Source organism: Camarhynchus parvulus, chromosome 5, assembly GCF_901933205.1.
Source record: "Camarhynchus parvulus chromosome 5, STF_HiC, whole genome shotgun sequence".
NCBI classification, from domain to species: domain Eukaryota; kingdom Metazoa; phylum Chordata; class Aves; order Passeriformes; family Thraupidae; genus Camarhynchus; species Camarhynchus parvulus.
This window is the reverse complement of record NC_044575.1, coordinates 41,598,809-41,652,109: the sequence shown is the minus strand read 5'-3', so window position 1 is coordinate 41,652,109 and position 53,301 is coordinate 41,598,809. Positions and strand designations below refer to the sequence as shown.

The 53,301-nt window shown below is 38.1% G+C and overlaps 1 protein-coding gene across 3 annotated transcripts; it reads right to left on the bottom strand.

Moving 5' to 3' along the window:
- Window positions 1–7,859: 7,859 nt before the first annotated feature.
- On the bottom strand, window positions 7,860–53,035 carry TSHR (thyroid stimulating hormone receptor). 3 transcript variants are annotated; one of them, XM_030950248.1, is made up of 10 exons: window positions 52,832–53,035; window positions 42,222–42,293; window positions 39,610–39,684; window positions 30,365–30,439; window positions 29,248–29,322; window positions 26,451–26,528; window positions 25,438–25,506; window positions 18,745–18,822; window positions 10,066–10,254; window positions 7,860–9,264 (listed from the first exon to the last, which is right to left on the bottom strand). In XM_030950248.1, exons 1-10 carry the CDS (start codon window positions 53,005–53,007, stop codon window positions 7,860–7,862), a joined length of 2,292 nt encoding a protein of 763 aa, XP_030806108.1. In that variant the 5' UTR covers window positions 53,008–53,035. The 3 variants fall into 3 exon arrangements, with proteins under 3 accessions (XP_030806108.1, XP_030806109.1, XP_030806110.1); XM_030950249.1 differs by lacking the exon at window positions 39,610–39,684; XM_030950250.1 differs by lacking the exons at window positions 39,610–39,684; window positions 42,222–42,293.
- Between the last annotated feature and the right edge of the window lie 266 nt (window positions 53,036–53,301).

Sequence of the window (53,301 nt, the reverse complement as noted above, 5' to 3'; positions counted from 1 at the left end):
CTGACAAAAGATGTCACAAAGCAGAATGCTGACAAATTAGTAGCAAAGTTAAGTTAAAACACACCAAAAAAAAGCTAGATTTCATTCCTTTGAGAAAATATGAGTGTTACAATTGAATGTTAATTGTACTCTCCCCGCTGTGGCTGAGCAAAGTATTTAAAAAATTTCTTTTTTTGCAAAATCAACTATATTTTAAAATGCATTATTTTCTTATCTGATTTTTAAATGGCTTAATTATTGTCATTGCAGAAGTATGAGAGGATAAGAATCTTGGGATATTAGCATAGCTTTCAGTAAATCCCCATTTATTTTCAACTATACATTATTCCTTACAACTTGTCTTAAACTGCATCAGCTTTTGAGCGTGTGTTGTTTTTTCTAATGCGGACTCCTGTTTGTAAAATACTCTCTTAAAGACTTGCCCCTTGTTTTCAGAGCAGATTTCAGCACTGTACCACTAATGGGATTATGCCAAAATCTAATCCTTTCAGAGGTAAGGACATCTGTAGTACACTCAGATGAACTGCAGTTGAACCACGTTTGACCTTCAGTGTGGATATATAACATTTAGGAAATTTGGTTTAGGACAGTTTTTTTCTTTAGAGTGAAGACTTTCCCTTTTTTTTTTTTGTGCAAAGTGCCTATGTAATTGCACTTTTTTACATAGTATAAATGTGTATGCTCTTGTGTGACCTGAAAGAGGGTTATCTGAAAGAGATAATATGGAGAGAGAATAAATGCAAATAGTGCTTTATGTTATAAATGATTCTCAATTGCCCATTCACTTCCATAGGTCAAAAACTGCTCTCTGAAGATGGAAATTCATGAACTTCTATTTTAATATGCTTTTTAATGATAGCTGTTTAAAAAATACATGCAGTTTTTGTTTTCCTTTTTAGTTCAGTTTGGTGAATAAAAATTTACTGAAATTGAAAGCCTGGTGTTTAATTTGGATAACTATTTCAGTAGCAAATCCAAAACAAGGACTATCATCATATTGTAAAAATAATAATCTCGTAACAGCAAAAAATGTTATGTATGGATGTGATTCTGTCAAGGTAGAAATGTTTTTCCTTTGCTAGAGGAACCAAATGAAGGAGGACAGTGTTGTGGAAAAATCCCTCTAAATGTCTGGAACATAAGACAGTTGGAATCCCAAGAGAGTCTGGATGCTGCTTTACGAGTGCTAGAGCTGCTGGATTTTATGTCAAGGTAAAGAACAGCCTTCCTTGCTTGTGATGGGGAAAACCATTTTGACCAGCAAAATAAGGAAGGCCATCCTCTCTGCTAAGGCTGTTAGCTGCCTGATTTTTCCATTTCTCCTAGGAATCCTGCTGTGAGCCCCCTGCAGATAGAACTCCTCATGTGTCCTCCTGTACCAGCATCTGAGTATTTCATACAGACCTTTCCCCTTGGAGGAACAACTGGCTGACTCTAGGTGGGCTCTCTGGTTCCACCAGGTAATGTATTCTGGGAAACAAAGTATTGTGGGAAGTACAGCATTTCTAAAACGGATTTATTGAAGAATTCACTTGCTGGGAATACTGCTTGTAGGTTTGTTTTGGCACAGATTGCCTTTTGTTTCAGAAAATTCAAATTGTTGTAGGATGGAAGCCCTTTCCTCCTGAGCTCACCTTGTTCATGGTTTTAATGAAGAAAAAGCCTTAGTGCTGGGAATAATATTTCTGATGTCCTAGTATTTGTGGGCTGAATTTGTCTAATTTTAATAAGCAGTTTCAGTCTTAAACCATTAAATCAGCATCTAGTGAAATTCCCTGTACGTTTAAAGAGTTGAGAAAGGGCTTGGTAAGTGTGATGATGATACTGGTGTTAAAAACCAGGTAGCTAAAGGTGAAGTATATTCATATCACAGACCTTTTTGCGTGTATCATTCAAGTTGGTTTTGGGAGGGGGCAAGGAGAAAATAGAGCAGTTCTTAAATTTACCAGATCAAATTACTGTTAATCTTTGTTCAGAGTATCTTTTAGCTTTCATTTTCTGTCCTAAATTATTTTCTTGTCCTTAAATTACTTTGTTATTTCTCTCAGAGGTTCTTGTGTTGCCAGGTAGCCTAAATCACTTCAGATAGTAGGTGGGAAACATAAAGTAATTCTTAAAATTGAGTGTGGGGTTTTGCAATAGCAGAGGAAAGAGATGTAAAGGGAAACTGGAGCGAGGAAACAGTACAGAGGAAAAGATAAAATAATGCAGCCAGCCCTTAAAAAAATCAAAAATCAAGGAGAGACTGCAAGCTTACTTTCATGTCAAAGGAGAAGCATATGTATGAATTGAAAAAACTCTTTTTTTTCCCTTCTGGACTTTTTATGGGGAAAGTGCATGTGCCAGTGTGTCAGACACTCTCCTAACTGCTTCTTAATGAAAATACTGTTCTTGCTGCTTTATACTGACTGTTGCAGGGTTTAGTCACAAATCTGTAGTTGGCTAAAAAAGAATTAATTTGTTGTTTCCGCAGCTCCCTCTAGGCAGCAGCAGTAATCCACCTATAACTTAGGGAATTCTTACTACAGTCAGACTGAAACCAGCACAAATACAGCTTTAGTGCTGCTTGGTATTTCAGTGCTATCCTGCATGTGTCAGCAGCAGGCAGTGGGGCAGACAGACATTCAGGTAGCACCTCAGAGCCTGCAGTGAGAAGGTTTTTGTTAAAACTCATGTTACTGCTCCAGTTCGATTTGTTGCAGCTTTGCCTTCATAAAATATATGAGTACTGCAGTTTTTCTTCACTTTTCAAAGAAAAGCCACTGTCATTTCAGCTGAAGCTGTAAGACAACCAGCATGGGCTTGGCAGTCCAGTCAGTTATCAGTCTCAATGTTTGAAACAGAGGCTCTTCCAGACAGCAAAGTAGGTCTTATAAAAACTATCACAGTATATATATGAGTAACAATCCAATAGTTTCAGTCACTTTCTAATGACTGCTTAATGAGCTCTTAGATACAGGTTGTTAATGAAATTGATGTTGACAATGTATTTCTTTCCTTAAGAGAGAAGAAAAACAAAGGATACTCCTCATCACAGCTGCACATTGAATAGCTGAGAACCAAAATTACTAGGTTCTTTCTCCTTGAACTCATTATCAAAGCTTCATGAGCTTCAGTGGAACTCAGCAGAACTCCACAGGTGTGTAGCAGTAAGGAAATTACTTGAGATGGCCACAAGTACAAGCCCTGGCGTTGCATATAGTTGGGACAGCACAGAGAAGTCCTCCCAAAAAGGTGGGGTAAGATTCAAGTTGATGATATTAATCTCACGGAACTTAAACCCTTGGAAGGAGTAAGTTCAGCATGGCCCCAGTGAGGTCCAAGTCCAGTGCTACAGTTCATGAGACTTTTCCATGTTTTGGAATAGTTACCCAATTTTTTCAGGGTGGAAAGAAAGGCCAGGCAGTTACAAAACTACACAGGATTAGTATTGTGTCTGAGAACCTAGAAATTTGGGATATTGTGGAAATTCATACCAGTGTATGTATATGGGGGCACAGGTGGGGCAGGTGTGAAATGGGAATAGGAAGTTAGAGTTGATGGGTTCTGATTAAATATTCTGTGTATTAACCTCATAGAGCCTTCATTTGTTTACTTTCACATCATGATTTCCAGTCAGACAAAAATCAGTCCAGTCAGATGGAAGAGACTAAACAGATGAAAAGCATTCCAGCTTTATGGAGATGTGTTGAATTCCAGGTTGATGATATTGTCAGAATCTCTTAGTGACGGTGTGCGTCACTAAGACCTCTTAACCATCTTCTGTTCCAGGGCATGATGAGGGCCCTTCAGCATCTCCTGCCTTAGTCCACAAAGCCTATATGTAAGTGCAGTATAATGTCATGTTTTCAGAATCCCTGCAAAGGAGGAGGAGGGTGCCCAAGAGAAAGGCATAATATCCAACTAATTTTGTGCCTCACTGTCCAATTTTAACAGCAACCCAGAAGCCATTTGATTACCAAGTGGTTTTAGAGTGCAGATGCCTGGCATCTGTTTGAAAAACAATACAGATTATGCTACTATTACTCATCAGCCTTCCCAAACAGCCTGGGAGGGAGGGTTTGGTTCATATTAACACATAAGCATAGGGCTTCTACTCAAACCAAGCCTCTCTTTTAAAGTAGATTTTTAAGTACAGATTTTCCTGTAATATGAGCATGAATACTTTATTTATCCCACAAGAAAGGAAGCAAAAAAGGGTATTTATGTTAATAAACCAAAATGCTATGGTAGTGATGTGAAATTTGTCTTTGATTGGTTTTGTGAAATTTATCTTTGACTGATTTATCTTTGTGCTGTTTTCACAATCGAAACACCAATGGCAGGGCAGCGTGTGCTTTATTTTGACTATAGCTGACCTGTTGCAGATGATGTCATCTACAACCAATATCTACTCTATAAAAAACTCACATCTCTCTCTGTTGGAGAGAGAGGAGACTACCAAAGGTCACCGAAAGCCACTAAATTGCTCAGAGAAAGTTCCAAGTGTTCATAACTAAGGCCCCATCTCAACTTTACAGCTTTTGTTTCTTTTGGATTATCTTGGATGTAATGAATGATGGTTGTGGAGCCTCTGGAGCAGTACTACTGCTGTTCCTTTCTACCCTGCTGCAGTGTCTGAGATGGCCATTTAGGACATTCCTCTCACAGTGATGGAGCTAAAACCCCCCAAACCTGCATCAGACCGTGTGTCATGGGATAGGTCAGCCAAGGAGAACAATGAAGTTGAGTGCAAAAGAAATGGTATTAATTTCTTTTATAGGAAAAATATTTTAAAATTTCCCAAAAAATACTTGCTGAGCCTCTTCCAATTTCAAACAAAACATTTTATTCCCATGCTTTGCATTATTTCTGAAGTATTCTAGAGAACATACATACTAAATGCCAGAAATAATACAACTTGCTGAGACAGATTTAAAATAGCAAGTACTACATAAAGGTGCGCACAAACCCAAAAATGGCTCAAGGAGTTGATCAGAGCAGGAATGGAAGAGAATACCTATAGGATACAAACATTTACAAGAAAAGGTCTGGCAAATAAATTATTTAAATTGTATTTGCCTGGACCTTTCCAAGAGCTTCTAAAATGTTTTTTACCAAGTTAAAAACAAGAAGGACTATGTAAGACAAACTGGAAATATCAAACTTCATTGATAAAGGCAGTATCTCAGAATTCTTTTAACAGGCATAATGTACATGCAATAATGAGAGACAGAAAAGTTCAGTAATGTGTAAATACATCTGTCATCCATTAGTCACAGCAAACAGCTGCATTAGTTTACAAACAACCTATACCAGTCCAACATACCACATCTTTCTGAAGTCCTACTAGTTTCTGTGAAAGAAATATTCATGTTACTTTTAAAAGCACTTTAAACATAAATTTTGATTTAGTCTTTCCTTTCTTTCTGAGAAAGAGTATGATCTAAGCTTGGGTTTTCTTTTCCACTGGTGCACTAGTGTCTGTGAAGTGTGTAGGATAAATGTCCATTAGAGCTTGATTGTTTTTGCTGCTGCTGAGATACTAAACAAAGGCACTCTGAGTACTCACTGTTTCTCCCTTTAAGGGTTATTCCAGTATCAGGAGGGTGGCAGAACCTGGCGGGGGAGATGTTGCATCTGGAAAGTCCCATGTTTGTATGGGACACTTGGACATGGCCAGAGAATTACAAATGCAGCTGTTTCAAGAGTAAGGAATTTTGCTGATCTTCACACTTAAGAAACTGTCTTTGTTTCTGATATAACACTGGGCAACTTCAGATTACAGAAGAGGAGGTAATGAATTATTATTTGCATGGATTTCAGCAGTTTTGCTTTCAGAGTTTGCTGAGAATCAACATAAAATGGAAATATGCCTCTCCCCCAAAAAACAGCTAAATTAGTCTGTAATACAATACTGTAGATTTTTTTAATGGCATTAACAATGATAGATTATTTATTTTCTATAAGACCATCTCATGGAATTCATTAATCTAGGCCCTTGCTTCTGCTCATTGAAGCAGCCTTCATTTATAATCAGAAATACAGAATCGAATTGAGTTTTAAATACTTGGAAATATAGAATCAAGTAGAATATGTACATGGCATTTGCAATCACTCAGTTTCCAGCTGTGGTAGCCAGCAGCTCAGAGGGCTTTACCATTATGATTTTTTGGATACTAGTAGCCCACATTATATAATCCCTGACTATTGTCTGATCAATTTAATTTAGTTCCTCAAAGACTATAATTCCATGAAAACCAGCATAGATATTACAAAATTAATTTAAAAATACCTACCTGAAGGCAAATATTCACACAATATTTTCCATTCTTATGCCAAGGCTTTCAAATAGCTGAGTGAAATGATCCATGGTAACCTTGGTAGCAGTTCTGCAGAGCTGGTCTGCGGAGCTGGCTGGGACCAGGTGTGATCCTGCCAGCAAAGCCAGGCACTGAGGCCACTCAGGTGTTAACAATGCAGCTGGTGCAGAGCAGCTCCTGCCCCGAGTCCTGGTGTCTGCAGGAGGTAGAGGGCCAGGCCTCTGTTCATTTGTTTCTGGTGTAAGAATGAGCTAAGCACAGCCAAGCTTGACCTGGGTCTGGCCCCATCTAGCAGCAGGTAGGGCAGAAGGATGCTTTAATGCTTTAGACCGGGGGTTGTTCCTTGGGTCTGAGCATGGATTTACTTAAGAACACTGTGGAGATCATATGTCCTAGCTACAGCCAGGCCGTGGTCAGCCAGAGGATAACTATGGGATTCTCATAGTTTACCAAGGTTAGGTAACACATCTCACTACAAGACAGATGTTCTTAAAACATATTGAAGAGCTAGAAGTCAGCCTTCAATGCAGTAGACTGTATGGCATGAAGGATCCTAAAGGTGTGATCCACTCCCTTGGTCTAAGTCGAGGTTTGGGGCAGCTCAACATAGAAAGGGCTAAACAGGAAAGTTCTACCCTGTGAGAGAGAGGTAATTAGGGACAGCAGAAGTGGTAAGAAAGCAGAATTGCAGGGTGTTCAGGGCAGTAAACATGCGCAGATAAAACAGCACTGAAATATGGTCACAACTGGATCAGTCATCCAAAAAACCCAAACAGCCATCATTAACTTGACTGGGTAGCCTGGTCTTCAAAACAAGTTCAAATAAACCAGCTCCTAAATAGATTTATCCAAAAGTGAGAGACTGATTTTAATGGACACAAGTGCCCTAATTTTTCATACCTGTTACTTTATGAGCAGCTGCAAAATCAGAGATAATTTGCCTTTTACCACTATAAAGGCAGTATGAAGAAGAAGCTTGTTTTCCCACCTCACCAAACTAAACCAAGAACAGCAAACGAAAGACTAGATTTGTTTCAGGTCAGGATGACAGGATAAGAAGAAACCAGTTCCATTTTAGGTCTGGTGGAAGTTTTAGAAATTTGCTGTTAGAAAAAAGCCCATCTTTTTGACATGTAGGTGTTTGAGAGCTTCAGACTTTAATATTTTTTTAAAATATTATTTTAATTATCCAACTTTTTTGGTCATATAAGTACCCTCAAGTCTTACTGTTGGGCTTCATACTTTTTTTAAAATTTTTTTTAGGATGAGGGTATATTTGCTCAGTTTATATATATATATATATATATATATAATTTTCCTATTTAGGTAGAGCATTCACATCTACTTCTAGAATTATCATCAGGAACCCTGTGTTTTGCCCTGCACTGATAAGAGGTTCAAATAAGTGGTTTGTCTGAAAGACCACTCCAGAGATACTTTCAGCTATAGCAAAGCATAACCTAGGGGAAAAGGATATGGACAATATTCTCTTCTCACTTGATTCACTCTATGCACAATCACCTCTTGCCCAGGTCTTGGCTGTGATACATTGAGATGTTAGAGCTCAGTTTGCTTGCATTCTTCCACGAGAATTTGGTTCTGCATTGTCACAGTGGGAAGGTAATCATTGACTGGGTCTTGAATGCTTGTAAGAACCTGACCTATCCCTCGGCTGATTCTCTGCCCATAAGACCCACTGCTGTTTTTGGCTGAGACTGTCTGACCTCTGTAGACTTGAGCCTGATGCTCACATATACCGAACTTGCTTAGCAGGATAAACACATCTCTGCGGAAAGCTTTGGTGAAAATAGCGTAAAGAAAGGGGTTGGCACAAGAATTGAGTGGGTAGAAAAGTACCAGCAAAATCTTGGAATTGGAGACAGTTATCAATGGTTTGTTCATAATGGCAGATAAAGCATGGAAAGAGATGGGAGCCATGCACAGAAAGTCTGTGAAAATCAACACAGCCATCCTCTTGGCAATTTTGGTGTCTTTGTCCCCTGACTTGTACTGGGGGTTTCGCACAGTTAGGTAGATTTTTATGTAGCAGGCACAAATGATGATGAAAGCAATAATGTTACATATTAAAATGAAGACAATGTAGGCTTCAGCCACTGGTGTTTCAGTGTCCATAGGCAAGCAGATGCTGACTTTGGTGTAGCTGCTGACCCCGAGCAGTGGCAGAAGGGCGAGCAGGATGCAGGAGAGCCACCCTGCCAGCATGACGAGCACGGCGTGGCGCAGGCGGATCTTGCGGTCAGGCCGCATGGCGAAGGTGATGGCGTACCAGCGCTCCAGGGTGATCACGGTCAGGGTGTACACAGAGAGCTCGCTGGCAAAGACCGTGAAGAACCCGGCTGTGTTGCAGCCAGGCCCCGTCTGCCACTCTATGGCATGGTTGTAGTACTCTGACCTGGTGTAGAGATCCACTGAAGCGATCAGGAGGAGGTATAACCCCATGCAAAAGTCAGCAAAGGCCAAGTTACACATCAAAAAACGAGGTACAGTCAGTTTATAATGACTGGTGAGAAGGATGAAAAGGACAAAAATGTTGCCTAGGATGGCAAGCAGGTTCACAAACCACACCACAATCCTCAGAAACTGATATCCCATTATATCCTCACAGGGATTAAACTCATCAGGCTCTGGCGTGCATATTACATCTTCACTGCCTCCACAGACAGGATAGTCATAATGACTGTCAAAGGTCTGCACATCTTCCATTTGAGGGTTCTTGAGCTCTTTGCCAAAGCCAAGATTTCCTTCTCCACGCTCCTCCAAAAAAATGTAATAATGGGGATTTTCATGAAAACTTGTGAACTTGGTGTTTGTGTCATACACAGCATTGGTGTGGTCTGTGTATTCTTCTGCATAATCTTTGTAAAATGGGTCTCTGAGAGTCTTGACTGATCTCTTCTGAAAGCTGTGGCTGCTGTGGTTACACATCAGGTACTCCAGGATCCTGAAAGAGTAGAGGGGGAAATCAGTGCTGGCATTTACAGTCTCACTGGTGCACAGATTGTGAACATAGGGAATGCTTAAAAAGCAAATCATCCTGGATGAAAATGTAGCTATGGAACTGTGATTGGATATATTTTTGTTAACTGACCATAAAACACACTATAGCTTTTCTGGGCTATTTTTATTTAACTGTATTTTTAATTTTATCCCCAGTAGTGATTTTACTTGTTTGACATCCATAATCCATCTTCTTTTTTGAGATCTACATTCTTAGTAGGTAAGAAGGCATTTATTTACTCTTTATAACTTCTTGTATGTAACATACAATATTACTTTCTTTTTCACTGTTGCTTACTATTCAATTTCTCCCAGAACTTCCATCAGTCTAATTTCTGTTCAGTAGCTTCTTTACAGCTAACTAGCAGTGCAGGAATTTGGAATTCTGTACCTCATGGTGTGATGCAGCAGTATTTGCAGTCAAAAAATTTTCAGTAGTTAACAGCTTTCCAGTTAGAAAACATGAGACTTGAGGCTATAACCTCTCCAACACTTTTTTTGCAGGCCTTGCTGTAGCACATTACCATTTTCTTTATTCTTTCACTTTAATTCTGGGCTCAACAAGAGGAGGAACTGCTGCAAAAGGCCTTACAAAAAAATTCTTCTGCCACTTTGCAATTGTAACCTGTTGCAAAGAACATTGTCTATACCTAGAAAAAATTGTTACAAAAGTGCCAGTAGATGTATTTTTGTAAACATTTTTTTTACTGATATATTAAAAAAAATGCCAGTTAGTGAAACTCACCCACTTTTTTTTTTCCAGCTCTTGAAAGCACAGCAGTGACTTGGGTATGATAGGTCAGCTCGCATTAGCTGAAGAAATACCTTTACAGCTGGTAATTTCTTTAAAGTCCATGTATTTTTAGCCATTAGTTCTTTTAGGCTTTCCAATCCTTTGGCTGGAAGGTTGGCAACAGCTGTTCTGGAGACATCCCTAAGAAAGAAAAAGATTACTAGATCAGGTTTTTTTTCAGATTGTTACTGTTCTTCAGGAGTTTCATAGAATTCTATAATAAAAATAAAATCCTAAGGAGGTGGGGATTTAATATTGCCTTGCTAAGTTCTGATATCATTCAAATTCAAGTAAAGCTGTTCATTTCTCTGTAATTTTCTATCTTTTAAAGCTGTTGTCTTTAATGTCTTTTAGCACAGAATATGTATTATAAAGAAATATCATGACTTTTAAAATTACACCTTTAAAGCCAACGAAATAAAAATACATGTGCAACCACACAGTTTTAAAAATCCTTTAAAGAAATCATATCTTCCATTGGAAGAGTTATATTCCTTTAGACTTCCTTAGATTAATTTTAAGCTATTGGCACACTTTATTAGAAAGCATTACAATTCCTAAAAGAATATTCTCTATATACTGAAATTCAAATCTTCTGTCGTAGTCCATCCTGAATCTCTCAGAAAACGGCGTATTATGTTTGTTGCTTTCTACTTGTCTGCTGAGGTGGACTCATGAGAGAGATGATGCACAGTTGATGGGGAGGTGGCTTTCCTTTCAGACTGCCAGGTGAGTGTCACCTAGTCCTGCTAGTGTTTCCTACTCAGTTTTTGCTTTGTCCCAAACTTCTTCTAGTGACATTTGCAGTTAAGATGTTTTTAGAATTACAGTCTGTGAAGAAGTAAACCTGTAAAAAGAGTTCTAGGGTAGGAACATCGTTTGAGCATTGTTTTATCATGAACACTCTCATAATAAATAAATCTAATTTTTCTACACTTTCTTATCCCTCTAGAAGTCTTGCTTACTGTCTGGGTTCTTGAACCCAAAAGGAAATTGGAACCAATTTTATGCTTTAAACAACTTTTAAATGTCTACAACATTTGGGTTTGCTCTGTTGATTCTTTTTTCCTTTTGGTTTGTTTGTATTTGTTTTTAAATTGAGTTAGAAAATGCTGCTCCTTTTTGTAGGAGGACTTTTTCACTTCTAAAAGCTCCCTTGCTATCATATGTTCTTTAATATGTCACAACTAATTAATTTCAACTACATAAAATTCTGTTTTGTACTTCTGGAGTCCTTTTTCATAGATATTTCTACCGACAGCCTGAAATGGCTCTTAGAAGAGTCTGAATATTATCTGCTACCATTTTACATTCTAAAGGATCACAGAGTAGTTGAGTTTCCAAATCATCCAGTTTGACCTCCTTGATCAAACCAGGGTCACCTGGAGCAGGTTGCTCTGAGCTGTCCTCCATTGACTTCTCAGCATCTCCAGGTCAGGAGACTCCACAGCCTCCTTAGCATTGTGTTATGGCATTTGAGCACTCTCACAACAAAGAAATTTTTTCAGATGTATGATAAGGTCCCCTCTCAGTCACTTCTTCTCAAGGCTGAACAGGCCCAGCTCCTTGAGTCTTTCCTCATGAGAGAGGTGCTCCAGTCCCTTAATCATCTTTGTTGCTCTCCACTGGACCTGTGTCAGGAGCTCCAGGTCTCTCTTGTCCTGAGGAGCCCAGAGCTGGACAGAGCACTCCAGCTGTAGCCTCACCAGGGCTGAGTAGAGGGGCAGGATCATTTCCCTTGTTCTGCTGGCAATGCTCTTTCTTCTTCTGTAGCAAAACATCTTGGTAAATTAGATTTTGGAATAGATCTTACCAAGATAAGGCTTTTCAGCAACCCTTATGGGTCTCCATCAAGTTCTTATGGCTGTGGCAGCTATCTGCAGGTAGGCTAAACACTCTGTGATGGGAGAGGCTAAGACTCTTTGAAAGGGAAATTACAACTCACAAACTTTGGAGAGTTTTTTGAAGATGTTCAGGCACAAGCTTATGGAGAAAGATGATCCTATTTGTGCAACGAGTTGGGAATTCTGACAAGCCTTGACAAAATCAGATATCAAGGGCTGTTGAGGTAACTAATCTGTTATGTGACAAAGGGAATGTCTCTCCTGGATTAATTGAAAAATAAAAGAGTGGGATAAAAGCCTGAGATGACAAGATTTTATGTGAGAGGAAGAATGGAAAGTTGATTGGTATTTGAATATACACGTCATTGCAGCAGGGCCCACAGAGGCAAGGCTGGCTCTGGTACTACTGGAATACTCATAAACAGTATGGGAAGGAAGTGAGAGGAGCTGCAACAAAGCTTGTTTCTGGCACAAAGTAATATCTGGCTTTAATGGTAGTGAAAGTTAAACCTCATTGTCTAAAGAAGCAGAAGGCTTCTGCAATAGCAGAAAAATAATATGCTTCAAAATTAATGAATATAAAGTACATTTAGGAAAAAAAGCAATTTCAACCTTACATGGATGACAGTGGGTTTGAATTTAGCTAGCACTCTGGAAAGTTCTTGGAGTCCTCTGCAAATATCAAGTCAGTGCTTTTAGTAATGTTGAACGAAAATGGAATGCTGAGAATTCTTGGGAAAGAAATAGAAGATGGAGGAGCAAGAAAACTTCACGTTGTAAATCTATTCTGACTGTAACTTAAATACTATCTGCAGTTCTAAAAATAGTATATGCAGTTATAATAAGAGCATAGAAAGCTGCAACTAGGATAATAAAAGTATCAAGTTGTTTATATATGAAGTAATAAGGTGCAGATAAGGACTTCTCTTGGGAAAAGCTATGTCTGGAAACAGCAGTAGTAGACTATAGTGCCATGCAGATTATGAAGAAGGTGATTTGTAATGATTATTCACTCTTGTGAGATGAGTTTTGGAACTCAGTGGAGTTCCAAAGAATGGAGTTTCAAACACACTTAAGAATGTGAGGCAAGAGACTAAAAATAAGAGAAGGCATAATTTTTTACACAACTGCATAATTGTGAAAATCAGTGCTGGGGTTCATCACGTAGGCCAAAAAGCTAAGTAACAAGAACACTGTACCTCTTTTGGTTTGGTTTTATTCACATTCCCATCAGAATTGTCTGGGTCAGCAAGAGCACCCTGGGGGACAAGGGCTCATGGTTTGGAAACAGCTGCTGAGAGGAGCTTCTCTGGATGTACAGGGAATGGAGCTGCAGCTCCTGGAGAGCTGCAAACAGAAGGGAGTTGCAGGGCTCCAGTTGTGGAAGCAGTTTCCCAGGGAGCAGAGGTGAACATGCAAAGTCTGTGGCAACTCAGAGTGTTACCAAGTGATGTTAAAAAGTGTCAAAGAAACATCTGTTCAGTGAAAAGAAAGGGCTTGGAAGAATTAGTTGTAAGACTGTCATTTCTGTTCTATCTTACCAAATCCTGTGAATTATTTTGTGTATGTGCCTATGGGTGTATATTTAAGCAGACAGGTATTGCAGGTTTTGTTTTTAAACACTCTGTTTTATACTGGAGAGCTTGAGGGAAAGTTACAGGAACAGATGCCTTAAAGTTCTTGTTGATTTAGGATAAATTTCTGATGCAGGGCTAGCAATAGATGTTTTGTACCATCCATGGGCCATATTAAACACAATGGCTCAGAAGTTTGGAAGTTTCCAAAATCACAGTTTGGGAAGTCCCTAAACTGCTGGTATGTGGTGTCTGCCAGCAGGAAGTCGTGTGACCCTCTCTGTACCACTGCTATTGCAAATCAAAGAACATCCTGGGAGTCTGGAGATAATTTGTCTCCCAGTGGAAGATAATTTTTTAGTTATTCTATCTAGGCCCACATTTTGTTGTGTGGTGTCAGCTGGCCAAGATGAAAGTGTGGACTTCTCAGGGATTTTTTTAGCTTCCAAATCTAGTCTTGATGATGATCTAAACAGAATCACAATCTACTTAAAGCAGCATAGCAGCTGTCTTCAAACTAGATTGAAAATATTTATAAATAATTACTAATCCTCAGAGCCATGTGAATCCAAGTAGTTGGAGTTGTCCAGACTATAGTATCTGTGCCTGCGTTCATAGAGAAGACACATTTTCCTGAATGAACTTTGTGTGCCAGTGTACAGAATCATTAAGGCTGGAAAAGACCTTTAAGATCATCAGTCCAACCATCAATCCAACCATCAATCTAACACTGTTCAAATGCTTTACAAGCCCTTCTGTGAAAAATCTTTCCCTAATATCCAATCTAAACCTCCCCCATAACAACTTGAGGCGATTTCCTCTTGTCCTGTTGCTTCTTACCAAGCCCTGATCAGCCAGATATGGTCAGTCCCAATCAGTTAAGGATGATCAGTCCTGATGTTGGTCTGCTGAGAAAAATGGGAACTGACTGCAGTTATGTCTGTCTCATTAACATCCAATCATATTGATAGCTAAGATGATGTTTAAACACAACAGTGCTTACATTGCATCTAGGAGTGTCTTGCTGGCACTGCTAAGCTATAGCTTACACCCTTAAAGAAACACAAGAGAATGGCCAAGAGGTCTGATGGACTTGTCAAATGGATCTGTCTCAAACTGAAGTGGCCATAAAGCAAGCTAGGTAGGAAACTGATAAAAAGATTGATAGCAAGTCACAAGGACTGGATGGTTTTCAAGAAAAGTTCTGAAGCAGCTGAAGGAGGTAGTAGTTGAATTGGTAAAAGAGTCGTGGAACCTTCAGCTTTGCTCTCCTGCAGAAAGGCAGCAAACAAGCCACCACCGAATATGATATACCTGGGGAAAGTCAGCACGTAAGGGGCTTTTGTAAAAATAAGTCCTGCCTTGTACACTTCTCTTGAGTGTTGTACTTACGATCTGCTCAAAGTCTCACGGGACTTCTACAAGGCCTTTGACAAATGCCCACAAGGTTGAGACAGAAACCAGGCAGACACACTGTTGTGGAAGGTGTCACATGCTCAGGATTATGGAAAAGGCGAGCAACAGTCTCAGCTAGCCTAGAGCCAGACCAGACTTGAGCTTTTAAGTAGCCATGGTCTGCAGCCCGCTCAGGTACTGCAAGTGCTTGTGTAGAGTTCTACACTGTGAGGTGGAGCAGCAACCAAAGTGCTCTCAACCAATCTCAACATTTTGGCTTGGCAGTAGTTTTTGTTTTCTCCTCATATATTTTCTTGTATTTCCAGGCTGTTGCTTATCTCAGCTGAAATTTACACATTATATTGAATATTAAGGAGACATTGGAAATGTTCAGATAAACGTGGGAATAAAACATAGCTTATGAATTCACAGATGTTGTTTTCTGAACCATCTGTATATTATAGAAGTGTTAAACAGATATTCAGTTGCTCAGGTTTTTTTTTTTTTTTTTTTCCTGGGTTATTATATTTCAGTCTAATTCTTTGTTGGTTTTATGATGTCAGTATTTCAGAACTAGATCTAAGTGATATTAGCTTTTGTCAATAATCCTTTTCATTGCTGGAAGCATGCAATTGTAGTATGAAATCCAGTAATAGCAATAATTTAAAAGACAGGTAGTTAAGAAAATGAGATTGAATGCATCATAGTACAATTGAGAATTTTTACCTAATCATATACAAATTTCTGACAACTGGAATAGGTAAAGCATAAAATATATAATAGATGGGCTTAAACTACACATACTATTTTAACTCTACTGAAAGATTTTTTTAAATCTAGAAATAAGCATGGTTTGATTAGCTAAATACAGAGTGCTCCTCTTGCTCAAAGACTTGCTTATGTCCCATGGGAGGAACCATTCCTAGATTGAGAAATGATGCTTTAAAGAGCACTTCTGCATTCTACAGATAATTAACTGCTCACATGTACCTTGGGTGACCGTAATATTTTGAATTTGGACTCTGTTCAAAAGCTAATTGAATAATGAACCTGATTATATTTTTGTTGTACTTTGTTGAACTTTTGCTCTTGGCAGCAGCTCTTGTTGCATTTAGTAAATCAGGTCCACTGAGTTGCTGAATCCTTGCCAAGGTTTCATTTTGAGGTGAAGAGCAATGTACTATCATTATTCTCTTAAAATAGTATTCTAAAGGGAGCAATCAGTGTATACATCCACATACATCTGAGTATACAACAGTGACAAAGGAACCAGAATTGCTGACATCTGTTTTCCTCTATTCAGTGAGCACAATCCCTGCTTCCTCTGCTGTTGTAAACTGCAAATTCGAAAAAAAAAAATTACCTAGCTTTTCAATTCTTAAGTATGTTTAATTAGGTGGTCTGAGAGCATGGCCAAACTCACACAACATACATATAGCCACGCACAATTCTTTGTAGTTAAATCTTTGTCATTAAAGCTTCTTTAAAGCCAAAATGGAACATTACCCCATTAGGGTGGATCCATGGTCTGTATTTCAGCCTTTAAGTTGCCGTTGCTGCTGAAATACTGATCAGAAAAAAACCCACGATCTCTGGGGCACACATTCCAGCTACCATAAATTCCTATCTCACCTGAAGAGTGCATATAGGGAACTCCAGACAATAAGTTCCGCCAGCTTGGTAGGGAGGCAAGACAGAATTTCTCTTTAGAGCTCCATAAATGTTCCTTTTTTGATTTTTTTTTTTTTTTGGTTTATACTGTTGCCACTAGAAGCAATTACTTAAACTATTCTCATAACAAACTAAGTTGTTCACACTGCCCAAGGGAATATGAAAGGGGCTGTATTAGTCAGACTTTTCAGACTGTTACCCTAGTTAACAAATGTGTGGTCTCTCTGTAAGTAACTCATTGGTCAGGACGGCATAGTGGGGGTGTGTACTAAGGCAAGAATTGCAAGGACATTTCTGTTGCCTGTGGGAGATGTTAATGGCCATTGACATGACACAACCACAAATACTAGGTTTTCACTCAGTTTTCATCTTTTGACTTCAGCCCTCTTAATGTAATGCATATGTGGGAGTGTCAGAAACTCTTTTGTTCCTGTTAAAATAATTCTACTTCCTGGAGGTCAGCTAAGAGATCTGTCCAGGTAGAAGGATTCCACTTTGAATTGTTGCTCATTTTATGGCAAATCTTTTCCACAATACACATGCAGAATAATTCCTGGTTATCTGTGGGTAACACAAGCTCCTAAGCTGCTATTAAAATTACATTAAAAAAATTAAAAGCTAATAACTTGAATTATTAATTCTGTACTGGTTTTGGTTGGCATAGAGTTAAATTTCTTCATAGTAGCTAATATGGGGCTATGTTTTTGATTTGGAAGTGAAAATAGTGTTGATAATAAAGGGTTGTTTCAGCTCTCCCTGGGCAGTACTTATACACTTTTGTTTTACACACCATCTGACCAGTGAGGAGGTTAAGGGTGCACAAGCATTTGGAAGAGGATATCCAGGACAGCTAACCCCAGCTGACCAAGAGATATTCTAGACCTTACCAAATCATGCTCAGCAGTAAAGACTGGGTGGACATTTGCCAAGACTGCCATTGCCAGGGGACTGGCTGGGAATCAGTGGGCTGGTGGTGAGCAATTGTTTTTGTTACATCACTTGTTGTTCTTGGGTTTGGTTTGTTTTCTTGACCCTCTGATTTTTTTTCAACACCCCTTTTTTAATTATTAAAACATTATCTCAACCCATGATTTTTCTCATTTTTACCCTTCCAATTATTTCCCTCATCCCATTGGGTGCAGGGGCAAATACATGGCTGTATTTGCTGTATCAGCTGTGGAGCTGAGGTGCAGGCCAGTGTTAAACTGGGACACCATCCTAGGAGCTTTATCTTAGAACTTACATAACAACATGATGTGAAATACTCTGGCTTTTTCAATCCACTGTTGATTTACTGTGCTTATATACCATTTCTGGCCTTCTGCCTTGGAGAAGCAATACCTCTCTCTGTAATGACACTATAGTAAATACCACATCTCTCTTTAGTTATAAGTACTGCTAGGACTCTTATTAGCCATGAAGGTGTATCATTCTAAGAGGAGATGAATGGCTGGCTGTTTAGACTGCAAGTGTAAAACATGTCCTGAGATCAAGGATCAGTGTAGCTGGGATAGCACAATAGTTATGGAGGACTAGGAAAAAATTCAAGTAATTTGAGATATCTAACTTGAAAACAGGGTAAAAAGGAAGTTCTTTACTTTTTAGGAGTTCTTTTATTTTTTTAGAGAGACACATCCTAGGAGCATCTCTAGCCCCTAAACCAAGAGGTTTTGTGTAACTGTTACATCTCCAAGCTAGCCTTTGCTCAGGAAGCTTAACTGGCTCTTACAGCATACAATTAACCACCCACAACCTTTTGCAGCATATTATTACTTGTTCACCTGTCTAGCATAACAGCAACAACACTGATGCCTTAAATATCCACAATAATCAAGAGTCAAAAATCTGTGCTTCTGCAGGCTCTCACCTGTAAAAAGAGTCCTTCTTTTGTATTACAATTGTACACCCATAAGACAAGATGTAATACAGAATATTGCATAAGAATAATTGGTAGGAACAGTATATGTAATGTAGGATGCAAGCATTTCATAAATCAGTTCCCTAAAGCACAGGCTTTGTTGCTGGTATTATTTTTGTAAACATGCCATTCCTGTCCCTGCTGCTCTGATGCTAATGGTTGTAAAGAAATTGTAGGCTAAAACAGTATTATTTTTAAAGCTGTCTCTAGTTCATTTTCACCTACTTACAGTAGAGTTGGTCCACTGTGCACTCCCAGAAATGCATCATCATTGATAACTTTGAGGTATTTGTTCTTGTGCAGATAGCTGCAGAAACAAACAAAATACAGTGATTTGGAAGTAGTTATCCATAGGTTACTGAAGATCTCGAAGTTTACTTGCCTGCACAGATGTACAAAAGCAATATGTATAAAGGCCATCCTTTCCCAACCACATACTGAAACATAATCAGTTGCTTCATTTTCTGTGTACCCAAGAAACAAAATACAGGTTTTCCATTTTGAAAAGCAATTAAATTCCTCAACAAATACTTTATTTTTGCTAATTTATTTATTATCTTTGTTCCAATTTTTTTCTCTCACTGTCATACACATAAGAGCACGTGCATATACACTATCTCCAAGTACATACGTGTGAGGATGAGGCCAAATAGTTTTGTTTTCATTCGTCAGAATGGGGTATGGGAAATGACATGATGGAACACATCATGAACAAACAGGAAAACTATTTCCTCCATGTTTGCAAGTTCAGCAAAATTTTTAAATACTTTAAAATCCCCATAGTCTAGTGGAAGTTTCTATATACAGGCCAAAAGTTAAGATCAAAGTTTTGTTATAGGAACAGTAAGGAAAGAATGGGATGTTTGGTACCCCATTATAAACATTCACAAGTTAGCTTGTGATGTAGCTAGTAAGATGGAAAGTGATCACAACAGATGTCAGAGGATGTCTGTGAAGTTCAGAGAGTCACACAACATTCTGAGTTGGAAGGAACCCACAAGGATCATCAAAATCCAACTTCTGGCCCTGCAAAGAACAGCCCCAAGAGTCACACCATGTGCCTGTTGCTTAAACACTTCTGGAACTCTGTCAGGTTTGGTGCTGTGACCACTTCCCTGAGGAGCCTGTTCCAGTGCCCAGCCACCCTTGGATGAAGTACCTTTTTCTAATATCCAACCTAAACCTGTATGGCAAAACTTCAGGTCATTCCCTTCTGTCCTGTCGCTGGGTACCGCAGAGAAAAAATCAGTGTCTTTCTCTTCTCTTTCCCTCATGAGGAAGTTGTAACTGCAGTGAGATCTCCCCTCAGTCTCCTCCAGGCTGAACAGACCAAGTGACCTCAGCTGCTCCTCATACATCCCCTCAAGGTCCTTCACCATCCAGCCCTCCTTTGGACACTCTCTAATAGTTTAATATATTTTCTTATATTGTGACCAAAACTGCTCACAGTGAGGCTGCACCAGAGCAGAGCAGGACAATCCCTTCCCTTGCCCAGCTGGCAAGCTGTGGTGTGGAAAAAATTAATATTCTGATCCTGTCCTGGTTGAAGTCATTGGCAAATTTTTCATCACATTCACTGGATATAAGTTTATATTGATCACCATAGTAAGAAATGAGAAGTAAATGTACTTCATCTGGGTTACACAACAGAAAGTCTTAGGGAGCCAAATAATGCTTCTGGCATGCTATTCATTGGACATTACTCATGCCTTAAACCTTGTTTCTTACAGAGGAAAATAGTTTACATCACCTTCTTAGCTGTTGCTGTTTTAAATAAGCTTTCATTCCTTATTAATATATTCTAGCATCTATGCATTCTAGCATCACCTGGTGTTTGTGTTTTCTGAGAACTGATTTTCATATCCTGTAAATGGCACATTATCGTTCTGATCATTTCCTTTAGTGTGCAAATTTCCTTATGATTTTGTCTGCAAAACGAATACAAAAATTAAAACCAGAGCGACAGTTAAGAATTAATCCAAGATTTCAACATCTAGGTTGTAGTGTTGAAGGACACAAAAACCTGCTTAACCTAATAAAACCTGTCTGCTTTAGTAATTAGATGCTATTATACAACCACTTAATTGCTTGTCCAATTTTGAAATATTTTCCGCTGATGTTTGAGTACCATAGTGACTAATAAACCTGAAATATAATAGCTGATATATCTGATAAAAATCTCCAAAGTTACAAATAGAAACAGCTAGAGACTTTGGGAAGTACAGAACCATGTGTTACTAAGGAGGGGCTGCAGTGTTAGCTGCCAGTTTTCACATCAATGAGTCAAGCCCATCAGAATGTACAATTTCCTGATGCTAATTGGTTTCAGTTGCTTAGGCCCTTTTATTTTGATAGGTACTGCTTTTAGATGGAAAGAATAAGGCTTTGGTAAATACTAATTTGACAAAAAAAGCTCATGTATAGTCAGTTCCTTCTGAAAGTGCCATTAATCCTGCTGTTACTGATAGTTAAATGATACAGAATATCATTTAAATTCCCTGCAGAAGAGAAAACTACAGCAGTGGTATCAACATGTCTAAACAATCTTAGAAGTTTTAGAAATCACATAGTTGATGTGTAATATCTAGCCTCAGTGGGGACACTAGAATAATTGTAATTTTGGAGAGTTGGTGGATGGCAATCAGATAGACATGAATACCCCAGTGCAAACTGCAGGAGATCTGTAGCAGTAGTGCAGAATCTGGAGTAGGAGATGCTGATGTTTTTGTAGTGCTCTAAGTAAATGAAGGCCCTTTTTCATGTTTTTCAATCCAATCAGAGCAGTAAACCACCTATATTTATGTCTAACAGTCTCTATCTATGGGGGCCAGGGGTAAGTAGGAAGAATATTATGTTAAGCCTCAACCACACCAGAAAACACCATGACTGCAGGATGCTCAGCAGGACCTTCTGAGGGCACAAAACACCAACAGGACATTTCAAGTGCTATGTAAAATATATGCATCTGGCTGGGTTATGAAATGAAGGTTAAAGAAAGGGAGAACAGGCAAAAAAGATGCAAGTGAGCAGTACTAAGGATTCATCATATGATTTTTCCACACAATTGTTTATCTTAACTCTGAACTATGCCAAGCATTATAAGTGAACCCTGAAAGTGTATACTAAAGTAAATATATTCTTGTGGAGTTTATTTTTGTGATCAGATTTTGAGATTGCACACTTTCCACTTTGGTAATTTAGATAATTCTGTAAAAGCTCATCACAAATATATTTTGCCATTCGCTTAAAATATCTTTTAAAAACTCTTCTTTCCTTACCAATTACCTTACAGAAATAAACATTGGTGCAGCAGCACTACTTTGCAGGAGTGATGCCATTTGGGACTTTAATGATGGGTTAAGATGAGGGATTCAAGTGTCAGATGAATGCTTTTCAGTGTAAGTATCACTCAGCCCTTCATTCCTGGTTCCTGACTTCCCTGCCCTTATAAAACTTACACTGCAGTACTGTGGATCCTTATTGGATGACAAGATCAACTAGGTAGTGCTATTATTCAGTATGATAATGGAAACCATTTATCCATGGTTTTTCACCTATACATGCATTAATTTTTTTGGCCCCCTTTAATTACATAGGCATGTTAATACAGCAAGAGTGGTAGAAAGGCATAATGCATAATAGAAGATAGCCTCCAAGATTCCCAAAATGTCTTCTGATTTATGGATGGAACATGAAGTCTTTGACTAGCCAAAAATTTATTATTGTTTTTGATTGTTTTGCTTTTTTACTTATTTTTATCCTTGAGTAATTCAAAACACATTCAAATTTCCCTCATCCTTTTTCTATTAGTTTATTTTTGCTCCTATTTTTGTTAAATTCAAATGCTCTTGGATCAGACCCAGAGAAAAACAACTTCTTCCTTCACTATACAGTGGTAGATAAACAGGTGTTCAAATTAGAAATGCCAGAATAGAGAAAATTAAATATTTGCCTCTTACATTAACTTAATGCTGCTGCTAGAAACAACAAATCTCCAAGCTTGCATTTAGCAAAATTGTACTTTATCCTGTAGTACGGTAACCAAACTACTTCAGAAAATTAGTTTAGACATTTCAGTGTAGTTTATCAAACAGATAAAGTCTTTACCACTCATGTTCAGCTCCCTCGTTTGCCTTGTACATCTAGAGTAGTGCTCTGCTCCAAGTAAATGTCATATGACTTAATTAGGAGAAATGTGTTTGTTGCAATAAACAATTTTTACTGCTGGTAGATAAACCCATGAGCATAAGTCTAGTTTTGGTTATTATGTTGGTTGTTTGTTTTGTTTTTTTTTTCTTCTTTTTAAATTTGATTGACTAGTGCATCATAGCCAGTTTCTGGTAGGATTCATTTAAGATCATAAATCATAGAACTTACCAGGTTGGAAGGGACCCATAAGCATCATGGGGTCCAACTCCCTAGTCCTTGCGATGAAAAACAAGATCATGACCATGACCATCATCCAGATGCAATTTGAACTGTCTTGGTGCTGTGACCACTCCCCTGGGGAGCCTGTTCCAGTGACTGACCACCCTCTTGGTGAAGAACCTTCAGCTAATATCCAGTTGAACTTCACCTGATGCAGGTTCATTCTGCTCTCTTATCTCCTATCACTGGTCACCAGAGAGAGATCAGCACCTGCTTCTCCACTGCCCCCCTTGAGGAAGCTGAGATCTCCCCCTCATGTTCTCCTTCTCCAGGCTGAACAAGCCAAGTTACCACAGCCACTCCTCATAACTCTTGCTCTCAAGGCCTTTCACCATCTTGGCTTCTGTCCTTTGGACATGCCTAAGAGTTTGATATCCTGCTCATATTGTGGCGCCCAGAGCTGCCCCCAGCACTCGAGGTGAGGCTGCCCCAGTGCAGAGCAGAGCAGGACAATCCCTTCCCTTGCCCAGCTGGCCATGCTGTCATGCACTCCAGGACAGGGCTGGCCCCCCTGGCTGCCAGGGCACTGCTGACTTGTGCTCAGCTTGCCATCAACCAGGACCCCCAGATGTACTTCTGTGGGGCTGCTCTCTAGCCGCCCACTTTGTGTGTATAACAGCATTACACCGTGCCAGATGGAGAATCCAGCAATTGCTATTGTTAAATTCAGTATAGATGGTGATAGCCCAGCTCTCAAGTCTGTCCAGATCTCTCTGTAAAGTCCTCTACTCTTAGCCTTAAAAAATACTTATATATCTTTAAAGAATAGTAATTACTTTTTTTTTTTTTCTAAAAATAAGCAAACAGTGTAGGGGGATAGAACATAAGTAAGTAAAGGTAATATAGAGTGTACTCTTACCCCCTAAAGAGCTGCAGCTGAGCCAATTATTAAGGATTAGGAGCAGACCTGATGTTAAGATGCCACAGCTGTAGCCAATCAGAAGAGTGATATAAAAGAATGGATTGGTGGGAACTGGAGTCAGTTGGGTACTGTGAGGACAAGGAAGAGTGCCTAGAGGAGCTTCCTATGAGAAACATCAAGGAGGTGTGAAACTCTAGCGATATGGAACCCTTGCAATACAATGACAGTAGAGCCTTTGCAATAGAATAACAACAAACAGTATCTACAGAGGCTAGTATGTGCTGTCTGCTTCTCTTCTTCCCAGTTCAATAAAGCAGATGTTTAGGACTCCAGATCTTTTAAAACTACATTTTCCTTTGATTTTTTTAATAATAAGGAGAATTCCAAAGAAGATAGAAGCGATAGCACCTGCATACTATGAGAGAAGCATAAAGAAAAATTGCTACAAAATAGTGTCCAACCTGTGTTTTGTCAAAATGTAAGAAGTTGAAGAGCCAACACAGTTAACATAATGGCCAAGGCTTGGAAAGTTGCTGAGTATTGCTGCATGCAGCTTAGAGGGATTCAGTCAAGACACTGGCTTTATTTTTGCTATATTTTACATCTTGCAATTTCTGTGGGCACTAGTACAAGCACAATGTCATCATGGAAATCTTCATTTTTCATATGAAAGTTCAAAGGAACTGAACTAGTGTGAATAAAATCAGATCTATTCCAGATCTTTGGTTTGACTCAAACCTTTCAGACTTTAAGAAGTCTAGCTAGCTGCTAGACTTATCTGCTAAGTTAAAATAGGCAGTTTGGAAAGATTAGGACCATGTGAAGGATGCTCTTATGGAATTCTTATAGAATTTAAGCCTAATTTAAAATAAAGCACTAAAAATAATCATATCTATTCTCATGTCTCTCTGGTTAATTTAAGAGCTCACGATGAAGAAATCTCTTTATTCATGAGAGTGACAGTTTTTGGTCAAACCTCTGTAGGACAAGAGTAAGCTCTGTGAAAGTGAATGGAGTCTCTAGAATTGAGATTTATTTTCTGTTAATGATTGAAGCAGATGATTTTGGGTATGGTGTAAAAAGGATGTTCACTCACTAAATATTATTTTTTCAGGAAATACAATAAGTTGCAGGGAAATATGAAAAGGTTTATTCATGCTTTTGAGATGTGCATCTCATTTCCAGTGTAAGTGGCTGGTTCCTCAGAATTGCTCCCAGCACCTCACATCACTCTCTTTTTTGCAGGTAAAAGACACCTGTGAAAGAACTGCTACCATTGTCAGTGCTACGCTTAGTAACACAAACAGTCTTGTAAAAAAAAGCATAATTATCTTCCAAATTGTCTTAGAAAAGGTACTGATCAAACAAAGTTTTACTCTAGCTTCAAACCAGGACAAAACTCACAATGGAATTACTTGCTATGATTTTATTTCTGAGATATAAATATACATACTAAATGAAAGCACACTGCAAAAGGCATTAAGCAATTATGCTGTTATTGCTGGCTGAAATGAACATCCTCTCTTTGCTCCTTTAAAGTAATTAAAATAAGATAGGTATTTCAGCGCCTCAAATAAGCAGAGAAGTTTGGGTTTTTTTTCTTCTGAAAGAAGAGAATTACCTGCTACTTACATAGCATCCAGATTTGTCCCATTAAAAGCATGGCCTTGAATACTGGTAAAACCATTATTGTAGAGTTTACTGCAAACAAAGAAGAAATTACATCAGTGTATTCTGGGCTGCTTCAATACATGAATACCTAACATCCTATGCATAATTTTTCTTTGCAACAGCACACTCATGGATGGGTAAAGTTTAATCTCTTGAAGAAGCAGTAGTTACTGTGCAAGGTCAAACAGATGCCCAGAAGAGTTCTTGAGTGCACCTGAATCAAGGATGCCATGTGGCAGGTGTGCCATCTACCTCTTTTTACAGCAATGATAGACCAAACCACTTTGTTATAATTTTCCCACTCTTAAACTAAAAGCAAGGAACCAAAATCCTGCTAGGATTGATTAAGGAAGGCTACGGGAACTAACTAGCAAAAAAGGTCTGATTTTACTATCAGGCATGCCTTAAATTTTTAGAATTCATTCTTTTACTCCCTTAGAGCAAAAGGATTTTTTTTAGAATTTCTTCAGAATTCATCTGTTTGCATTCTAATGCTCTTCCTCCCAGTTCAGTTCATAACTCATTATAGTAATTTCACTCCCATCAGCTCTTTATTTTGGCTCACATTGACTGACTTACATTACTGAACTTTATTTAAGCGTTTTCTTTCAAATATAACTCTTCTGATGTTTGCCATTCATTAGTTTCCATGGTATGTACCACTCAGGTTGCAAAAATTGTTAGACACAGTTATAACCCTGATGAATCTTTACAGGGGGAAAACTTTGCAGACCTTCTCCTTTGATTTTTTTTCAAATATAAACATTCACTGGCACTAGGGTCGTAGAAAAACTAGTCAAGCCAGTTTAAAGAAAAGAGCAGGACTGATTCAAATAGCTGTCAAAGTACAGAATTTATGCAAACTAGAATATAGATACTGTCTGTCTGTGATGTTTCTCTATTGCAAACTACTAGAGAGTAGGACAGGAGTATTTTTTTAAAAACATTTTGTGACTTAAACTGGAAGAACTTACAGGGTTAGAGATTCATTACAAAGCCCATGGAAAGCATTTGCAGGCACTGAAGTCATATAAGGATTATCTGCAATTTCACTGAAAAAGGAGACAAAATATCACAATCAAGCATCTGCCCAACAGAGCATCTGGAGAACAGCTTTGTTATTAATTGTTATCTGCCTTGATAATAAATAGATGTTTAAAACATAATTATTTAAATAAATTAATTGTCATGTATTTTAATATTAATATATTATAACATAAATAACATTGCTATATTTATGATATTATAAATTTATTTGTTCAAATAAGTAAGTTTAAAATAATAACCTGTTAAGTTATATCTAAGGCCAGAAGATACATGTAGGATTGAGCATATTCCAGCACCCAGGAATAGAGCTCATGAGGTAAATGGGTTTTGTAGTTCTGGTGAGGTGTGCCAGCCTGTATGATAATAGTGGCCAATGGCACAGACATGTCCCTGGTCTCATGAGCCAGAGAATCAGCAGAGTGAGTAACCATTAGCTACAGTGTCATTTGAACAACCCATGTGGCTTTAGAACTGAAATCCTGCTCACTAAATTCAGGTAAGATATCAGATAATACCTTATTCAGGACAGAGGCATTTTACTATACAGAAGTGCATCTAGCACCTCTCTTTCACTAGTAAGTGAAATAACTTAGTGATTCTTCTCACCTCTTGTCCAAAGGAGTGTTTCACTACTCATTTCTTAAATACTTTTTTTTTTCTCATACTCTGCCTTCTTAATAAGTACTTTGTATCTTCAGACCAAAATTCTGTTGTAACAAAAGGGAGAAAGGAAAACTACAGAGATTTACTATTACTAAACTGGAGAAAGGAGAGAGGAAAAGGCTGGTAGAAAAAAAGGGAAGAGCAAAGTATTTGATTGCCCTTTTTCTGATTTTTCCTGAATAATACTATAGTCTAGAAATGAAATTATTGTGCAAAGGTTTCTTTTCCTTCAGCTTGTGGATTAGGTACAGCCTAATAAGGCCCATGCTTAAAGTCCATGGGCTGAGAAGTCCTAACAATTACCCATGTGCCAGAAATAACTTCATTCATTTTCTGTGCTATATTTGTGCATATATATGTGCTAACGCTGAACAGTACTCCAACCATTTTCATTCCAGGTAATTTTCCCTGATAAGTGGTTTCCACCACAAGTTATTTGGGTTTGACATTTTGCAGATTGGTTCATTTTTTTCTAAATAAATGTTTACTTGTAAGTTGCTTGACCTCAAAGGCAAATAGTAATAAAATGAATGGGTTTCCCCCAAGCTATACCTTATTCATTATTTAGAAGCTTATTATTTTCCAAGAGCATTTTTTTTCTGATTGGAAGAAACACAAGGTCTTTCATTGAATAGCAATATTTAGAAATAGGTATCATAGAACTATCTTCCTTGAAAGTACAGCTCTATTCTTGAAAAACTCTGTGCAGCATATAAGACCTATATTTATCTTTTGTTAGTTATTGCTATAAAAAAATATCAAGGCAGAAGTAAAACAATGTTTGGCTTTCTGCCACTTAGAAAAGCACTGAGTTAGTTAAAGGAAGAACACAGATGGTTGTATAACTGCTTTGTTTCATCTAGCCTGATCAATTCTTGGTTCTCTCTACTATGTAGAAGTAGATCTAGCGGAGTTTTCAATCTGAACTGAAGCCCTTCTGGTCTTTAAGAAGCTCCCTAATAGTTTTTAGGATGTAGTTACATCTCACTCAGAGCTCTAACTGGCTCAGGTTTCAATCTTGGAGGCTTACAGCCAAGGTGAATGTGTGTTAGAACAAAGCTTATTTCTGGTCTCAGAAGATCCTTGGAAGGGAAGAACTCATTGCTTCCTACAGGTCTCCACTTTTTAGCAAAACAAGCAGCATTTCTCTATTGCTCTGAGGTTCATATTGCCCATGGCAGACCATGAATGCAGTGGAACTGACCCTTCTCAACCAAAATCACCTTTAGCAGCACTGAAACACGGTCTGTGCTAGATCATCAATCACATCTTTGCAAATCACCTTCTAACATAGCACACCTCATTTTTAATTGCCTTTTGCCTAGCCCATCCAGCATTCTCTTCCAGCTGAAAACTGCTACAATATAAGATTTCTAACTCCTCTCCAGGACCAAGAAGCGATCAAGATACTTTTACCTTGTGTCAGCCTGCAAGTCTTCATCTGCAGCACTCTTCCTCCTCAGCTTGATTACAACTCAAAATTCTGACTTAGATTAATACGGGTCGATATTGTCTGTGCTTTTGAAACACCAAGAAACCCCTGCTTATTTTAGAGTTCAAAGCAGAACTCTGTTTCTGAAATATCTTTAAGAATAATAGTGGGAAAGCTCCTTGTCCCCATTTGCATTCCTATTCTTTTTCTTCAAGAAATTGTTCTGCAGTTTGCTTCACCATGCCAGGAAAATTTGTTACAAAAATTTTGATGGGATGACTTGATGTTAGAAGGATGTATGCCAGCTCAGGTCCCAAGTGTCACACTATTCTCACTTCATATTAATTCAGCCATTGCAAAATCAAAAACAAAATAAAAGCAAAGGGCCTGCAGGAGTTGTGTATCATGAATGTGCTGTATGTCCATGTCTCTAATTCAGGTCAAATGTGTAGTGCTAGGTGAGCTGGCGTTTCCAGATTTGGTGCTAATGATCATTGAAATATTGCTTGAGGAAAACCACTTTGTCAGACTTAAATGATATTTTTCTCAAAACCAGAAATGTTCATTATACATTTTCATGTGGTCTGAGGATGGCAATATTCTAACCAGCTGTGAGGACAGATACGTACAGCAAAAAATTCACATCAAATGAATAGATTTTGTTGAGGTCTGGAAATACTTTGAGTCCAGTATTAAAAATACCACTGAAAGAGAGGAGAAACAGAAAGAATTACTGCATCACTGAACAACAATGAACAATGTATTTAAAGCGTTCAACAGAGCAGGATGGTTATTGCATCCTCTCTATTGTCAATCAATTCATTTATAATCAATGTCCAAAACAGAAGGATGCAAGAACAATATAAAAATTTCAAAATGCCAGACTTATGATAAATTATAGAATCTAAAAAATGAGAACACAATAAGACAGCCAGGATCTGCAGAGGGAAGAATCTTGTGAGGTTGATAGGAAGAAAATAATGAAAACTCTAGTTTATTTTAACTTGAGACATGAAGGCTGCTTCAGTTAATAGTCTGGACCCCCAAATCCTCTGTCTTTCAGTGAGGCTAAGAGTTGTTCATATAGCTCTAAAAGGGAAACTGTCTAAAATGTGAAATGCTTAAAGCCCCTTCTTTGTGAACTCCTGTAGAGTGAAAACAACTGTAGTTCTCAATTTTTAAAACTATTATCTTGAAATGGAATTTTTTTACTACTTTCTTTTTTTATTACTTTCACATCTGTAGGGAAAACCTGGACAAATCTTTCCTTCTTGCCACTGTCCCCACCACATACACATGGAGGCCTTTCTTCCAAATATTACTCAAAATCACAGAAGTTTCTTTAGAAAATCATGGAAAATTTTCAGGATTTCTTTCTGTCATAGAGGTCATATGAAATCAGGTGTCTATAGGTGAGTTTTTCACATTTGGCTGACAGGTATGCTTTAAAACCCTGTGTAAAATTTTGCTGAGGAATATTAGTGTATTCTAGATATTTAATGGATGAGACAAATGGGAAAACTACTGATGAATTTGTGGACATGTTTTCCTTTCTCACAAAAGCAGTAAGAGTTCCAACCCCTACCCTTGCTGGCTTTCTGTCATTAGAATAAAGCAACAGGGAAAAACATGGCAGTCAGCTCCAAAATCAAATCAAGTTTGTTAGCAAACTAACAAAACTGCTATAATGTAAAGAGTCATCTGTGAGAGTTAAATGCCAATTTGTTGCAGGTACTAAATACTTACAGGTATTTCAAAAGTGGGAGGTTCTTAAAGGCATCTGGATCTATGTAATCCAAGTTTCTAAGATTTCGAATTTCACTGTAAAAAGGGAGGAACATTGATAATTAATATTTAATAACATATCGCAACAGAAATCAGCAATGTTAAAATGAAATTTCAGGGACCTAATTCCTGCAACAAGCTTTTTGTACTGGACAGCACTAGCTTAAGACCAGAGCAATCTTACAATGATGCATTATCATCTGGATAGGTGCCATCCTGGGGACTGGCCTTTTGAAGCAAGGGGATAAGAAGTACCTAAGATTTGATTATGGATCCTTTGTCTGCATGGTCCTAAAATCAAAACAAATACCCTGTGGTAATGGCTGTTACTTTGAACATGGTGGGGGTTTTGTTTCTGTGACATTGAGTAAAAAAGAAGAAAAGTAAAACCTTTGTTATTTGTATATAATAATCCTATCAAATTACAACCATCTATGCTCCTTATAATTTTATGTGCAATTTTTCTGCTTACTTTCTTCATGGCTCTGACAGTATTTTGTATTATTTTTTCCTGTCTTTACAGAGCTCATCAAGTGATGGCTCAGTCACTTAAATCAACTTTGTTCTGAGACTTGAAATGGACACAACATTCACTACATAACCATGCCCAGCAGTATAGAAGATGGCACATCTCTTTGCTATATAACAAGGCAAGACATAACATAGACTTCATTCCTTATATCTTCTGTCCACAGTTAAGTCTTTAAATACTTCTACCTAAGAGAAAGCTTGGTCTGCAAATGCTTTTTTAGTCTGCACATGTTGAAAAACCAGCCTGACACTAATCACAGCTATGGCCATGATGGTGCTTTCTGCAGGTGTGTTGGTAGGGCTGCTGCCCCTCCAGCCACCACCATCATTGCCTGGAGTCATGACTCTTCCTCACTTTTCTGAAATATTTGTCACTTTGCTTAGTACAATTTCCCTTAATGTTTCTAATTCCTCTATTTGCTAGCAGATTTCTTTCTTTTCTATCTATAACAACAGTCAGCAGTCTGGCTGCACCAAGCAGACTCTGCCAAAATTCTCAGTCTTGAGGTAGATTCAATTGACCTACCAATTTTCATCTTTTATTAAAAAAACCCTCCCCCATCACATGCAGACTTTTAGTTTCTTGGACTCTACTGATTCCGGCAGTTTTGCACGGATGGTTTTGCATGTTTGCTTCTATTTGTTTACCTTAAATCAGCTCTGGACACTGGTCTCACAAAACTGCTGAAACAACTCTCAGCCTTTCTTAGAATAGAAACCATATAGAAAGAATGGTGCCAGGCTTCCTTCTGTTACTAGCAGTGGAGCAATGGGTCTGAAGAAAACATTTCTAGCTACTTATATAGAGAAATTTGATAAAGATGACAGATTTAGATGGCATGGTGGTGCAGGTTATGTGGGTGATCTTCCAGCCTTAAGTCAGTCAAAGTGCTGCTACTGGACAGAGACCCAATGGGCAGAAACCAGTGGTATTCAATTTACCATGGCCTAACTGTGCTAAGTAACCTATATAAGAATCAGAAAATTGGGATTTAGAACTACCTCTGGCTTTGGAATTGTTTTAATAGGATAAAATAAACCCAGACAATTTGTCTAAGAAATAGAAGTGAGAAAAGAGACAGAAGTTAGTAGATAAATCACTATGTAGACACTGGTACAAAGATTTCAACCTCTCCATATATTTTTGTACTGACAAAACAGTTCTGCTTCACCTTTCTGGATCAGTTTTCTCTCTGTTTACTAAAACACTGTAGGGAAATGAGGATTACCATTTTACTTGAATGTTAAATTGATGTCATTAATTGCTCTGCTACTGTAGTGCTGCACTCAACTATTCTTCACATCTGTTAGCTACTTTGAACTGTAGCTGTGTTTCTGTATTTAAAACAAATCCTCTCAGTGTCAGTCTCTTGCTTCTCTCCAATTATTTTAGTAGTTATGTAGCTATCACATTCCCAACAGTGGAATTTGCTTCATAAATATTAACTGACATGTTTTTCCATCACTGACTGCTTTCAAAATGTTGGATATATGAGCTTCCTGGCCTGATAATCCTCTGTGGACCAAGCATATTCCAGGGAGAGAGAGTCTTCAGTTCAACCTTTAGCCTGGAAATGGATAATGCATTGGAGTATCAGAGTGTCATCAGGTTTTGGTTTGTTTCTATTCAAAGCATTCTGCCTAAATTATTTGGATGAGGGTACTGGAAATAAGAATTCAGAATCAGCTGATGGTACTAAAATTAAACGAACAAAATAGTGTAATGAGATACAGTTTTGATTTATTAAGTAATGGGACCATGAGAGGACATTTGCTGATTAAACAATGCAAATTAAAAGCTAATTAATCTGGGAATAAAATATTTTAAACAGCCAGATGAGACAGCACAGTAATGAGAGAAAATATTGAATAATGTGAGTGAGGGAATCAATATGATTCAACTAAACATTGGGAAAAGGTTTATATCCCTGCTGTTCAATTTTCTTGAACTAATTTTTGGATTCAAAAAGAAGTATGCTTTAATATATACTGTATTTATACTTGCAATTCATCCTACTCTTTGTATTGCAGAGGTGCCTCAAAGCCCAAAAGGAAGAAAAGGGCCATTGTGGAGCAGACAGCCAGGCTCAGAAGTGCCTAGTCAAAACAGATGGGAGAGGTATAAAAATAAAAGGTGATTTGACAAAAGTGAGTGTTGCACTTAAGAAAAAATGAGGACAGAAATCCAATTTTCCCTACTTCTAGTCCAGTCAAATGTGCCTCCTGCATTTGACTGGCCTGAATATGTGGCCTCTCATTTCATCTGGGTGAAAAACAGAAAGATCTTGCGTGCTGTGGATAAATGTAGGTAACACCAAGGTAACCATGACACACAGCTGAAGTGCAAAGAGTAGATTTATTCCATCATCTTTCTGGCTGGAGGATTCAAAAAAATCAAGTAGAGACACATAGACTGCTAGGCTCACATTGGCAGGGGTAAAACACAGTGAGGCCTGAGTGCTGCCTTACATATCAAAGGGGGCCTGGAACATGTGCAAATCTTCACCGGGCTGTGCTTTACAATCTCTGCACTTCTTATCTCCTTTCCCTGCTTACAAAGAGGCCCCAATTCTATAATAAGAATGCTTTTAAGTCTTTCACAGTTTTCTGTTATCTTGTGAGAAAATGTCACTTCTTCAGTAGATAAAAAGTAACCAAAACAAGCACAGATACATGAATTCTCTGACACTGTTTTCTAACATCTCCTTGGTGCAAGATTGATCTCTGAATGAAAACAATTCTAATCCAATTTATTTTTCTCTCTTCTTGCCAATCTTCTCTTTTCCAACCCTTTCCTCCCCATAGATCTTTGTTTCCGTTCATGAACTGTGCTGCTGTCCTTGTTTTAAATACTCAAACATGATGAGTCTTAGAGTACTGGAAGGAATTCCTCTCTAAAATCACAGATTTAAGGAATATCTGCTGCTCCATTAATATTGGAACCTATGAAGTTAAGCCCATAAGGAGAAAGGATATTTGAATAATTCTGATCTCATCAATTAGCAGGACAAACTGCATTTCACAATTTCTTTTACAGTAATCAGGCATGAGTAATATACCCGAAGACACATGAATGTATGATCCTAATTTTCAAGCTGTAATCAAAAGACTGCTTTGGTGTAAAGATTAATCCCAAAAGGTCCATAAAGATAGAAGAGCAAGTTGATTATCAGTAAATTCATTAAGCAGGGTTTGCACTTTTATCATTTATCTTCTACAAATTGGTGTGTTGAAAATATTGAAACTTATGAGCTTAAAAATTATGGTTCTTTTAAAAGCAGCTCTAGGAAAACTGTTAGTAGTTTAAGCTGCCTAAAATGCAGAAGCCAAAGAGTATACTTAAAATGCCTAGTAAGCTAGTTCTCAGATATCTAAATGTCTATGAGAGCTGATTTAAAATTACTTTTGAAATGCAGCTTTAGAAAATAGAAAAATCACAGCACACAGCAGTGTTACAATTCTGAGTCCTTCTGGGCATTAAGTGCTTTTAAGGTATAAGAAAACCTAAGACAGTTAGAAGACATTTTTGTTAACCATTGATACAAAAAGGCAAAAGGTGCCCTGAACAAACATTTCAGTCCTATAAACAACTGTGCAGTCCTAACTGAAATTACTTAGAGATGCTCATTAAAAAAAAAAAGTATGCTGCTACTTACCCACTAAGTAAGAGAATTATTAGTGGAGTATTTACAAAAGTATTCAAAGTTGCTTTACAAACTCTATTCTTGGAAATACAGAAACCATTTTAAAACTGTCTTATTTGTGCTTTAAAGATACTTGATGTTTGACATTTTAGTTCTGGCACTCAGACTAGGAATTAAAAATGTGCTAGGTTTACAATCAAATCACCACCTGACTGTCCAAGAACAGCAATTCACTTTTCATTTTTAATGAAAATACACAAAAAGTTTATCTCATCAAGAATGGGCAGAGAAAGTCACTTGATTTTATAAAGATATGTGTCAAGACTTCCAAATAACTATGAACTTATGTTTAGTTACAAAGCTATAACTACTTTCAAATCCAAATGTAACTACTTTCAAATCCAAATGTATCTAAAAATGAAACTAATAGTAAGAACAATTCAAATATTAGGCTAATTAATTAGTTGAGACACATGCTTGCCAGCTAACTTTCAGAAGGGTTAATAAGCCACTTAAAATTCTGTTTGAATTTGGTAACATTAAAAGAAGCACAAACATTTACATATTGAAGTGGAATCTAAATTTCATTCACCAGATGTTTTCATACCTGCCTTGCAATATTGATACATTTCTTGAGTCTGTTTAAGCCCAGAATTCAGAAATTGCAAATCTGGTTTTACAGTAGCAATATAATCATGTTATGCTGTGATACCTACAAAGACTAAGGATATCCAGGTCAGCAATTGTAAAATGTTTTAAATATGCTTTTTTTTTCATTGTATTGTGTAGGGGGATAGAACATAGAATGTACTCTTACCCCCTAAAGAGCTGCAGCTGAGCCAATTACTAAGGATTAGGAGCAGGCCTGATGTTTAACAGGCCACAGCTGTAGCCAATAAGAAGAGTGATATAAAAGAGTGGGTTGGTTGGTTGAGGGATCTGGAGTCAGTTGGCTACTGCAAGGACAAGGAAGGGTCAGTGCCTAGAGGAGCTGCCTACAAGAAACATCGAGGAGGTACAAAACTCCAGCAATATGGAACCCTTGCAATGTACTGATAATAGAACTTCTGCAATATAATGACAACGTATTATAGTAATCTGGGCCCCCCTCTCTGCCTTCTGTGATTTCACAACTACCTTAGCTTCTCTCACTTGTTCATCTACTTCCATGTTTTATTTTCCCCCTGCAGCCAAACTATCCATGTTATTCCATCTGTATGCACCTGTTTAAGCCTTTGCACCACTGGCACTAGAAAACTGGCTTAGGCTCCCAACATTCTACTCCCTACCTCCAGACTGCAGATTTTAACAAGATTGTTTTGCACTGCACTATCCCAGCTCTGAAATTCACTGCTGGTACACAGCATTCCCCCACAAATCTCTTCCGTCTTCCTCTCCAGGTGCTTCTCTCTTCTTCCTGCAGTGCTGGCTCCCCTGGCCTGGCATCACAAGCTGTCCAAGAGAAGGGCAGCCCTGGCCCAGAGGATGGAGGGGCTGCTCTGCCCTTGGCTCCATCTCCCTGCAGGGCTGCAGAGTGCTCCCCCAGCAGCTCTCCAAATGATGTCACATATATGAGGACAAGCCACTTGAACCATAACCCTTGGCCTTGTTCCCAAATGCTGAGAGGGCTTTTTATGTTGTTGTATAAGAGGAGAATGCTTTATGAGTTAGGAGAAGAGAGTAGGGAGAGACCAGGGGAGGGTGAGCCAAGACACAGAGAAAGGAGGAAAAGAAAGAATGAGGTTCTGAGGTTCTGTTTGCAGGAATGTTTCCCTGAGAAACAGAGACCTAATTACAACAGGTTTTTATTTAGTGTAATGTTGCTAAGCTTCAGTTCTACTAGTAAGGTAACTACACAGACACACTGATTGCAAATCAGACCCTTTCACAACTACACTTACAAAAAATACATACTTACGTAATCGTATGAGAGAGACAGATCTGAGTTTGTAAACAGACATGCTTAAAAAAAGTAAATACAAAAAGAAGAAACAAGAAACCATTGTGAGACCAATTTAACACAACTGGGGAGAAAAAAAACCAGCAGAAGTTTGTTCCTTATTTACATCTTGATAGAGTGGAAATTTTGCTATTGATTACCAGCAAAATGAGATGTGGCTCATTAAAATACAGCAGGTGATCAGTATCCTTAGTTTGCAGAAGTTGCTCAGTATTTGAAAGGCATGGATGCATAAAAATATGACCCTTATAACCCATAAAATATGCTTAAAGAGCTGAGGTCTGGAAGGAACAGAAAGTCAGGACAGAGGTACATGAACCAAATAAGCACTGAGAAAATGGGTTGCTGAAGATCAAGGCTGAAGTGCACTAACTAAGCTTGGCAGACAGATCATGATGAACACAGGATGCCTATTCACATAACACTTGGCTTAAAGCAAAGCATTAGTTTCTCCCTTCCACAAACACTGAATTTTCTCTTGAAAAGTTCTTATGTCTAAAAACAAATGTTTTGAGAATGAAACTGTGTGTATAAGTTTCAGTTAGGGTAAAAAGATTATTTACATAAAACTGCACTTTATGAAAGTTCAAAGAAAAACAAGCTGTACAAATAAAACTGTGAAGTGACTTTTCAAAACTGTTAATCTCAACCTCCTTTAAAATAGTTTGTGATAATCTTATCTAGTATTATTTTAGCAATAATACTTTGAAAATACTATGTAAATGCATTAAATTAATGCATAGCATGAGTTGCAAATTTATCCCTGTATTATCCTGCTGTTTGGAAGGTAAATCAAACTCAACAGTGATAGGTTTTAACAAATCAGGAGTTATAGAAACAATTCATAAAAATTATCAAATCTGTAAATTGCTTTCTTTCACAGCTTATATGCAACTGTCTAACTTGCCAGATGCTAGGATATTCCCTGATTAAATTATACATGTGCCTTACTTCCAAATAGAATTTATAAACCTGGAAAGTTCTTTTAGGTAGTAGAGGTGGCCCTTCTGTGTGGGCTATCTGCAGAGTCTTGGGGTTTTCCTATAACTTTTGTGAGCAGAGTTCTGATGTCTTGTCCTGGGTAATATTTTTGGCTCTTGTACAGAAGAAAAAAAATCTTGTATGTCTGTCTAGAGTTTCTCTTGGCAGTGCATTGTAAGAAACACAAGGGGTCCCATGTTACCATACCCTTGTATAGTGGAGCAGCAAACATTCCCTCCATGGCCTCCCCACAAGGCTGTGCCAGGGGTGACATGAGAGTAGTGCCTGGGAACTCTGCTGACTCCTGCACAGACCTGCAGCTTTCAGTCATGGACAACACAACCAGGCCTGGGGGTTGGAGTGAGTGTGATTTTGGAGCTTTCTGAAGCATTTTATCTTTAATTTCTAATAAGATGAACCACAAAAGAAGTACCAGATGAGGAATTTGTAGTACATAGTGGCAGATAATTTATTCATTGCTGATAAAATGTGCTGCCAGTCAATGTTTCACTAAATGTTCATTTGTGTTAAACAAGAAATTTTAAAGATACAACAACTATGAAAGAGGAAGAGAGAACATGGACACGACAGGATTAGAAAAAAACATCAACATAATAGGAAATGGTATTATAACCAAAGGTAAGTACTCATATCACACCAAAGCCTTGCTGTGAAACTCAGGAATACTATTGGAGCATGTTGTTGGCCTGAAGTAAATCTCAGGATCCTCACACTCTGCTTCTAGATATGCCAGTCAGGTTCATGTTCTCTTAGAGGAGTCACACTTTCCAGCATTAGTTTCTCTCTTTATCTTCATTAACAATAATTATATTTTTCTCCTGTAACTTTGTTAGTCTTTCTGATTCACACTGTGTAAAGTAAAAGGAAAAAAATCATAGAAAATACAGCAGTGTTACATCATCATCTAATTCAGTGTCTGAGTGAAGATTAAATAGATCTATGGAATTTCAGATCATGCAGCCTTAAAGGCCTGCAGTGGTAGACACAATGTCTCCAGGAAAACAATTCTAGTGTTTATTACCATAGGAATAAATGCCAGCCATAGGAATACATTTCCTAGAGGCTGCCATGAGTCTCGTCTAATCTACTTTAACATTATTACTTTTTCAAACATTAGTGTGAAAATGGGTGGTAGCTTTCATCTCTTACAACAACCTTAAAAAAAATCAGTCTGCCTCTGGCATGTTTTCTTTCTGGACACAAAAGACTTTTCTCTCTGACCGTGTTTTCTGGATCCATGGTGACCAACAATGGTCTCCCATGGAACCTCTGCAAACAAAAATCTCTGAAATATGCCAAACTGTAATTCAGCTGAGTTTTACAACAGTGGCACAATTTCCAATCCCCCTTTTGGATCAGTAATGAAAACATGAAACAGTACCAGATACAGGAGGGGTCCTTTGGAGCTCTCTAGTCAATACATTACATTCTCATTTTGATAGGGTCCTGATGGATGACAAGAATTCTCTGGATGCATCCCAACAGTTCTGTAACTGCCCTTAAAGTGTCACTTGGTGTGGATTGGTCAGAACAGGAGAACAAAAAGGTGCAAAAACACTTCCCAGAAGCCTTTTTCCATATTATTCTTGTTCCATTTAATAACCATATAAACACTCTTCATTTTACTAGTGCACTTTCAGAATGATTACTTATTCTTCATGTCTCCAGGTAGTGCCATTTTGCTCTGTGCTTTGCTCCTTCTGATTTTATTATGCTTATATTACTGTTTTACACTTACCTGCAGTAAATTGACAGAAATCATTCTTAGTTACCATTTTATTTCAACTTGACATCAAGTTCATTATACATTCCCACTAGTTTCTCAGTACATTTATCTACATTTCTATGGTAAGATACAGAAGGGAACCAAAAAGATGTATGGAAAACAAGCACAATGAAATAAGCTCAAAAAAGAGACTGACTCACTCCACATTATGGAGAAAGGAAATGAAAAAAGGAATATTTAGCTACATAGGAGACAGGAACGATGAACATCATCATGTATATTATTTCCACATATTCCAAATTTATCTTATGACTGTATTCATTTATTTGATTACAGTACTTACATGTGAGTGACTTTGCTTAAACTGTTGAAGGAATGGGCCTCCAGACTCTGAAGTGTTTCATCTATAGAGATGTAACTAAACACCAGCAAACAGAAAAATAAACGGGTCTCAGACACTGGGAAGCCACAGCTAGTGCCCATCATGCCACTTCATTTGTCGTCTCATTACTTTTCTCATCCAGCTACGATGGCACTCAGAAAGAGAGCCAGATTTAAATCAGATCAACACTTGGAAGCAGCCACAAGGCTGCTTATTTTCCCAGCCCTTTTTTTTTTTCCTTCTCCCTCTCTCCACATTTCTTTGCTTTTTTCCAACCTCAGCATCCCCCATATTGCTGCCCCTGTTGTCCTCTGCTGCTGATGGAGAGCAGCTTGGTGGCACATGGGACACTTCACGAGAGGACAACCAGGAGCAGGTAAGGTACTGGAGACTGAGCTGAGGCTGGGCTGTATCAGCTGGCACTGGGGGGCACAGGAGGTGCAGACACATGTGAGGTGTGGGGAGCTGTGTGGTGGCATTGGCTGTGGGGCAGCAGAGTGCCCAGTGTGGGAAAGGCACTGTGCTACTCAGGAAAGGGTGCCCAGGTGAATTGTGCTGTACATGGGGCTGCTGGCAGAGAGCCCTGTGGGATGCTCCTTTGTGTGGAGAAACTGTGGAGAAACCACTTTGAAGAGTTACAGACCAGGTGTTTGTGAGGTACTTGTGAATGTGACCCCAAAGCATCATCCTAAACCCAGAAGAAATGTTCCTTATCCTTGACCTTAAAAATACTGAATGTTCAATATGTTCTTAAGTCAGCAGAAAGTACCAGGTGAATCCCTTTTACCAAGATTTAGTGATTTGCCTTATTAACAGTGTAAACCACAAATTGCAATTGCATTTGAATATCCTATAAAACTTTTATTCAGTGATGCCTTTCTGACAGGAATTAGCTTTGTAATTAAGCATGTAATTTAAATGAGGTTTTTTTCATTCATATGGAAAAGCAGCACAGGGGGGAAAAATCTCTACTTCTGGCTATCAAGAGTACAGAACCATGCATTCATTTAAGAGAAATTTTAGCTCTAAAATTTTTGTTTAAACAAATTTCATAAAGAGGAGAACTAAATCTTCTATTCAGTACAGATAAAAAAACCCCATGTTTATTTGTGGAAATCATATAGTAGACACCATATAGCAAAATGAGCTGCTGTATTTTGAATAATAAACACAGTATATAATCCCCTGTTGAAACTTCAGAACATTTTCTAGATGAATTTGCAAAACCAGGAATGATCTGGTAATTTTCATTGCACAGTTTTCATTGCACAGAAATTATGGGCTGGGAGAGGGAAATGAGACATGTGGTACATTAGAGGCCAAGACATATACATAAAAGTTGTATTTAAAAGACAGGTACTGATTCCCCAACCTGAAGTTTATATCAAGAGGGTGGGAGTTCACGTTTTGTGGTAGTAGTAATGCTACAAGAAATATCCAGATGGACCTTGACAGTATTAAAATTTAAATTGCAGTGGAGCTTTTGGAGCTAAAGAAGGGCTGGCACCCTTTCATATTGAATCAAACTCTGTTCTAAACTAAGTTTATCCTTTTTATATATAATACTATACATCATGTGAGGGATATTCTTCCCTTTCCAAAAAAACCCTAAACAATACCCTATCTATCTGATTAAACTGAGATGGTAAATGAAGCTGCAGATATCAAACAGTTACTTAAAATGATTTTAGGAAGTCTTTATTTCAATATATCTGGATGAAACTCTAAAATATAATAGGTGAGGAGCACACTCAGAGACAGCAGGAGCCAAGGACCACGGACACTGGGACGCTTAAATTGTGAGGGGGTAAAACCCCAGGGATTCCTTTGTTCAGAGCCCCTCCTTGGAGGAACCAAACTCTGGCTATTTTGTTATTTAGTTATTGAATCAAGATTAAACCATTCAAAGATCTGGACATCTGAGACTTTGCTATAGGAAATGTGGGGTCGAGCTGGTAATGGTGTGGATGTGACTCTCAGAGTGGCTCCTGGATGGTGGGACAGGCGAGTTTCCTTAACAGAGCCACCTTTATGGGACAAATGTAGACACAGCTGGTTCTGCTTCTGGGGACTGTATCCATGCATGTGTTTGTACACAAAGGAAGTGACACAATGGAAGTGTCTCTCACATCACACAAATATTAATGTTTTGGTGAAAGTCCATCTCTAGTCTAGAAATGCCTCTGGCCTCCAATGAGTTGTGCTCCAAATCATGCTGGCAGCTGGAAATATTTTTTTAGCCAGGACCAGCAATTGAATATCTTAATTTGTTATGAGTGAAGTGATTTCCTGTAATTCTCAAACTAAAAAAAATGTTTTATATCTTTATTTATCACATCAATTTCAATAAAGGAGAAGTGGTCTTGTTCACAAATGCACAGAATGCCTTCCTATAACTGGTTTAGGTTATAAACAATAGAATTATTACCTTCAGTTCTAAAATGTAAGTGGTGAGGTAACAAAGGTACTTTTCATTTAATAAATTTTTATACACAAATACAGAATTTTGGAGAAGGAGAGTAATTTTTAACAAAAATTTAAAAACATAGTATCAGAAACTGAACAGAACTTACATCCTAGAGATGTTGGGGAGATTGGAAAAAGCATCACTTGGAATTTTTCTTAGATGAGTCTCCAAAAATCTCCTAGAGAAACAAAATTTTGGCAGTTAATATCCTCTGGTAGCTACAATTTAAGATTAAAAAGTCCTACACAGCTTCAGCTCTGCTACAATGTCATGTTCTTATCTTGCCATGTCTCTGTGTTGCCATCTTTGCCTTATTTCTATTCCTGTTTCATTATGTGGCTTTTTTTGTTTACTGTGCTCCATCAATCTAAATTGCAGCTTTCTGCATCATCCCTCCCAAGAACTCAGCAGTCAGTGGTGACAATGGACCTTCCAAAATTCCAGAGCATGGCCAGCAGAACATATTTGCCCATTGAAGTTAATGAAGTATTAAGAGAATTCTTTTAATAAGTTCAGGCTCCACAACAATATCCCATCCCTCATTCTGAGCAAGAAGTTCAGGCATGTCAGCCAAAATTGAATTAGAGCAACTGCAACTACCTCCCCAGAATTCTTCATTTTCTTTGTAATAAATAGTACATTCTTCCTCCTCAGACATCTGATGCGGGGGTGGCATGTACCTTACCTGTCTGCAGGAGATTTCAGAAAAACCCGCAATATTTAAGGGAGATACTTATCAATAGCTAAGTTAAAAAAAAAAAAAGAATCTCCAGCAGACTTACTCCTCTAAATAAGAAAGGAGGAAATGCTTTTGAAAATCAGCCTATGATAGCAGTTAAACTTACAGTTACAACATGTTGTTGTTAATCTTTGGTTTTCCAATACAGTTTGGGAGTATACTTACAGAGCATCTATTGAATAATAATCAAGAACAAATGATAAACTTTTCCCCTAGCTGCTATTTAACAACAGTTAAAGAAAAAAGAAATTTAAAAAAATAGGATGATTTCCTGATTCTGTTTTGTTTCATAATGCCAAGTATCTGATTATTACAATTATATTTTATTTACATAGCCAAATATATTATCATCTTGAGATGATTTATCAAGCTTCTGGAACTTCCATACAAGAAATAAAGCTGTAGAAATAGAGTTTAATAATAACAATATATGTAGAAATTTCCTAAGGTTTTGTCTTGAATTAAAGTATAAATTAAGAGAATGTACATTCCTATAATCCCAAGGGAAGAATCTACTTCCCCAGTCTACCTTCTCTACTCCGTATATTTGTTACAAGAATGAGTAAAGGCTTCTACTTTTCCAACAGTGGGTTGATGTTTCTCCTGACCTCAATACACCTGGCTCCAAACAAGCTCCCAACCATGGGAATGTCAATTGGTCCAGAGGTTATGTCCATATAGATGTTATTTTAACATCCACAGCAGTATCAGTGATATTACTTCAGTAAGATATATTAGGGAAGTAAATATATATTTTACATAGTTGCCTCTTCATTTTAAAAGAATTTTTAAATGCATATCTACAAAACACAATAAGTGAATACACACCACCCAAAGAATTTCAGATTGAAATTATATGATTTATAATTTGAATCATCTCAACAAAAGCTTTATGTATTTTAATGAACTATTTTCCAACAATACAGGGGGGGAAATTTACCATATGTAAATATGAAACAGAGTTTGTCAATTTGAAACAAAGTAAAAAATTTTACATTCAAAATTCATTTTTCTGAGAAAATTATAAGAATCTAGCTTTTTATATAGGGGAAATAAACATGACAACAAAGTAATGGCTTGGTAAACAGCTATTGACACATTCATTTCTAGTTTTTTATATCCAGTTAAATCCAACACAAACAAAAATATATTTTTAAATTATTCTGAAACAAATGCATTATAGTCTTTCAGTGGTGCAAAAATAGCTATAAAAAGGCATTTCACATAATGAAAATTGTGCTAAGCTTACCAGAAGATGATTACCACCTAGTGTCCAATGCTAGTATTACCGATGTAGTAGGAATGAGGAAATAATTCACACAGCAAAGGAACTCTGCAAGTTGGGAATCACTTCTGAATATGCAAGACTACATAGCTGGTTTCCTACAACTAGCAGTCCAACAGAATAACATAAAGTATCCCTCAAAACTGGCCCACCCCTAAGTAATTAAAGAAATACTAGATTCCTTCAAAATGAAATTGTACAGGTTAGTGCTTGGGACAAGTAGGTACTGAAAGTAAGCTCTTACTGCTAATGTGTCCTCTGCCTACAAACTGAGGTACATATGGACTCTCAGACTGACAGGAGAGAATTTAGGTTGGCTACTTGTGAATTTATAGCAAATAGAAAACACCACTCCACACTGTTGGAGCTTATCCTTGCTCAGTTTGTGCTTCTGACTTCCTTTGAGTAAAGAAGGCTTTACAGGAAGGAATGATCCCATCCTCAGTCAGTTTTCAGATGACACCAAGATGGGCAGGAATGTTGATCTGCTGGAGGATAGGAAGGCTCTGTAGAGGGTCCTGCACAGGCTGGAATGATGGGCCAAGGCAACTGTTTGAGGTTCAACAAAGCAAAGTGCCAGCTTGCTGTGTGCCCTCCCAGCTCCTTGCGCACCTCCAGCCTGGTAGGGAAGTATGAGAAGCATAAAAGGCTGTGACTCTCTAAGGACTGCCCAACAATAACTAATACGTTCTTGAATAACCAACTTTTTTCGCAGCACAAATCCAAATCCAATCCAATCCACAGCACCATATTTGGTACTATGAAGAAAATTAACTCTATTCCAGCCAAAATCAGGCCACTTCTCTGCAACTTTTTTTTTCTTTTCATTTGCATCCAGGCCACTTAAGTCCTTTGCCTGGCAGTGCAGCCTGAGGAAATGGAGCATTACTGGAGTAGAGAATAGACCAAAGAAGCACTGAAATGTACTGGACATACATCAATCCATGGGACGTGACATGTTGCACCTAAGGGCAATGAGGGTGCTGGCTGATATCATTCTAAGGCTACCCTATCATCTTTGAAATATCATGGTGATCAACGGAGGTTATGTCTGAAAAAGAAAAGCAGCATGCACATCTTCCAGTGAGGCAAAAAGGAGGATCTGAGGAAACACAGGCTAGTGGCTGTTATGTAGTTATTTTTTGTGTGCAAGTAATTTCATACATTTGAATGTCCTTTTGCAGATGCGATGTACACAATCAGAGGCAAAAAAAAAGAGAAATCCTTTATTTTCATCTATATTTCTATCTTAATAATTCCTAACATTCAGTTTGATTTTTTGATCTCTGCTGAGCAGCTTGCAGCAATTATAGGCACTTAGTGGTTCTCCGATTAAAAGCACCAGTAGCCAGCAATTACAGCCTATTCTTACTCTCTTTCCCTGTAGGAAGTGAGCCTCTTCTGACTGCTCTTTTCTGAAATGTCATGATCCTGTTTGAACTTTCTTTGCAGAAATTTATAGGCTTTTAGTTCAATATTTCAGAAACACAGCTCTTCTCTATTGTAGAGTACATTTTATAGCAGGCCATCATAAAGGTTTAAAGTTCAGGGTAAAAGAGGCAGCAGTACCGGGTTTAGGTCAAAATCAAAATTTAGTTCAAAAGTAATGAAATAGGTACGTCTGTGATCACAATACAAGAAAATATATGAGGGTGTAGTGTTTTAATATGGCAATTGGGTGAAGTCCCAGGCAACCGGAAAGGACGAAGCATTGAACCCATCTTTTAAAAGGGTGGAAAGGAGGACTAGGGTAACTATTGACCTGTCAATCTCATCTCTGTTCCTTGGAAGATCCTCCCAGAAGCTATGCTAAGGCACATGGAAAACAGAGAGGTGATTTGAGACAGACAGTACAGCTTCACCAAGGGCAAATCCCATCTGACCAACCCAGTGGCCTTCTCTGATGGAATGACTACATCACGGGACAGGGGAAGGGCTGCAGAAGTCATTTATTCAAGGCTCCAAGTGCACAGGGCAAGGGAGGGGATTCTGCCCCTCCGCTCTAGTGAGACTCCACCTGGAGTACTATATCCAGCTCTGGAGTACTAAGCACAGGAAAGATATGGACCTGCTGGTCCAGGCTCAGTGGAGGGCCATGAAAATAATCAGAGAGCTGGAACCTCTCTCTGTGAGGAAAGGTTGAGCTGGAACCCTTCTCCATGAGGAAAGGTTGAGCTGGAACTCCTCTCTATGAGGAAAGGTTGAGCTGGAATCCCTCTCTGTGAGGAAAGGTTGAGCTGGAACTCCTCTCTATGAGGAAAGGTTGAGCTGGAATCCCTCTCTGTGAGGAAAGGTTGAGCTGGAACCCCTCTCTGTGAGGAAAGGTTGAGCTGGAATCCCTCTCTATGAGGAAAGGTTGAGCTGGAATCCCTCTCTGTGAGGAAAGGTTGAGCTTCTCTTCTGCTGGGCATTTTCAGCCTGCAGAAGAAAAGGCTCCAGAGACACTTTATTGCAGCCTTCCAGTACTTAAAGAGGGCTTCTAACAAAGTTGTGGACACACTTTTTAGTTGTGCCTGCTGCAATAAGGCAGGGCATTATGATTTTAAACTAAAAGATGGTCAATTCAGACTAGGTGTAAAGAAAACATTTTTACAATGACCATGGTGAAATCCAGGCACAGATTGCTCATAAAGGTGGTAGCTAAATCATCTCTGGAAGCATTCAAGGTCAGGCTGGATGGTACTCTGACCAACCTAATCTAGTTGAAGATGTCCCTGCTCCTTCAAGAAGTGGTTGGACTAGATGGTCTTCAAAGGTGCATTCCAATCCAAACTATTGTATGAGTCTATGCTAAATTATAGTATTAGGTTTCAATTCAATTCAATTATTCAATTCTATATTTATGTATCTACTTATTTGTGAGAAAAAACTAGCTCAATCTTTTCATGTTGTGTGATTCAACCTTTCTTTGTAAAGAGAAAGGTTGAATTTAAATGCCTATTTCTTTGCATTCACAGAGATAACACTCACTGGCTGGAGTTCAAGAGAGAACTAATCTTCTTTTAGTATGTGTCAGCAGCTCATTTAGGCTTAAATTATGGTGTTTATTATAGCTGGTCTCATTGCTTCATTGCTTGAGTCCATAGCATTGCTCTTTGCAAAATCCTGAGTGTTTCCCATTGACTTGGGTAAGGTATCAGGGCACTGGCTGGTTTGCACAATCTTGAATAGAATAAAAGGTGTTGACGTAAAATGGCCTTTTGCAGATGGCTCACTTCTCATTTTTGAGTAAAACAAGCTACTTTTTCTACTCTCTAAATTTTGGCTACCACATAGTAACCACCTAAGTGTGGATAAGAAGCTGCTATGCTATTAGCAGCTTCACAATACATATTGTTAATTTTTTTGAGACTCTTTCTTGTGTAGTCTGTGAACATAAGGGTATGTAAGGGCTGAGTCCAGCAGAACACAAAAGCATGTTTAAAGTTGAGTTTTGAGGAACTGAGACTGTATCTCATTTTCCCTATTCCTGGTTTGGGAGATTAGCATTTCACAGTAGTCTCTCTGAACTGCATGTGGGAAGGTTCAGTCACACTTGGTGATCAAGGCAGATCATTTAGACATTTTTAAAACACTTCCTGAGACAGACCAATTTTCAATATATAATTGAAATATAATATCACCTTTTATATATAATATCACCTTTTATAGACTGTTTGGAGGTTCTGTAAACCCATGTTAAGGAAAACATCAAACATTTCTTGATTTTGCAAATATAAACAGACTGTTTGAGTCAGATTCATGAAAAGTTGCCCTCTCCACTGATATTAGCTATTTGCAAAAAAATCTGTAAATTATTCCTTAGTAGTCACATGGATTTTTTTTCTTTTTTGCAAAATTTAAGCTTTTTCTTTCCTTTTACAGATGTATCAATAAACTCTGTTTCCCAATTCAAGAGAAAGCTGTTGTGTGCTTCTGAAGTGTAATGGGTTGGAAATGTTATGCCAAAAGAAAACACTGTAATGAAAACTGACTATAATAGCAATTCAAGATTCAGTGTAGTGTAACACTTACAAAATCAATCTGTTAAACCACGTTGAAATCAACTCCAAAAATAAGTTTTTTTAGCTCTGGTATAAACAACTCTTTTGCTACCAGGATGATCAAAACTCATCATCTCAAACAAAGAAACAATACAAATTAATTTCTACTGCCTTATCACCAGTGTCTTCTGTAAAAATGTGTGATATTCTCATTGAGGTTAATCTCTTCGCAGCATTTAAAAAAGAACTACTTGCAGTCCTCCTGCTTTCTGTTGAGCAAACTATGTGTGTAGTTCAAAAATGCTGAAGTAATGCCTGTTTCTACATTTTTTGGTTTGTGCTTGTACAGTTCCTAGCACTTGATAGGTTTCTGCGCCATGACACAGGAAATTTAAATGTTCAAAATGTACAAGAAATGTTACTGATCCAATGACTGATAAGGAATGAAAGAAAATGTTGTATTCAATGTTCACAAGGTATTATTTTGATAATATTTCTCTATTCCCTTAGTCCTCAATCCTGTTCTTCATCTGCTCACTTTGAGTTGGCCTGTGTGTATACAGTAAAGCAGTGCACAGTTTGTAAGTTACTTCAAGAACCCTTAGAACAGTGCTTCAACTTACCATTGGGATTATGAACAAATCCTTTCACTGTAGCATTTCAATTTAACTGAGAAAAATAATACACACTAATTTTTCGAACTAGTGTATTGGACCTACTGTACATCAAATGCAGGATTGTTGTGTGTTAATAGCAGGATTATAGAAGCAAAACGATGCCTTTCTAAGTAAAATATGTAAGTAAGTACAATAACAAGCATCAGAATTGACAAGAAAGTATAGTTTTATGTAAAATACAATATTTAGGAAAAATTTTATGTTGCAGCCATGTACATAGAATTATTTCAATTATTATCTGAAAGGCAATTGATAAAATGATTTCATGGATTTGGTAAGTATAATGGTGTTTGGTAAAAAAATAATTAATTATTTTAAGAAGGTTCAAATTTGGCTCTGTCTTCAGAAATAGTCAAATACTTTTACAAATGAAAATAATCACATATTTTTTGGAAAAGGAATTAATTGCAACTAAAACATTTCAAAATGTGTAGCCATTCTATATTACTTACAGAATATACAGAATATATGGGCATTAATCAGAAGGCAGTACCCTACCTATGGCAAATTTACTGAAGCAAATGCAGAACTGTAGCTTAGTATCTAATGTAAAGAGCATATTCTTGAAGACTGTACTGGTTTTGTATCTATTTATATACCAGTTCCTCTATCCTTGCCTAACATCCTCTTGTTCAATTTCAATCAATTTGATTATGTTGATATGAAAATAGCACCTGGGTACAGGATAGAAACCTTATTGATGAAGGGAAGGGAAGGGAAGGGAAGGGAAGGGAAGGGAAGGGAAGGGAAGGGAAGGGAAGGGAAGGGAAGGGAAGGGAAGGGAAGGGAAGGGAAGGGAAGGGAAGGAAGGGAAGGGAAGGGAAGGGAAGGGAAGGGAAGGGAAGGGAAGGGAAGGGAAGGGAAGGGAAGGAAGGGGAAGGAAGGGAAGGGAAGGGAAGGGAGAGATTAAGTTATTTTAGTAAGTGAATGCAGGAGATGTAATGCACACTGAATAAGAAGCAAAACTTTATCAGTTTTATTGTCAAAGAAAAAGAATTAAAAGATTTATAAAAGGAAAATAATTGAGAAGTGCATTGAGGTGATGCTGGGATAGTGATACCACCTGAATGTGTCATCATGATGATGCCAGGAAGCTTATTACAATAATTGAATAATTATGATGCAATTATATCTTTGGAAAAATGTTCAGTGGGGTTTTGGTGATCTGTATGTGTAAGTAAACAAAAAAAACCCCTTATACTGAAAAAAGGTCATCTGCAATATCAATATCTGTGCATTCAGGATAAGTACCTGCATTAACTATATTTAGATAAATAACAGTTTAAAATGAACACACTTTCCTGGCTTAAGTCCATGCCCCTTTTCTACTAAAAGAGTTAGAAATAAACTTTTATTGGAATTTCTTGTAAGCATTTCTTAAAAAATGGTTTGCCCCATTCTTTTAAAGTAGTAAAAGAGAAATGAGAACAGCTCTGATTGAATAATCAGAATGAAACTTTAATTGGAGTTTCAAGATCCTGTGCATTGAAAAGAGCTCATCATCTCCAAAAGCTGGCAAAGTGTTCCTAGTCTCACCAGTTTCAGTCCTACAAACCCTACAAACCTGAATAGCCACACAAAAAAGTTTTTAAATTGGCAATCTTGAGGTTCACTCGTTACCACCAAGAAGCAGAATTACTTTGCCTAAAGTAACAAACTTGCTGCATTTAGGGAAAATTGTAGAGCATTTAAACATAAAGGGTGCAATACGTACAGCTACATATCTCACCTCAAAGAAGAGTTTATTTGTTCTTAAGGTTAACAGAAACTCCAATTATTTGGAATTTTTTTGGCTTTGATTCAGAACTGCTGCCTATTGTACAGAAAAAGATGAAAACATGATGGAATCAGGGGCACACACTTTACAATCTCACAAAATTCTGTGTGTTGTTTTAACTGCCACGTGCAAATAATCCAGTCTGAAGCATCTGAAAGCACTCTGAACAAAAACCACATATAGGTAAATGTTATAACTCCCACTTAACATATGAAGGGAAAGAAATATTACGACATTTGCAGAGAGCAAGGGACTACAGAATTGGGTACAGTCCACCAGACTTCAGCAATTCAAATAAGAGAATAGAATCACAGAATCACAGAATTTCTAGGTTGGAAGAGACCTTTAAGATCATCGAGTCCAACCCAAAGAAAGAAAATAAACACACTTTATCCAGAGAGAAAACTTCAAACTGAAGTAAAAACTGTGGTAGTTTTTTTGTGTTTGATTGGGTTGTGTTTTGTTTGCTTGTTTGGGAAGGTTGTGTGTAAAAATTCTGTATTCCTTATTTCCTCAGATAATTCTCCCATTTGTTTTCAAATAAAAGACTATGCAGCACACATTCTACCACTTCTACCATACACTATAAAATCACAATTGTCATTACATGGAATATTTTCTTGACATGGCAGGGAGTACACATCTTGAGAAGTTTGCAATGGTCACTCCAATAGGTGCACATGATTAAATTTCACCCCAAATAAACAGAAAAATATTTCTCTGTTGTTTTCATTAATTACTTTTCCCCTGGAAATAAGATCTTCACTGGGTTTTTGTCTTTTCAAAACAATGGCTTATTATTTTACAGCCCCCATTACTACAGGTGTTTAAAACACTAGAATTCCAGTGGCCAAAGTGCTTTATTTGTGGAGCTGTATGCAGAGAGATACTTCTCAGCCATCAAACCAGCATATTCCAAGGGAAGTGTCAAATTTCATTCTGTGATCTCATTGTTTCTATTAACTATTTTGAATGCCTGTACAAAGGTATTTTCTCCCATAAACTGAAACTGCTATATTTTCTAATTTATGGTAGATTTCAAAGAACATACTACTTGGTGCATGCCATAGCATTACTGCAATTTCAACCTAAATAAACTGTGTATATAAAAGTATAATAACAAAAAAGTGTATAATTTAAAATCTTATTAACTGAAATACTGCAGTCTAACCATCCAAAAAATTAAAGGGAAGCAAAAATAATGGAAATAACATAAATATTTTTTCTTTCTTTCTAGGCAAGTGACCAATTTAAGCTTTTACTTTCAGTGTTAAAAAATCTGAGAAGCATTCAAATAAGTGCAAATAATTTAATGGTTCTTATTTACATAAAGTCCTGAGAATCATTATCAAGACATAAATGAATGAATCTGTTACTAGTTTACCTTGCAATTAAATCAACTGAGTTTGAGTTCATTTACCTTATCAGAAAGTAATCTATATTTACAAATGAACCTTCCCATAAAGACTATAAAACTTTCGTACCTCAAGAAAGCCAGGAGTGATTCATGTGCTCAGTTGTAGCTGGCAGGTGTCATTTCAGTCTCATTACGGTATCTGACTCTCAGATATGACACAAGATGCTCATCTGGATTGGCAGCAGGAACCCAGACAAGATCTTCTACTGTGCCCATAATGTACCAAACACTTAAGCTGAGCTACTTGAATTACTCTATCCCTTTGGCAAGCTCTAAATTTGCTGCTTTATCCCATACTCAACACTTTCACCTGATGTGCCCTGTCTCCCAGACAGTACAATACTTGGATTCTCAATCCTCATGGATTCTTTTTCTTTTCCTTTGGCAATGAAGCTGAAAATGCACAGAGGATTTTGTGGAAGTCTTTGTGAGGTGACACATCCAGTTCCTATTGGTTTTTAATCACAAAATTGTGTTTGATCTACCTTTCCTTCCCCTCATCCCCTAAGCACTTCCCACACAAAATCCAGCCTACTGCTCACTTTGCCCACAAACAGCCCAGTTACTTATTTTCCTACATTTTTCACGGAACTCTTAAGATCCAATGAACCATCTCTTCACAACTCTTGAAGGTTTGAGAGTCACTTTTCCCACCTGTTCCTGCCACACGCAGAGTCTGCACCCTGCTGTTCCACTCTCCTGTACCGCCCAGGTAATCTGCAGCACCTTTGCCCTCTCACCACCTCCTCATCTCATAGGATATCAGCTCAGAGCATCTCCTGCCTGCAAAGTATGAACACTCACAGCTGGCTTACCCAAACCATCCCCATGTACTCACAGGGTCTGGGTGTCCTCCGGGAGGCTGGGAATAAAGTAGATGTCCCTGCAAGTGATTTTGTAGTCCTCCCAGTCAGAGCACTCGCAGAAGGCTGAAGGACACCTCTCTGTGCCCCGGCTGCACAGCACCAGCACCAGCAGCAACTGGTGAAGGAAGGCTACCGTGAGGCACAGCATCTTCCGCGGTCCGCTCCCGCTCTGCCCCTCGCTTCTCCGAGGAGACGAGGAGATCCCAGAGCTGCACGGGCAAACCACGCTGCCCCGCCGGGAGAAGCTGCTGGGGAAAGGCGGCACCTGTGCTGGACAACGCCGCCTCCTCACTAAGCGGGGTCAGGAAAGGTCTCAGCAAGCCCTGAGCGCCCTCGCCATCGGGCAGGGTCACTCTTCTCGCTCCGGCCCCGCGCCCATCCCGCCGGCCATCCTGGACCTGGCCCCCCGCTCCTCCGCACCCCTTCTGCGGGGTATCCCGGG

Excerpts from the sequence above, each read along its gene's own strand:
- TSHR (XM_030950248.1), bottom strand. The coding sequence starts at position 53,007 with ATGCTGTGCCTCACGGTAGCCTTCCTTCACCAGTTGCTGCTGGTGCTG. Across the intron at positions 42,294-52,831 it reads CCGGAGGACACCCAGACCCT|GAGATTTTTGGAGACTCATC; the intron begins GTGAGTACATGG and ends TTGTTTCTCTAG. Across the intron at positions 18,823-25,437 it reads GGGACAAATCTGGATGCTAT|CTATCTGCACAAGAACAAAT; the intron begins GTAAGTAGCAGG and ends TTGTTTCTGCAG.